Source organism: Nicotiana sylvestris, chromosome 9, assembly GCF_000393655.2.
Source record: "Nicotiana sylvestris chromosome 9, ASM39365v2, whole genome shotgun sequence".
Taxonomy (NCBI): Eukaryota; Viridiplantae; Streptophyta; class Magnoliopsida; order Solanales; family Solanaceae; genus Nicotiana; species Nicotiana sylvestris.
In genome coordinates this window covers 65938458-66010546 of record NC_091065.1, presented here as the reverse complement: position 1 = coordinate 66010546, position 72089 = coordinate 65938458, and the positions used below count along the sequence as shown (strand labels likewise).

Below are 72089 nucleotides of genomic sequence, written 5' to 3'. Positions count from 1 at the left end.
TTGATGGTATCGGGCCCGTATTTTGGTTCTGCAGCCCGGTGCAGGTTTAATAAGGTATTTAATAAGGTATTTAACCTTGGGTCTCCTTCATGAATATTTGCAGTCGACCTCTCGATCAGCCACAACCAGCTCCAAAATCTACATAGAAAGTGCATATTGCAGTATCAGTACAATCGACCCCATTTACCGGTAGTGCCGAGCCTAACCTCGATGAGGTAGCAACGAGGCTAAGGCAGGGCATTCATAATATAACCTGCACACAATTTATAATAAAGAAAAAGGAAGTACGGAACAAAATGGAACAGTAATTTACAGTAAAAATAAATACGGAACTCAATTATTGTGATGACCTTCTTGTTTTAAAATTTAATTCTATGTTTTGAGGCCTTAAAAACCTCCTTTTTCTCACCTCATTTTGCGTGCACAGTCCGGGCGTATATCTGGAAAGCCCTTATTTGAAAAAATTGAGAAAATGCTAATTTTGCCTTTTAAAATTGAATTTAAGTTGACTTCGGTCAATATTTTATGTAAACGGACCCGGAACCATGATTTGGCGGTCCCAGAGGGTCCGTAGAAAAATATTGGACTTTGGCGTATGCCCGAAATTAAATTCCGAGGTTCCAAGCCCGAGAAATGAATTTTTGAAAGAAATTGTTTAACTGAAATTCTAAGAGTTTTTAGAAATTTAAAGATGTTTGAATTTGATGGTATCGGGTCCGTATTTTGGTTCCGCAGCCCAGTACAGGTTTAATAAGGTATTTAAGTTGTGCCTGTAAAATTTGGTAAGAAACGGAATTCATATGACGTGAATCGGACCCTCGGATGTGAAAATGAAACTTTAAGAGTTCTTGAGATTTTTCTTAGATTTCAATGCTAAACTTGAAGTTGTAGGTGTTATTTTGGCGATTTGATCGCACGAGTAATTCCGTATGATGTTTTTAGTTTTGTGTGCATGTTTGGTTTGAAGCCCTGAGGGCTCAGGTGAGTTTCGAATAGGTTTCGGGATGTTTTGAGACTTAGAGATTCTGTTGTCTTAGCTGTTACAGGTGCACAAGGGTTTTCTTCTTCGCATTCGCGAAAGAACTCTCGCGAATGCGAAGAGTAAAGTTTTTCAGAAGGAAATTACTTCTATGCGAACGCGAGGTACAGGTCGCGAACGCGAGGTACAGGTCGCGAACGCGACCTGGCTATCACTAACGCGAAGGCCATTATGGCAGGCACCTAGGGGAGGGGTGAAATACTAATCGCGAACGCGTCACTTGGATCTCGAACGTGGAGGTTGGGGGAGAACGCCTTCGCGAACGCAATGGGTATCTCGTGAATGCGAAGGCTTTTGGCCGCTGCATCTCGCGAACGCGAAGAAGGCCTGTCGAGCGATTTAAAAACAGAGGTAGAATGTGATTAAGCCCAAAATTTCATATCCCCATCCCTATAATCAGACCTTGGGCGATTTTTGAAGGAGGATTTCATCACCAAACCATAGGTATGTGTTGTTAGACTCATATCTTTCATTTTTTATCAATACCCATTAGATTTTCTAGGCCAAAATCTTGTTCTTTTAGGATAGAAATTAAGGATTTTAAGAGAATTGGGGATTTTACAAATTTGGGGATTTAGACCTCAATTTGGGGTCGGATTCTAAAACTAATTGCATATTTGGGTTTGTGGGTGAATGTGATTCAGGTTTTGGTCCGAACCTCGAGTTTTTACCAAACGAGCCCCCGGTCGATTTTTGGATTTTTGGGAAAAATGTTGGGAAGCTATAATTTAGCATTGGGTATGAGTTCTTTAGCAATTATTGATGTTAATAAGTTAATATTGGCTAGATACAATTGTGAATTTGAAGTGGAATCAAAAGGGAAAGCGATAGTTGAGGCTTGATTCGTGGCCGTGGAATTGAGGTAAGTGTTTGGTCTAACCTTAGCTTGAGGAAATAGGTGTTGTGCCTTATTTGCTATGTGCTAGTGTAGTGTACGACGTATAGGTGTGGTGATGAGTATCTATACGTTGGTGTCAAGCATGCCCGTGAGTCTTAACTTGTAATCGTTGTGATTCTTGATAAGTGCTATAAATGCCTAAATTGTTGATTTTACCCGTGTTGAGTAAGACTTATGATTATTTTTTGTAGTATTTGTCTATTGTCGAGCATTGGCTCCAGTTGAGGTTCATTTGTGAAGTTAATTGTTGGAACAAGATTGGTTATAGCTGATTCCCTTGTCGGGACGTATTTAATTGTTATTGTTGATTCCCTTGCGGGGATGTATTTATTCTTATTGTTATTTCCCTTGCAGGGATGTTGATTGTTACCATTGTTTGGGTGAGGAAAGAGTGATAAAGCACGAAGGGTGATGCGTGCACATTCATACTTATGTATATGGTGAGGAAAGAGTGATAAAGCACGAAGGGTGATGTCGTGCACATTTACATTGATATCGATGCATATGGTGAGGAAGTGAGATAAAGCACGAAGGGTGATGCCGTGTACATTTCTAATATTTATATGGTGAGGAAGAGAGATAAAGCGCGAAGGGTGATGCCGTGCACATTTTCATTATTGATTGCATGGTGAGGATTGAGAGTAAAAGCACGAAGGGTGATGCCGTGCATTTATTGCCAGTTTGTTATGATTTCTTGTTGTTATTGGTTCAAGTGCTTTAATTGTTTCATTCCGTTATTTTTGTGATTCTTTATGTTGGTATTCCCCATAGCATGTTACCTCTCCCCGTTACTTTTGATTTGCTTCTATTACTGTTATTCTGTTAGGTATTGTTTAACTGCAGGTTATGTTGTTTGTTATGTCCTAGCCCCGTCACTATTTCGCCGAGGTTAGGCTGGACACTTACTCAGTACATGGGGTCGGTTGTACTGATACTACACTCTGCACTCTTTTGTGCAGATCCCGGTATTGGAGCATACAGACCATAGTTAGAGGTTGTTGCCTTCAGTCCAGCGGAGACTCGAGGTAGTCCTGCAGGCACCCGCAAGTGTTGGCATCCCCTTCTATCCTATTTCGCTCTATTCTTTTCTATTTCATAGACAAACATGTATTTTCTTTGTTCAGACCCTATTTGTAGTATTCGTGGATAGTCCGTGAGATTGTGACACCAGTTCTGGGTGGAGTATTGTTATGGATTTCATATTGGTATTACTAAATTAGGGTAGAGGACGAGGCTGAGGCCATGCTAGGGGTCGAGGCAGGGGCAGAGCTAAGCCTAGAGCAGCAGCACCAGCGGCGGAGCCTCAGGTAGAGTTCGATGATGAGGATCCGACCCAGACAGTTCCAGCAGGCCCAGCTCAGGTCCCAGAGGGGTTCATCACTACCCCGGCACTCCAGGATGCTCTGGTCTATCTAGTGGGCCTTATGGAGAGTGTCACCCAGGTAGGCTTACTTCCTGTAGCACCAGCCGTCTCTTAGGCTGGGGGAGGAGCACAGACTCCCACTACCCGCACTCTAGAGAAGATGGCTCCCTAGTTTCAGACTCCAATAGCTCAGCTAGTTGGAGCAGTTCAGCCGGGTGTAGTAGCTCAAACCAGTAATGGAGAAGCCATGTCTGCCGATGCTTTGTGGAGGTTGGATAGGTTCACCAAGCTCTTCACTACTACCTATGGTGGTACATCTTCAGAGGTTCCCCACGATTATTTAGACAGCTACCATGATTTTTTTTGGATCATGGGGATAGTGGAGACCAATGAGGTCAACTTTGCTACTTTCCGTCTGTCAAGTTCTGCCAAGAAATGGTGGAGAGATTATTGTTTGGCTAGACCAGATGGATCACCAGCTCTAACTTGGGACCAGTTCTCATAGATATTTCTCGAGAAGTTCCTTCCCGTCACTCAGAGAGGAGTACCGCAGGCAGTTCGAGCATCTTCAGCAGGTTTCTATGACTGTCACCCAGTAACAGACGAGGTATATTGATTTGGCTCATCATGCACTTCTGATACTCCCCACCGAGAGAGAGAGAGGGTAAGGATGGTTATTGAGGGACTCGCTCAGCCTATTAGACTGCAGATGGCTAAGGAGACAGGTAGCAATATTTCTTTCCAGGATGCCACCAATGTGGCCAGGCGGGTTGAGATGGTTCTAGATTAGGGGAGCGGTCAGGGGTCTGATAAGAGGCCTCATCATTCTGGCAGATTTAGTGGTGCCTCGTCTGGAGGAAGGATTCTTTTGGCCGAGGCCATCCTCCTAGGCCATTTCAGTCAGCACTTCAGGCTTCTCATAGTGCTCCAGGTGGTCGTGGTTCTCATATGCAGTATTTTGATTATTTTCCCTACAATGCACCACCAGCTCCTACCAGTGCACCTCCGCTCCAAAGTTTTCAGGGTGGTTATCCAGGTTGTTAGGGTCAGTTTCAGGGTCAACAATCTCAGCAGCCGAAGTCTTGCTATACGTGTGGCGATACGAGGCACATTTCTAGATTTTTCTCTCAAGCCTCGAGCAGTTCTCAACACTAGGGTTCTCGTACTATGGTTCCAGCATTATGTGTTCCACCGCCCGCTCATCTAGCTAGAGCTAGGGGTCGAGGTCATAGAGGTAGAGGTCAGGCCGTTAGAGGTGGAGGCCAAGCAGCTAGAGATGGAGGCCAGCTAGCAGGAGGCCATCCTAAGGATGTAGTTCAGGGTGGTGGGGCCCAGCCCCGATGTTATGTTATTCCAGTTAGACCTGAGGCTGAGGCCTCCGATGCAGTTATCACAGGTACGGTTTCAGTTTGCAGTAGAGATGTCTCAGTTCTATTTGATCCAGGGTCCACATATTCTTATGTATCATCGTATTTTTCCCCTTATCTAGCTGTGCCTCGTAATTCTTTGAGTGCTCCTGTATATGTGTCTACACCGGTGGGTGATTCTATTGTGTTAGATCATGTTTATCATGCTTGCGTGGTCGTTATATTGGGTCTTGAGACCCGTGTATATCTCCTACTTCTTGACACGGTGGACTTCGATGTCATTTTGGGGATGGATTGGTTATCCCCTTATCATGCTATATTGGATTGTCATGCCAAGACCGTGACCTTAGAATTATCGGGGTTGCCTCGTTTGGAGTGGAGCGGGACTCCTGGTCATTCTACCAACAGGCTTATCTCATATATGAAGGATCGGCATATGGTTGATAAAGGATGTTTGGCCTATTTGGCGTATATTCGTGATTCTAGTGCTGAGGTTCCTTCTATGGATTTTGTGCATGTTGTTCATTAGTTTCCAGAGATATTTCCTTCAGACCTACAGGGGATGCCACCCGACAGGGATATTGACTTTTGTATTGATTTGGCTCCGGACACTCAGCCCATTTCTATTCCGCCTTATCGTATAGCCCCGCCAGAGTTGAAAGAATTAAAAAAACAGTTGCAGGACTTGCTGGATAAAGTCTTTATTAGACTGAGTGTCTCGCCTTGGGGTGCACCAGTATTGTTTGTTAAGAAGAAGGATGGGTCGATGAGGATGTGCATATATTATCGGCAGTTGAACAAAGTCACCATCAAGAACAAGTATCCATCACCAAGGATTGGTGATTTTTTTTATCAGCTTCAGGGTGCCAAGGTATTTTCGAAGACTTATTTGAGATCTGGCTACCATCAGTTGAGGATTAGGGCATCCGATGTCCCTAAGATAGCTTTTCGCACTCGGTACGAGCATTATGAGTTCTTAGTGATGTCGTTCGGGTTGACCAATGCCCCAGTAGCTTTCATGGATTTAATGAACCGAGTGTTCAAGACTTATTTAGATTCCTTCGTGATTGTCTTCATTGATGATATTTTGATCTACTCACGCAACTAGGAGGAGCGTGAGGAGCATCTTCGAATCATTCTTCAAACTCTGACAGATAGTTAGTTGTACGCAAAATTTTCGAAATGTGAGTTCTGGTTTTGAGTTCAGTTGCATTCCTGGATCATGTTGTATCAGTAGAGAGTATTCAGGTGGATCCTAAGAAGATTGCGGTAGTCAAGGACTGGCCTAGACCCATATCAGCTACAGAGATCCGGAGTTTCTTGGGTTTGGTAGGTTATTACCATCGGTTTGTGGAGGGGTTTTCATCTATTGCAGACCCGATGACCAGGTTGACCTAGAAGAGTGCCCCATTCAGGTAGTCGGATGAGTGTGAGGCGAGCTTTCAGAAGCTCAAGACAGCTTTGACTATGGCGCCTATGTTGGTGTTGCCCACAGGTTCAGGGCCTTATACAGTATATTGTGACGCATCTTGTATATGACTTGGTGCGATGTTTATGCAGAATGGCAAGGTTATTGCATATGCTTTATGGCAATTGAAGGTTTACGAGAAAAATTATCCAGTTCATGAATTAGAGCTTGCAGCCATTGTTCACGCGCTGAAGATTTGGAGGCATTATTTATATGGCGTGTCATGTGAGGTGTTCACGGATCATAAGAGTTTGCAATATTTGTTCAAACAAAAGTGGCTCAATTTGAGGCAGAGAAGGTGGTTGGAGCTATTGAAAGAATATGACATCACCGTCTTGTACCATCCCGGGAAGGCCAATATGGTGGCCGATGAATTGAGTTGGAAGTCAGCCAGTATGGGCGGCCTTGCGTATATTCCAGTCAGTGAGAGACCGGTTGCATTAGATGTTCAGGCTTTGGCCAATCAGTTCATGAGGTTGGATGTTTCTGAGCTCAGTTGTGGTTTAGCTTGCACAATCGCTCGGTCTTCCTTGTTTGAGCGTATCAGGGAGCGGTAGTATGATGATCCTCATTTGCTTGTCCTTAGGGACACATTGTGGCACGGTGATGCCAAAGAGGTTACGGTTGGAGATGACGGAGTTTTGAGGATGTAGGGTCGTATTTGTGTGCCTAATGTGGATGGGCTTCGGGAGTTGATTCTGGAGGAGGCCCATAGTTCCCGGTAATCTATTCATTTGGGCGCCGCTAAAATGTATCAGGACTTGCGGCAGCATTACTGGTGGAGGAGGATGAAGAACGACATTGTTTCATACGTAGATCGGTGTTTGAATTGTCAGCAAGTAAAGTACGAGCATCAGAGACCTGGTGGTTTGCTTTAGAAGATTGAGATTCCTAAGTGGAAGTGGGAGCGTATCACTATGGACTTCGTTGTTGGACTCCCACAGGCTCATAGGAAGTTCGATGCAGTATGGGTTATTGTGGATAGGCTTACCAAGTCAGTGCATTTCATTCATGTGGTAGTTTCCTATTCTTCTAAGTGGTTGGCATAGATTTACATCCGGGAGATCGTTCGCCTGCATGGTGTGCCCGTGTCTATCATTTCTGATAAAGGTACGCAGTTTACCTTGCATTTATGGAGTGCAGTGCAGCGTGAGTTGGGTACGCGGGTCGAGTTGAGCACATCATTTCATCCTCAGACGGACAGACAGTCCGAGCGTACCATTCAGATTTTGGAGGATATGCTTCGAGCCTGTGTTATGGACTTTGAAGGTTCTTGGGATCAATTCTTGCCATTAGAAAAGTTTGCCGACAACAATAATTACCAGTCGAGCATCCAGATGGCCCCCTATGAGGCGTTATATGGTAGGTGGCGTCGGGCGCCGGTTGGGTGGTTTGAGCCGAGAGAGGCTCGGTTGTTGGGTACAGATTTAGTTCAGGATGCCTTGGATAAGGTTAAGATCATTCAGGATAGGCTTCATACGGCTTAGTCCAGTCAGAACAGTTATGTCGACCGTAAGGTTCGTGATGTGGCATTCATGGTCGGAGAGCGAGTGTTTCTTTGGGTGTCTCCCATGAAAGGCATTATGAGATTTGGGAAGAAGGGAAAGCTAAGCCCTAGGTTCATTAGTCCTTTTGAGATCTTTAATAGAGTGGGAGAGGTGTCTTAGAGACTTGCGTTGCCGCCGAATTTATCAGTTGTGCACACAGTGTTTCATATGTCCATGCTTCGGAAGTATCACGACGATCCATCCCACATGTTAGAATTCAGCACTGTCCAGTTGGACAAGGACTTAACATATGAGGAGGAGCCGGTAGCTATTCTACACTGGCAGGTTCGTCTGTTGAGATCAAAGAATTTCACTTCAGTTAATGTGTAGTGGAGGGGTCAGCCTATTGAGGCAATGACCTGGGAGTCCGAGTCCGATATGCGGAGCCATTATCCTCGTCTTTCCCTGACTCAGGTACTTTTCTATGTCCGTTCGAGGACGAACGGTTGTTTTAGTGGTGGAGAATGTGATGACCCTTTCACTTGTTTTAAGAGAATTTTATGTTCTGTGACCTTAAAAAACCTCCTTTTATCTCACATCGATTTGCAGGGGCAGTCCGGGCGTGTATCCGGAAAACCCTTATGTGAAAAATTTGAGAAAATGCTAATTTTGCCTTTAAAATTGAATTTAAGTTGACTTCGGTCAACATTTTGAGTAAACGGACCCAGACCCATGATTTGACAGTCTCGGAGGGTGCATAGAAAAATATGGGACTTGGGCGTACGCCCAAAATTGAATTCTGAGGCCCCAAGCCCGAGAAATGAATTTTCGAAAGAAATTGTTTAATTGAAATTATAAGACATTTTGGAAATTTAAAGATGTTTGAATTTGATGGTATCGGGCCTGTATTTTGGTTTCGGAGCCCGGTACAAGTTTAATATAGTATTTAACTTGTGCCTGTAAAATTTGGTAAGAAATAGAATTCATATGACGTGAATCAGACCCTCGGTTGTGAAAATGGAACTTTAAGAGTTCTTGAGATTTTTCTTTGATTTTGATACTAAATTTGTAGTTCTAGGTATTATTTTGGCAATTTAATCGTACAAGTAAGTCCGTATGATGTTTTTAGGTTTGTGTGCATGTTTGTTTGGGAGCCTCGAGGGCTCGGGTGAGTTTCGGATAGGTTTTGGGATGTTTTGTGACTTAGGGATTTTGTTGTCTTAGCTGTTGCAGGTGCACAGGGGTTTTCTTCTTCGCATTCGCGAAGGAACTCTCGCGAACGCGAAGAGTAAAGTTTGTCTGAAGAAAATTCCTTCTACACGAACGCGAGACACAGGTCGCGAATGCAGAGCGTTGGAAGCGTTACCCTTCACGAACGCGACCTGGCTATCGCGAACGTGAAGGCCATTATGGCAGGGACCTGGGGGAGGGGTGAAATACTCATCGCGAACGCGTCACTTGGATCGCGAACGCGAAGGCTGGGGGGAGAACGCCTTCGCAAACGCGATGGGTATCTCGCGAACGCGAAGGCTTTTGGCCGCTGCATCTCGCGAACGCAACAGGCTTCTCGCAAACGCAAAGAAGGCCTGTCCAGCGATTTAAAAACAGAGGTAGAACGGGATTAAACCCAAAATTTCATATCCCCTTCCCTATAATCAGATCTTGGGCGATTTTTGAAGGGAGATTTCATCACCAAACCATAGGTATGTGTTCTTAGACTCATTTCTTTCATTTTTCATCAACACCTATTAGATTTCTAGGCCTAAATCTTGTTCTTTAAGGGTAGAAATTAAGGATTTTAAGAGAATTGGGGATTTTACAAATTTAGGGATTTAGACCTCGATTTGGGGTCGGATTCTGAAACTAATTGCATATTTGGGTGAGTGGGTATTCGGGTTTTGGTCTGAACCTCGTCTTTTGACCAAGCAGGCCAGGGGTCGATTTTTGGGATTTGGGGGAAAATGTTGGGAAGCTATAATTAAGCATTGGGTGTGAGTTCTTTAGCAATTATTGATGTTAATAAGTTAATATTGGCTAGACACAATTGAATTGGAAGTGGAATCAAAAGGAAAAGTGATAGTTGAGGCTTGATTCGTGGCCGTGGAATCGAGGTAAGTGTTTGGTCTAACCTTAGCATGAGGGAATAGGTGTTATGCCTTATTTTCTATGTGCTAGTGTAGTGTACGACGTATAGGTGTGGTGATGAGTATCTATACGTTGGTGTCAAGCATGCCCGTGAGTCTTAACTTGTAATCGTTGTGATTCTTGATAAGTGCTATAAATGCCTAAATTGTTGATTTTACTCGTGTTGAGTAAGACTTATGATAATTTTTCGTAGTATTTGTCTATTGTTGAGCACTGGCTCCAGTTGAGGTTCATTTGTGAAGTTAATTGCTGGAACAAGATTGCTTATAGTTGATCCCCTCGCCGGGACGTATTTAATTCTTATTGTTGATTCCCTTGCTGGGATGTATTTATTCTTATTGTTGATTCCCTTGTCGGGATGTTGATTGTTACCATTGTTTGGGTGAGGAAAGAGTGATAAAGCACGAAGGGTGATGCGTGCACATTCATACTTATGCATATGGTGAGGAAAGAGTGATAAAGCACGAAGGGTGATGTCGTGCACATTTATAATATTTATATGGTGAGGAAGAGAGATAAAGCACGAAGGGTGATGCCATGCACATTTTCATTAATGATTGCATGGTGAGGACTGAGAGTAAAAGCACGAAGGGTGATATCGTGCATTTATTGCCAGTTTGTTATGATTTCTTGTTATTATAGGTTCAAGTGCCTTAATTGTTTCATTTCGTTATTTCTGTGATTCTTTATGTTGGTAATCCCCATAGCATGTTACCCCTCCCCGTTGCTTTTGATTTGTTTCTATTACTGTTATTCTGTTAAATATTGTTTAATTGCAGGTTATGTTGTTTGTTGTGTCCTAGCCTTGTCACTACTTCGCGAATGTTAGGCTCGACACTTACTCAGTACATGGGGTTGGTTGTATTTATACTACACTCTGCACTCTTTTTTGCAAATCCCGATACTGGAGCATACGGACCATAGTTAGAGGTTGTTGCCTTCAGTCCAGCAGAGACCGAGGTAGTCCTGTAGGCGTCTGCAGGCCTTGGTGTCCCCTTCTATCCTATTATTTTCTATTTCAGAGACAGACTTGTATTTTCTTTGTTCAGACCCTATTTGTAGTATTCGTAGATAGTCCATGAGATTGTGACACCAGTTCTGGGTGGAGTATTGTTATGGATTTTGTATTGGTATTAGCTAACGTAAACAACAAAATGATGTGGCGCACCTCCCGATCCCACCATATAATCAGTAACGATGTGAACATTTACCCTAACTACTCCTCCTTGTGGCGTGCAACCAGATCCCACCAGTCCACCCTTATTACTCCTCAATATATCATCCTTATTCCTCCTGTTGCGGCATACAACCCGATCCCACCTTTCCACCCTTATTACTCCTTGTTGCGTGCAACCCGATACCACCAGACAATGATATCTCACCCTTATTCCTCCTGTTGCGGCATGCAACCTGATCCTACCACATCACTACCAATCACACAATAAGAACAAGTATTTCACAATTTAGCTCAAACATTCCACAACATTTATGCCTCAACCAAATCAAACGAAAATCTATACCATTATGAAATCTCATCAATTATTACTAGACAGCGAGACCAACCAAGATGTATCATGAAATTCCAATAGACCAACTTAAACCAATAATATAATATAATGAAACTAAGGAACAATTAATACCTTCAATAAAGAAAACTACAACTAACAAGAAGAAATTAGGCATGGAAGCATCAATAATCATGTAGCAATTAAGATAGGAAGACAATATATTAGGAACGGGGAAGGGAACAAGCTTAACAAATAATTTGGCGGCGCAAAGGTATTCGTCACCACAGCTATACGCCACACACATGGAATTTCACATAGCAACTAGGTCGGGGATCTCTAATCCCTTGAGTCAAAAATAGACCAAACACAAACCTCAATCCAATGGGCAATTCAAAGCTCAATTACCGCTTTACCTCTCGATTCCACCTCCAATCCACTCGTATCTAGTCATAATTAACTTAATAACATTAATTATTTCTAAAGAAATCAATTCAAATGCTTAATTATAGATTTCCCAATATTTTCCCTAAAAAGTCACAAACCTACTTCGGGCCAGCTTGGTCAAAACCAGAAATTCAGACCAAAACCCGATTACCCATTCACCCCTCGAGCCCGGATATACAATTGGTTTTGGAATCCGACCTCAATTTGAGGTCGAAATCCCTAAATTTTGAAATTCTTACAAGATATATATAACAAGCGGACTCAATGTGTTGAAGAAAGCGTCCATGTTATTTTTGATAATTCTCATACATCATTTGAGAAGAGTGCTAAGGAAGATCAAGATGGAGAACCCTTACTTGTTCCTGGTGAAGTGATTAACATGACAAATGGAAAGGTGGACATGATAAGTTAAGTGAAGGATCCAAATGAAGATAACGCTGCCTCATCATCAACAAAACCAAGCAATTCAATTACAATCGCTGAAGTCGAAGAAAGAGTGGTTGATGCAGTTCAGGGAACTCCACTGGTATCTGAGAGAAGGATAGAAGAAAATCAACCAAACATACCTTCCTCCTCTCAGAATGAACCCCAGACATCTAACTGGAGACATCAAAGTTCTTACCCTATAGACAACATAATCACTCCTCCAGATTCCGGAGTTCAAACCAGGTCAAGAGCTAGAAATTCACTTGCCTTCTCATCCTTTCTCTCCCGGATTGAACCCAAGAACATCAAGGAAGCTTTAAAAGATGCAAATTGGATTACGGCCATGCAAGACGAGCTGCATCCGTTTGAGAGAAATAGTGTGTGGCACCTGGTACTTAGACCCCTAGATATAACCATTATAGGAATCAGGTGGGTATTCAGAAACAAGCTCGTTGAACATGGAATTACCACAAGGAACAAGGCCAGACTAGTAGTCCAAGAATACAATCAGGAGGAAGGGATTGACTATGATGAAACATTTGCTTCAGTGGCTCCCATGGAAGCCATCAGAATTCTGATCGCCTTTGCTTCTCATATGGAATTTACTTTGTTCCAAATGGATGTCAAAAGTGCATTTTTGAATGGACTGCTTAAGGAAGAAGTCTATGTGAAGCAACCCCCTAGGTTTGAATGTCATAAGCACCCTGAATATGTGTTCAAATTGGACAAAGCTCTGTATGGGTTAAAGTAGGCTCCTCGAGCGTGGTATGAAAGATTGTCAAAATTTCTCATAAAAAATGGGTTTAAGAGAGGGAAGATTGACAACATTGTTTTCTTAAAGAAACAAGGAAGGAACCTGCTCATTGTTCAGATTTATGTTGATGATATCATTTCTGGAGCAACAGCTGACTCTCTATGTGAAGAATTCACAAACCTTATGGGAAGAAAATTCGAAATGAGCATGATGGGGGAATTAAACTTCTTCCTGAGTCTTCAAATAAAATAGTCCCCAAAGGGTACTTCCATTTGTCTGCAAAAATACATTAGGGAACTCTTAAAGAGGTTTTACATGGAAGCATCAAAAGTAATAGACACTCCCGTTGCAACTGCCACTCGATTGGACATTGATTAAACTAGATCTCCTGTGAATCAAACAATATATAGAGGCATCATTAGGTCTCTCATCTATCTCACTGCTAGTCGACCTGATATTGTCTTCAGCGTGGGGCTGTGTGTCAGGTTTCAATCAAATCCCAAGGAATCTCACTTGAAGGCTGCCAAAAGAATACTAAGATATCTCAAAGGCACACAGGACCTGGTGCTATATTATCCATCAGGTGACAGTTTTAATCTGATTGGGTATGCTGATGCAGACTATGCAGGTTATCTTGTGGACAGAAAAAGCACTTATGGGATGGCTCACTTCTTAGGATCATGTCTTATCTCTTGAGGGATAAGGAAACAAAATTCAGTGGCTCTTTCAACAGCTGAAGCTGAATATGTAGTTGCAGCATCCTGCTATGCTCAGCTTCTGTGGATCAAGTAACAGTTGGCTTATTTTGGAGTTCTCACTGAGAGTGTGCCTCTCCTATGTGACAACACCAGTGCACTCAATATGGCAAAGAATCCAGTCCAACATAAAATGACCAAATATATTGATGTGAGGCATCATTTTCTGAGAGATAATGTGGAGAAAAGGTTGATATGCATGAAGTAGAAGTTCAAACTGCAGACATTTTCACCAAGGCATTAAGTAGGGAACAGTTTGAAAGAAACAGAGTAAAGTTGGGACTGTTGAAGCCAAATTAAGAACCTGATTCCTCTTTAGCTGGGTCGTATTCTTAAGAAATAATTAGTTCAAAGTGCTTTTTGGCCCTGTCTAACTCACTTCACTGCCATTGTAGGTAGACACGCATGATAAGCATAGAAGCAGTAAATGCAGTACATGACTGATAAAAGAGGATTAATTCTTTTCAAAAAGGGCTTGAAGAAAATGTTTTTTCAAGAACCAGGTTCATGTACTTTAGTAGTTATGTACATCCTTTAATACACATCCTAAAAGGTACAAAATACAATTGCCACGTCATCAACTTCTCAGATGTGGCTGTCATGTCCCTTCAATTTAAAATGTTCCATCTACCTCTGAAACATCATAATTCTCCATGCCAAACCATCGTTTCAGAACCGGTTCCTATTCTTCTCCCTTCATAATTATCCTCTTCGTTTAAAAAAACCCCTCTCTTCTGTCCTTCTTAACCATAGGCCTTGTTCTAGATTCACCCAAAAGGAACGGATCATCACACCACCTCTTCCAATGGCTGAGAAAACTTTCAATCTCTCTGCCTCAACTGTAACCACCTATGGCCCATCTATGGAACCTCTCGCCTTCATTGAGTCTTTGTCACCATCTATCACTCCTACTGCTGCAGTAACACCTTCCCTAGTTTCCCAACCTCTTCCCAACTCAAAAACCCTTGAAATTATTGTTTCTTTCTCTCCGACGTCTATTACCCACACCAGTCAAACCTTAAGTTGAGAACAAGGTTAAAATACTGAGTTCACAAAAGACTCCGCCATCATTGTCGTCGACTCCATTGTTGTGGAAGCACCGGTTGAAGAAGAAAAGACTGTGTTTGTGGTATTCGTTGATGATGTATTGCATGAAGTTATTTCCCAGAAACATGAGTCACAAAGCATGTGGGTAGAAGGGGCCATTATGGTTGTTGAAGGGGATGCAGTAGTATACACTACTGGGGCATCACATGAGGAACCTGATCCCTCTCCAGAGGACCCAAGTCAGGACTCTTATCCCCATGACAGTGTTGTTTCTACATTCGATGTTGTGCCCCTGGGAATTCAAGCACTAGAAATGCGATCTAGTGATGAAGAAGACCTGGACAATGTGGCCCTTGATGCATTCATAAGTAATCAAAGGGTTGTCTCCACCCCTGAGTCCTGAAATTAGGCGGCCTACTACCAGGCTTAAAGTAAAAGTAGCCTACGACTCTGCATTCCAAAAGAGGAAGAAAAGTAGTAAGAAGAAAAGAAGAAAGTTGGTGAAGGATGGTGTACCTATAAGTGATGAAGCTATTCCTGTAGTGGAGATGGAAGAAAGAACTCTTGAGGAACCAGGTTCCCTTGTAAGGCGGTCCTTGAAAAAGACTGAGTCTGTTTCTATGGAGAAAGGGTCTACTTCTAAGTCCAAGTTGAAGGAGGCTATGAGTGATGAGGACATTCTTGTCAAGTCCAAGGGGAAAGGCAAAGTCAGTGGAGAAAAGCATAGGAAATGCAAGTCTGAAACAGTTGAAGAACCTAGTTCTGAAAAGAAAGCAAGAAGTGAGGTCTTCCTTGGCTCTGAGCGCCCAAGGCATCAAAAAGTTCTGCTAGGTCGTACATTTGACCCAACAATCTCGGAGATGGCCAGAATGCGCCAAATTCTGGAAATGGTGGAGTTTCAACAATGGATGCATCTATTCTACATTGATGCCCCTAAAGTGTATGAGGAGGAGGTACAGAGTTTCTTCGCTAGTCTTTTTCCAGTCGATACTGACCATGTATGTGCGTTGGTCAATAGGGTGGACATTGCCTTTGACGTGAAATTGCTTGGAGAAATTTTGCAAGTTCCTACAGTTGGGGTGTCGAGCGTACGAGATGTCTGTCAGTACAACTTTAGAAATGTAGTGGTGAAAGATAATTCTAATTAGAAAAGGGACTAGATTCATAAGAAAGCACTACTTCCTGTCTACCAACTGTTGTTTGAGCTAGTTAATAAAGTCTTGTTGCCTCTAGCATAAAGGAGGTCTGTAACTTCAAAATCTGATCTATACCTAATGGAGCAACTGGACGGTTTCAACCCTGTGAGTCTGCCTGCCATAATGATTGGACACATGTAGAAGGTGGCCAATTTCAAGGATGGTAATCATGGGCTTCCCTATGGATTCTTGCTCACTCAGGTGTTCAAATTCTTTGAGGTTCCACTGGGAACAGGTAAAGTGGGGACCCGTAAGCAGACATTCTCTCAGACAACCTTGGAAGAGTACGAGTGTATTCAGAAGTATGGGGGTGTAGGAAGTACTTCAACTGTGTCTCAGCTCATCAATGCCCAGAATAGTGCATCTGAGGAAATACGTCGATTGAAGGCCAGGAATGTTATCTTGGAAGGTCAGCAAGCCCGAGCGGTTCCTATGTCAAATGATGAGGTGATCCGTTTGACCCAAGAAAATGTTGATCTCAAGGCGCAAGTCGAGAACCTGAAGGCTGAATTGCTCAGCGAGCAAAAGTCGGGAAATGCCCGAATAGACCTTGTTCTCCAGACACTTGCTGCAGCTTCCAAGCCTTTTCCTCCTAGTGCCCCCTAAGAACCCCTTCAGTGACCAGTTTTCTGGATATATTTCTTCTTCTTTGTCAATTTGTTGATGGATGTTTTCTAAGAACCGGTGGATGTTTTTTTTCTTTTTTTATGGTTGGGATGTACTACTACTACTACTACTACTGCTCCTGTGAACAAGTCCAATGTAGCCTCTTCCTTTTTTCAAAGGATGAGGCATAATAAAAATTATTGATATGAATCCTTTTTCTTATGTCTCGTATTGTCTCTCTGTGTTCTATTCTTTCTCATGATTGTGTGCACATATGTGGCATGAGTTAGCTTAGTTGGACTTCTTTATGTTGTTGTTCTTTTTAATGATGCCAAAAGGGGGAAATTACACATTGGGGAACTAGTACTCAGGGGGAAACACATTGGGGAACTGGTTCTTATGCTCTATTATTCATTAAGATAAGGCATAGTCTCAGGGGGGAACTCTTTGAAATTGGTTGTTTGGTTTCTACTACCCCAATTCCGATTTATAATTGTTGAAGTTTGTCATCATCAAAAAGGGGAAAATTGATAGATCTTAAATGCTCTTGCCTGATGTTTTGATGATCTAACTAACTTATGGCTAAGAACTAGATAGGTAACCTGACCTACTTGGATTACTGCAAACGTTAATAGATTTTAGCTAAAGATGAATTGCTACAGCTTCAGGAACTAGGAACCAAACAAGGACCTGATGCTTTTGTGGTTTCCTCATAGCAGTACAAAGTCATTTTGACACAGCTGGAAATGAAGTGACCGATGGCACTATTTCTATCACACTGCACAATACTGTCAGCCCACTCACTCTCTAACCAAAACAAGTACTCACATCATTTCAAGTCATGTGATCAAGATGCACCAAATGTGCTTTACACAAAAAGATCATTGGAAGTTTCTGTTTCTCATTCAAGCCTCTTGCAAAATAGAAAAATCATCCTCTCAAGCTTGAAGAACTAGGTTGAACGCCACTACGGACCAGTTCCTAAAAGATTGATGCTTGTTGTCCTAGTTGAGTTGTAACCTTGTTATTGTACTTACCATATCTCCTAAATCGCTTATGTAGAAGCATACTGATTAGGAATCCTCTTGTAAATCTGTAAACTCATTGAGTTTATGTTGTGACTAGATTAGTCATAAGGAAAAGTCTTTGTAATTGTAGAATTACAAAGTGGCTTGTGATGATTGCATCACAAGTTAGAAAAAGCCTTTGTAACTAGGATAGTCACAAAGTGGCTTGTGGTAAAGGTACCACAAGTTAGTTGAGTAAATTCTTTGCAATAGGAAGTATTGTAAAGTGGCTTGTAATAGGTAAGATTACAATTAGTAAAGTTAAAAACTTCGTGGTTTTTTGATCCCCTTGTGTGGGATTTTTTCACGTAAAAATCCTCTGCCTCATTTACTTACTACTTTACTAAGTGCTCTCAGCAGAATCTTGTAGAGGACCAGGTACTCTACGATTTGGTGGATCCATACAATCTGACATACATGGTTGGGGAGAAGGTCTACTAAAGGTTTCACCCATGAAGGGTGTTATGTGAGTTGGGAAGAAGGGTTAATTGGGTCCTCAGTTCATTGGGCCTTTTGAGGTGCTCCGAAGGATTGGGGAGGTGGTTTATGAGCTTGCTTTGCCATCCAGATTATCGAGTGTGCATCCGGTATTTCATGTGTTCTATGATTCGGAAGTATAATGGCGATCCGTCTCTTGTTTTGGAGTTCAGCACGGTTCAGTTAGATTGTGATTTGACTTATGATGTGGAGCTAGTGGGTATTTTGTAGCGTCAGGTTCGAAAGTTGAGGTCAAAGGATATAGCTTCAGTGAAAGTGCAATGGAGAGGTAGGGACGTGGAGGAGGCTACCTGAGAGACCAAGCAGGATATGCTATTTGAGGCTTTAGGTATGTTTCTTGACTTATTCGAGGACGAACGTTTGTTTAAGAGGTGGAGGATGTAACGATTCCACCGGTCATTTCATGAGTTACCGCTTTGTTTTCCCCAATTATGCATCTTTATCTCTTGTTCAGCTGTATTATGTGGTATCGAGTTGGTTGGTTCGGATTCGGAGTGGTTTTGTAGAGGAATGAGACACATAGTCTCTTTTGAGTAAGCTTGAGTTAGAAAAGTCAACCGGATGTTGACTTATGGGTAAAAGGTCTCAGATGTGAATTCTGATAATTTGGATAGCTTTGTTAGGTGATTTGGGACTTAGGAGCATGATCGGAAGGCGTTTTGGAGGTCTGTGGAAGATTTAGGCTTAAATTGGCGAAATTGGAAATTGGCATTTTTCGGTCGGCAATGAAAATTTTGATATCAAGGTCGGAATGAAATTCCGGAATTGGAGTAGGTCCGTTGCATCTTGGGACGTGTGTGCAAAATTTCAGGTCATTCGGACGAGGTTTGATAGGCTTTTTGATCGTTTGCAGAATTCGGAAGTTTGGAAATCCTTAGGCTTAAATCCGATGGTGATTTGATGTTTTGATGTTATTTTTAGCGTTCCAAAGGTTGGAACAAGTTTGAATGATGTTATGGGATATATTGGCATGCTTGGTTGAGGTCCCGAGGACCTCGGGTGTGTTTCAAATGCTTAACGGGACAAATTTGGACTTAAGGTGATGGCATATTTTGCTGGTGTTATGTTGCAAAAGAATTCCTATTCGCGATCACGAAGAGGAAGTCGCAATCGCGTAGGCTTATTTGGGGCAGAGGTGGAGTTTTTCTTTGCGATCGCAGAGGTAGGTCCGCGATCGAGTATGTGTGTGAAGTAGTGCTTCGTGAACGCGTGGTCAGAGTCGCGCTCGCGTAGAATAAAGTGAGCTGAAGAGGGGCTTAGATGATTGCTATATGTGATCGCGTGAAGCAGGTTGCGATCGCGTAGGTTTGTGTGGCATAGTTTCGCGAATGCGTGTGTATTTCTGCGATTGCCTAAGGTTAAAGGAGGGCAGCCAGTTTTTGTGCTTCGCGATCGCGAGACAGTTTCCGCGATCAAGATTAAGGAAAAATACCAGGGCAGAATGTATATAAAGCCATCTTCGCGATTTTTAGTCCATTTTCCACCATTGTTGAGCGGTTTTGAAGCTTTTTGAGAGGGATTGAAGAAGGAACCGAAGAGAAACACTTGGAAGTAAGATTTTTGAACCCAATACTTGATTCTATGGTGATTTCTAACTATTAAGACATGAAATTAGTGGGATTTAAAGCCTAAAATTGGGGAATTAGGGCTTGAAATTGGAGAGTGTAAATTGGGGATTTGAGCGGTCATTTGAGGTTTGATTTTGATGTTCTTGGTATGTATGGACTCATGGGAGGATAAGGATTCTATTGATATGATTTTTATCGGATTCCGAGATATGGGCCCGGGGGTCGGGTTTGTCCAATTTCGGGATTTTTGGGTTAATTTGATTATTTTCGCTTGGGCTTTGTTCCTTTAGCGTGTATTTATGGTATGATACTAATTTTTGGTTAGATTTGGAGAATTCGGAGGCCGATTCAAGAGGCAAATGCATCACCGGCTAGAGTTTGGACTGGATTGAGGTAAATAATGATTGTAAATATTGTCCTGAGGGTATGAAACTCCGGATTTCACATCGTTGTGATACTTTGAGGTGACGCACATGCTAGATGATGAGCGTGGGGTCATGCACTGTTGGGGATTGTGACTTGGTCCATCCCGTACGACTGTTAAGTCGCGTATTTGATTGAAAAACTGTTTGATATCATTGTGTTTTGGAAAGTATTTTTATGTTTTGGGCTGAATGCCATATCTGGGCCTCGTGCCAACTGTTTTGGACCCTTAGGGGCTTTTTACTACAATTCCTCACTATTTTGATTTAATATCTGTACTCAGTCATGCTGCATTCTACTGTTTTCATAACTCAGCCGTATTTACTCCGTTTTGACATTTTAAATGATAATTTGGGTTGAGCATCATGTTTTATTGTTGCCCGAGTGGCTTGAGAGGCTTCTGACTAAGTGAGGCTGAGGGCCTGTGTTGTGAGGATATTATAGGATCGGGCTACATGACGCAGCATGTTGTATTTATTTGTCATATATGAGAGGTCGAGGGCCTGATTTATTATGCCACGAGATGGCTTGTGATAGCACTTGGGCTATAGGAGCCCGTCCGGAGTCTGAACACCCCCAGTGAGCGCGGGTACCCAGTGTGAGAGATGTGATATTGTCCGAGGGACTGCTGTTATTTTGTGTTGTTGCTCGAGGGATGATTACGAGTGATTGTGAGGTAGCCCGAGGGGCTGATTCTGTTGATATCTTGACCGAGGGGCAGTTGTGGTACATGTTTTGCCCGAGGGGCTGTTTACGTTTCTATCCTTTTACTCATTGTTTTCATCACTCGTTCGAAACTATTGAGAGATGTTTTGAAAAGGTTTAACTGAACTGAGTTGTTTTTACGAGTTTATTGATTTACTGTATTGTTTTGGACATATACTGTTTAGCTGTAGTGCTATGACATGAAATTACCTATTTTCTTACTGCTCAATTGCTTTTACTTTTATTACTAACTAAGTTATCGTACTCACATTACTTCCTACATCTTGTGTACAGATCTAGGAGTCTTGGGACGCGATAATGAGTGTTGATCAGTCTTCCAGCAGGTCTCTGGAGTTGACTAGGTAGTTGCTTGGTGTTCGCAGTCTTGTGCTTCTCCTTCCTATCTTAGTCAGATTGTCTTAGTATATTATTTTCGGACTATGTTGTCCTTTCTTGTTCCTAGACGAGTTTGTAGTTGCTCATGACTGGTGAAACCCCGATGTCGGGCTTGTGTTACATTTCCGCACTGCTTGTTTAAACTTATATTATGGGATTTTAGTTCATTAATGGTTTTAAATGACTTCTTATGATTTTCTGGTTGGTTTTGCATTTGTGTCGGCTGGCCTAGTTTCATGGTAGGTGCCATCACGACCGGGTCAGTTTTAGGGTCGTGACAATAATTTGCTAGATTTGGTTGGTTTGGAGGCTTGTTAAAAGGCAAGACCGTGGTTGATTGATTGCTTGAGTTGTGGAGTGAGGTAAGTATTGGGTCTAACCTTGATTTGAGGGAATTAGGAAACCTTGAACTACATGTTATGTGAAGTATGTGGGAAATAATGTATATGCGAGGTGACAAGTGTATATGCGTCGTTATGTTACTTTCTTCCATGTTTTCCTTACTTCATAATATATCTTGTTTCATACCTTAATTGCTACATTTTTATTTGACTTCCATGCCATAATTGTTACTTGTCAGTTAGTGATCCTTGTATTAAATTATCTATCCCTTCCATTATTCCATGCTTATTTGATGCTTGTCTCTACTTGCTTTACTTGTATATCCAAATTGTCTTATGTCTTACTTGCTTATAGTATTGTCATATTTGTTGCCTTCTATGACGTAGTTCCACTTGTATGTTGTTAATTGGTAGATACCGATAAGTAGGTAAAGTTGAGACATTCGAGTTGTTAGAGATTCTTTGATTATTATGTGATTCTTTATTGCCTCATACATATACTCTTTTGATGTAAAAATTCTTGTAAATTTTGGTTGTTGATTGAAGTTGTTTGGGAAGCGGATTGCACGCCGTAATGGAAATTAAAAGGTAATGAATTGAAATGGGTGAATAAGGACGGATTCTGATGTTGAAAGATGATGATATGGTAGGATCGGGTTGCGCACCGCAACGGATTGTTCATGTTGTATTTTTTTGTGACTGTTGGATTTGCCTCGATATATTGAGATGAGTTTATAGAACTTGCTATTCTGGGCGCTCTGGTAGTTGGATATCGAGTTTGTTTCTATGGGTTAACTGCTTTAATTCCTTATCCTGTCTTTCCTGTTATTACTATTATTTGCGTACAGGTTATGGTAAGTGACCCGCCTTAGCCTCGTCACTACCTCATCGAGGTTAGACTCAGCACTTATATAGTACATGGGGTCTTTTGTACTCATACTACACTATGTACTTCTTGTGCAGATACCAGAGTTGGTCCCAGCGGCGCTCAGCGCTGAGTGAGATTGATCGGATCTAGATATTAGTAGAGACTTGAGGTATAGTTGCACGACGTCTGCAGCTCTGAAGTCCCCTTCTACATCATCTTAACTATTTATTTTGTTTCAGGCACTTATGTTTTTATTCAGACTATTATCTGTAGCACTCTAGATGCTCATGTATTCATGACATCATTTCCAGGATTGTATTAGGATTTCGTCGTTTATTAGTTTATCACCTTATTTTCAGACTTTTCAGTTTTATTATTGTCATTTAATTTGGAATTTTTAAAAATGGTTAATGAATATAGCGAACGTTGGCTTGCCTAGCAAATGAAATATTATGCGCCATCACGGTCCCCAGAATGAAAATTCCGGGTCGTGACACTTTAAAGGCGGGAGCGTGGCATTTTGTAAGAAAGTTTAATCACTGGTATAGGTAGTTTGGTAAGTTTCACTCCCATTTGATTGAAACTGTGTATTTTTATTAAAGGCTTAAAACATAACGTACTAAAGTATGGATAAATGGAACCAATTCTGTTCACTTTTGGTGTGTACTATGACTAATTGAAATTCTGAAAACCTAGTTCTCACAGAAAAAGGCACAAAAATACTTAAATTAAGTCCCTTCTAGGGAATAAACTAACGTGTCTTAATGCTTTGCGTGATGATTCTTTACTATGCATAAGCGTCTAGGACATGCAAGCTGGTCACTATTGAAGAAACTGGTGCCTGATCACGTCCAAGTCGCAACCCAAATAGGGAATATGAAACGATCGTTACAATAATAATTACCTAACACGTGTCGGGGTCGAACCTCAAGGAGTTTAATATGGGTGTTATGGTGAACACTTAAGTGAGCAACTTGATATAACTTAATTTATCATTCAAACAAAAGTGGGTATCAATTTCACTAATTAAACTAATATGATTTGTGAACTAAGCTAATAAACTAGTAATATGCAAAATATTTTTTAAGTTTTATCAAATGGAGAAAAGCCTAGGATTGTAATCTTAACCTAGGTATAAACCTAATGGGTAAATTCAATTTATGCTTGCTTGGTAGATCGAGGTTGTTATGACTCTCAATACTCAAGTACTCACTCAATACCTCTCGGTTAAAAAGTGAATATGCTCAATTTAGCTTTCTCAAGTCCAAATGGGTCGCTAAAAGTGCAATTGAATATGAGCCCAGGTGAGATTATCCTTATCTCTATTTCAAATATGTTAGTTAAACTAATCAATAACTCAACTAGTTTAATTTCTCGTTAGACAAGTGTCACGACCCAAAATCCAACTAGTCGTGATGGTACATAACCCGACTCGCTAGGTAAGCCAATTAACAATTATCCAATTTAATGAGATTGATTAAGAGAAGAAATGAAAATACAACTGATTTTATAAAAGAATTTCCAAGGACTATTAGTACAAATCATGAGCTTCTAAGATTTAGATTTTTACAAATCTGAATTAAAATAATTACAACATCGGTTTGAAATGTAAATGAACAGAAGTCGAATCTAATGCTACCAAGGATAAGTGATAGTCATAACTGGAAAGTAGTTACATCTTCAAATCCAGGTCTCGCTGTACACAACAACATTAACATCCAACATCTACCGCAAGGTTCAGAAGTGTAGTATGAGTACAACCGACCTCATGTACTCAATAAGCAACAAACCTAACCTTAGGTTGAAAGTAGTGACAAGCTGGGACAAGGGTCAGAGTACAGCTCCAATAACCAGCAATAGTTCATAACAACATAATAAAAATAGTGCAAGAAAAATAACTCAGAGGTATGATGCTTAACTCGTCACAGTTGCGGGAAAATAGGCATGTTTTTCAAAGATGTCCGTAAAACTCAATTCCTTTCACCAAATCACCAAAGATATGAGTAAGTCTGAAAACTTTGATTTTTTTGCAAAAATCTCTCAACAATATTTAAGATGATTCATTTTCAGACAGCATGAGGAAAGTACATCTCTATACCTACATGTCGATATGCAAGTGAAACCATGAATGCCACCAAAATCGGGTAGCATAAGGAAATGCATCTCTATGCCTGTATCTCAAGTACTCATGTCAAGTGCAATGCATCTCAATGATGAACTCATATACTCACATTCCCAGAGTACTCAATCTCACTTTCTCGTATTCTTACTCCTCATGCTCAATACTGAGCACACTAAGTCACCCTGATAGATCTTAAATACTCTTGCCTTGTGTTTTGATGATCTAACAAACTTACTGATAAGAACCAGATAGGGAACCTGGCCTACTTAGATTGCTGCAAACTTAAACGGATTCCAGCAAAGGATGAACTACTACAGATTCAGGACCTAGGAACCAATCAAGGACCTGGTGCTCCTGTGGTTCCTATGTAGCAATACAAAGTCATGTGGACATAGCTGGAACTGAAGTGACTGATGGCACTATTTCTGCCGCACTCCAATACACTGTCAGCCCACTCACTCTCTAACCAAACAAAGCACTCACATAACCTCAAGTGATGTGATCAAGATGTACCCAATAAAGCTTCATACAAAGACATCACTGGAAGGTTTCTATTTCTCATTCAAGCTTTTGCAAAAACAGAAAACTCATCATCCTCTCAAGCTTGAAGAACAAGGTTGAACGCCACTACGGACTAGTTCTTAAAAGATTGATTGTTGTTGTCCTAGTTGAGTTGTAACCTTGTTATTGTACTTACTATATCTCCTAAATCGCTTACTTAGAAGCATACTGATTAGGAGTCCTCTTGTAAATCCTCAAACTCGCTTAGTTTAGGTTGTGACTAGATTTAGTCATAAAGAAAAGTCTTTGTAATTGTAGAATTGCAAAGTGGCTTGGGATGATAGCACCACAAGTTAGAAAAAGCCTTTGTAACTAGGATAGTCATAAAGTGGATTGTGGTAAAGGTACCACAAGTTAGTTGAGTAAATCCTTTGCAATTGAAAGTATTGTAAAGTGGCTTGTAATAGGTAAGATTACAAGTTAGTAAAGTTAAAAGCCTGCAGGTGTAGGTCGTGGTTTTTTTATCCCCTTGTGCGGGATTTTTCCATGTAAAAATCCTCTGCCTCATTTACTTACTGCTTTACTAAGTGCTCTCAGCAGAAACTTGTAGAGGACCAGGTACTTAGTGGACCCATACGAACTATCAATTGGTACTAGAGCAAGTTCCTCCTATCATGTTAACACCTAGGAAGGATCCTCGTGACGGCTCCACTAAATCTTGAAGAAGGTCAATCCATATACCACCCACCCAAGTTTGATGGAAAATACTATTGGTGGTGGAAAGCTAGAATGCATGATTTCATCATGGCTGAGGATTGTGAGCTTTGGGATATTATCTACGATGGTCCGTTTGTTCCAATCAAGACTAGTGGAGAATACACTGAATCAGACAAGAAAGCATTGAATAAGAATGCTCGTGCCAAGAAAATACTTGTATATGGTTTGGAACCTAATGAGTACGACAGAATCTCTACATGTGACACTGCCAAGGAAATATGGGAGGCTTTGCAAAAGCTTATGATGGAACTACACAAGTAGAATAAGATAAATCTAATACTAACAATAATTCTACGATGGCAGTTGAAGGCGAGGAGACTGGATATAACTCAATGCTTGATTTGATAGGGCAATCAGACAATGATGAAGACAAAGGCAATGAAGAGGTAAACTTCAGGGATGTTCAGAAAAATCTAAAATCCTACTCTCCAAAAAAACTCATGTGTTTAGCTAATGTTTTAATTACTGCATTTTGTAGTCTTGCAGAGGATAGGGATTCCGTGTTCTTAGAACTAGAAGAATCTAAACATACTAGGAAAGACTTAGTGGCTATAATTAATGATCAAAAGAATGTCATTGAAACTCTTAGAAAAGAAAAGAGTGATCTCTTGGCAGAAGCTGCTGACCAAAGGGAACAAATAGTAGAGCCCTTGACTAAGTCAAAACCTGAAAACCCTAAAAGAGGAAAGGAGATAGTTAGTGAGGAATATGTTAGGCTTGAAGATGAGGTGAAGGCCTTGAGATGTAGGATGAGCACTGAAATTGAGAAAAACGATCTCCTCCAAGCCAATCTAGAAAAACTAATGAATGACCTTGAAAAGTCTCTAAAGTGGACCTGGTCCGTAGAGGCTACCACTGCCTTGTTCACTAATGATAGTGAAAAAGGGCGGGGAATAGGGTTTTCAAGGAAAAAGGATCCTTACAACCCTCACAGTAAGAGCGCCACTGCATCCGATAACTGGCCTCGGACCTAATGTGGGAACACTAGGCACTCCAAGGAAGGTGTCCAGGTCAAAAATCAATCAGTACCAAAAGATAAAGTGGTTGCTGAAACTGTGATCACAAAAGAGGGACCAGGTTCCACTCATAGAAAACGCACATTACCTGCATGGACTAAAAGAGCTTTTACTCATCCTCTTGGTTACTACAAGGGACCCAAACTTGTTGGGGTTCCTAAAATAACTCCTAAAATTCTTGTGCATGGGACAGTGAAGGGAAGTGGTCAACAATGGTTCATGGATAGTGGATATTCGAAACACATGACTAGGAACACCACAAACTTTCTTTCACTAAAAGCCCTGCAGGGAGGGAGTGTATCCTTTGGCAATGGCAAAAAGGGGTACATTCTTGGAGTTGGAAAAGTTGGGAAGTCACTCACTCACTTTATTGAAAATGTGTACTATGTCAATGGACTTAAGTACAATCTCCTGAGTGTCTCTCAAATTTGCGATAAGGGAAACAAGGTGGAGCTCTTGTCCAAAATATGTACAGTCACTAACCTTGTGACTGGTGAAATAGTCCTGGTGGCCAAAAGATACAAGAACATCTATGTTGTTGATTTCAAATCTTTATATAGTGGTAATCTGAGTTGTCTGAAGGCGGTTGATGATGATGCTGAACTATAGCACAGAAGACTGGGCCATGCAAGCTTCTCTCTTCTAAACAAACTAATTCAGAAGGACTTGGTCTATGGTTTGCCTATGTCACAATTCAAAACTCAAAAACTCTGCGATGCCTATGCTAGAGGAAAACATGTAAAGTCCTCCTTTAAGTCAAAAAGAGATGTGAGCACCTCAAAACCACTTGAGCTCTTGTATATGGATCTGTGTGGACCTATGAGGGTGCAAAGCAGAGGAGGAAAGAGATACATTTTCGTGATCGTGGATGACTATTCCAGATTCACATGAACTTTGTTTCTTAGAACAAAAGATGAAACGGCTAAAGTATTTGTGGCCTTTATGAAGAACATTCAGGTGAAGATGGAGTCTAGAGTTGTATGCATTAGATCAGATCATGGGACAGAATTTGACAATGTCAAATTTGATGATTTATGCAATGAAAATGGTATCTCTCCCAACTTCTCAACTCCCAGAACTCCTCAGCAAAATGGTGTAGTAGAAAGAAAGAACAGAACTCTGGAAGAAATGGCAAGAACAATGCTGATTGATAGTGGACTTGCAAAGAATTTTTGGGCTGAAGCTGTCAACACTGTCTGCTACTTAGTGAACCGGTGCATGATCAAATCAATTCTAAACAAGACACCATATGAACTGCTGAATGGAAGAAAACCCAAGCTAACCTACCTAAGAACGTTTGGATGCAAATGTTATGTTCTCAACAATGGAAAAGATCAGCTTGGTAAGTTCGATGCCAAAAGTGACGAAGGGATATTTCTTGGCTACACTTCTCAAAGAAAGGCTTACAAGATATATAACAAGCGGAATCAATGTATTGAAGAAAGCGTCCATGTTATATTTGATGAATCTCACCCATCATTTGAGAAGAACGCTGAGGAAGATCAAGATGGAGAACCTTACTTGTTCCTGGTGAAGTCATTAACATGACAAACAGAAAGGCAGATATGATGAGTCAAATGAAGCAGGGAAATGAAGACAATGCTGCCTCATCATCTATAGAACCAAGGACTTCAATTACAACCACTGAAGCTGAAGAAAGAGTGGTTGATGCAGTTCAGGGAACTCCACTTGCATCTGAAGAAGGATAGAGGAAAATCAGCCAAACATACCTTCTTTTTCTCAGAATGAACCCCAATCATCTAACTAGAGACATCAAAGTTCTCACCCCATAGACAATATAATCACTCATCTAGATTCCGGAGTCCAAATTAGGTCAAGAGCTAGAAATTCACTTGCCTTCTCAGCTTTTCTCTCCCATATTGAACCCAAAAACATCAAGGAAGCACTAAAAGATGCAGATTGGATTACAGCCATGCAACACGAGTTGCATCAGTTTGAGAGAAACAGTGTGTGGCACCTGGTACACAAACCCCAAAATAGAACCATTATAGGAACCAGGTGGGTATTCAAAAACAAGCTCGATGAGCATGGAATTACCATAAGGAATAAGGCCAGGCTAGTGGTTCAAGGTTACAATCAGAAGGAAGGGATTGACTATGATGAAACTTTTGCTCCAGTGGCTCGCATGGAAGCCATCAGAATTCTGATCGCCTTGGCTTCTCATATGGAATTCGCTTTGTTCCAAATGGATGTCAAAAGTGCATTCTTGAATGGACTACTTAAGGAATAAGTCTATGTGAAGCAACCACCTGGGTTTGAAAGTCATGAGCACCCTGAGTATGTGTTCAAATTGGACAAAGCCCTGTATGGGCTAAAGCAGGCTCCTCGAGTGTGGTATGAAAGATTGCCAAATTTCTCTTAGAAAATGGCTTTAAGAGAGGGAAGATTGACAACACTCTTTTCTTAAAGAAACGAGGAAGGAACATGCTCATTGTTCAGGTCTATGTTGATGATATCATCTTTGGAGCAACAGCTGATTCTCTATGTGAAAAACTTGCAAAACTTATGGGGAATGAATTTGAAATGAGCATGATGGGGGAATTAAATTTCTTCTTGGGTCTTCAAGTAAAACAGTCCCCAAAAGGTACTTCCATCTGTCAGCAAAAATACATCAGGGAACTCTTGAAGAGGTTTGACATAGAAGCATCAAAGGTGATAGACACTCCCATTGCAACTGCCACTCGACTGGACATAGATGAAACAGGATCTCCTGTGAATCAAACAATGTATAGAGGCATCATTAGGTCTCTTCTCTATCTCACTGCCAGTCGACTTGATATTATTTTCAATGTGGGGTTGTGTGCGAGGTTTCAATCAAACCCCAAGGAATCTCACTTGAAGGCTGCCAAAAGAATACTAAGATATCTCAAAGGCACACAGGACATGGTGCTATATTATCCATCAGGCGACAATTTTAATCTAATTGGGTATGTTGATGCAGACTATGTAGGTTATCTTGAGGACAGAAAAAGTACTTCTGGGATGGCTCACTTCTTAGGATCATGTCTTATCTCTTGGGGTACAAGGAAGAAAAATTTAGTGGCTCTTTCAACAGCTGAAGCTGAATATGTGGCTGTTGCATCCTGTTGTGCTCAGCTTCTGTGGATCAAGCAGCAACTGGAGGATTTTGGAGTTCTCACTGAGAGTGTGCCTCACCTATGTGACAACACCAGTGCACTCAACATGGCAAAGAATCTAGTGCAACATAAAAGGACCAAACATATTGATGTGAGGCATCATTTTCTGAGAGATAATATGGAGAAAGGGTTGATATGCATGAAGTTCTGCAGCACTGAAGATCAAATTGCAGACATTTTTACCAAGGCACTAAGTAAGGAACAGTTCGAAAGAAACAGAGTAAAGTTGGGACTGTTGAGGCCAAACTAAGAACCTGATCCCTTTTTGAGTTGGCTAGAGCTATTAAGAAATAATAGGTTCAAAGTGTTTTCTGGCCCTGCCTAACTCACTTCAATACAATTGCAGGTAAATACGCATGATGAGCATAGAAGCAGTAGATGCAGTATATGACTGATAAAAGAGGATTAATTCTTTTCAAAAAAAAAGGGAAGGAGGGCTTGAAGAAAATGTTTTGCAAGACCAGGTTCTTGTACTAAAGGTTAGTAGTTCTGTACATCCTTTAATACACGTCTTAAAAGGCACAAAATACAACTGCCATGTCATCAACTTTTCAGATCCGTCTATCACGTCTCTTCAATTCAAAACGTTCCATCTCGCTCTGAAACATCACGATTCTCCATGCCCAACCGCCGTTTCAGAACCGGTACCTATTCTTCTCACTTCATAATTGTCCTTTCCGTTTAAAAACCTCTCTCGTATGCTCTTCCTAACCATAAGCCCTATTCTAAATTCACCAAAAAGGAAGGATCATCACACCTCCTCTTCCAATGGCTAAGAAAACCTCTGACTCATCTATGGAACCTCTCCCATTCACTGAGTCTGTGTCACCCTCTATCACCTCCACTGCTACAATCACACCTTCCCTAGTTTCCCAACCTCCTCCCTACTATGAAACTCCTGAAACCATTGTTCCGTCCTCAACGTCATTTGATGCCCACACCAGTAAAACCCTAATTGGAAAACAAGGTGAAAATACTGACTTCACAAAAGACTCCGCCATCATTACCGTCGACTCTATGGTCGTGGAGCACCTGTTGAAGAAGAAAAGACTGTGTTTATCGTATTCGTGGATGGCATACTGCATGAAGTTATTTCTCAGAGACAAGAGTCACAAAGCATGTGGGTAGAAGGGACCCTTCTGGCTGTTGAAGGGGATGCAGCATTATGCACTACTGGGGCATCTCATGAGGAACCTGATCCCTCTCCGGAGGATCCAGGTCAGGACTCTCATCCCCAGGATAGTATTGTACCTGATGTAAATTTTGTGCCCCTGAAAATTCAAGCACCAGAAATGAGGTCTAGTGATGAAGAAGACTGGGACAATGTGGCCCTAGATACATTCTTGAGTCAGCGCAGGTTTGTCACCACTCTTGAGTCTGAAAGTAAACGGCCTACTACCAGGCTTCAAGTCAAAGTAGCCTACGATTCTGCACTTCAAAAGAGCAAGAAAAGTAGTAAAAATAAAAGTAAAAAGTTGGTAAATAATGGTGTCCTTTTAAGTGATGAAGCTATCCCTGTCGTTGTGGTGGAGGAATGAACCCCTAAGGAATCTGGTTCCCTTATTAGGAGGTACTGGAAAAAGGTTGAGTCTGTCTCCATAGAAAAAGGATCTACTTCCAAGTCCAAGACAAAGGAGGCAGTGAGTGATAAAGATATTCTTGTCAAGTCCAAGGGGAAAGGTAAAGTTAGTGGAGAAAAGCATAGGAAATGCATATGGGAAATAGTTGAAGAACCCGATTATGAGAAGAAAGCCAGAAGTGTCGTCTGCCTTGGATCTAAGCCACTAAGGCATCAAAAGGTTTTGCTGGGTCGCATGTTTGACCCAACAATCTCTGAGATGGCAGGAGTGTGTCAGCTTCTAGAAATGGTGGAGTTTCAGCAATGGACTCATCTGTTCTACATTGACGCTCCTAAAGTGTATGAGGAGGAGGTCAAGAGCTTCTTCACCAGTCTCTTTCCAGTGGATACTAACCATGTGTGTGCTTTAGTAAATGGGGTGGATATTGTCTTTGACGTGAAATTACTTGGGGAAATTCTGCAGGTTCCTACTGTTGGGGTGTCTAGTGTGAGAGATGTTTGTCAATACAACTTCCGAAATGTAGTCATGAAAGATAACTCTAATCAGAAGGGGGACCAGGTTCGTAAGAAAGCACTGCTTCCCGTCTACCAGTTGTTGTTTGAACTGGTGAACAAAGTCCTGTTGCCTCGAGCAGAAAGGAGATCTATCACTTCCAAATCTGATTTATTCTTAATGGAGCAATTGGACGGTTTCAACCCTATGAGTCTGCCTGCCATAATGATTGAGCACATGCAGAAAGTGGCTAATTTCAAGGATGGTAATCACGGGGTTCCTTATGGATTCTTGCTCCCGCAAGTGTTCAAATACTTTGAGGTTCCGCTGGGAACAGGTAAAGTAGGGACCCGTAAGCAGACATTCTCACAGACAACCTTGGAAGAGTGCGAGTGTATTGAGAAGTATGGAATGTGTAGAAAGCACTTCAACTGTGTCTCAGCTTATCAATTCCCAAAACAGTGCAGCTGAGGAGATACGTCGACTGAAGGCCAGGAATGCCATCCTGGAAGGCCAGCAAGCTCGAGCGGTTCCCTTGTCGAATGAAGAGGTGATCTGTTTGAATCAAGAAAATGCTGCCCTCAGGGTGCAAGTTAAGAACTTGAAAGCCAAACTGCTCAACGAGCAAAAGTCGGGAAACACCCGAATAGACCTTGTTCTCCAGACACTTGCCACTGCTTCCAAGTCTTTTCCTCCTAGTGCCCCCTAAGTTTCCCCTAAGTGACCAGTCATTTGGATGTTTTTTTTTCTATTGATGATTGGTGGATGTTTTTTTGTTGTGTTGTTATGGTTGGGATATACTACTACTGCTGCTCCTGTGATCAAGTCCAAATGTTGCCTCTTCCTTTTTCAAAGGAAGGGGCATATGAAACTATCTTTAATCTAAATCCTCTTTTATTTTGTCTATTACTTTCTCTTTGCATTCTGTTCTTTCTCATGCTAGTGTGCACATATGTGGCATGAGTTAGCTTGGTTGGACTTCTTTGTGCTTTTATTCTTTTTAATGATACCAAAAGGGGGGGAAAGATTAATATGGACTCAGGGGGAATCACATTGGGGAACTGGTTCTTTATATATAAAGAAAAAAAGATAGATTAAGGCATCGTCTCAGGGGGGAACTCTTTGACACTGCTCTCTGCTGCCTTAATTCTGAACTTATAACTGTTTAAGTTTGTTATCATCAAAAAGGGAAAATTGATAGATCTTAAATACTCTTGCCTTGTATTTTGATGATCTAACAAACTTACTGATAAGAACCAGATAGGGAACCTGGCCTACTTGGATTGCTGCAAACTTAAATAGATTTCAGCTAAGGATGAACTGCTACAGATTCAGGAACTAGGAACCAATCAAGGACCTTGTGCTCCTGTGGTTCCTATGTAGCAATACAAAGTCATGTGGACACAGTTGGAACTGAAGTGACTGACGGCACTATTTCTGCCGCACTGCAATACACTGCCAGCCCACTCACTCTCTAACCAAACAAAGCACTCACATCACCTCAAGTGATGTGATCAAGATGTACCCGATGAAGCTTTATACAAAGACATCACTGGAAGGTTTCTGTTTCTTATTCAAGCTTTTGCAAAAAAACAGAAAACTCATCATCCTCTCAAGCTTGAAGAACAAGGTTGAACGTCACTACGGACCAGCTCCTAAAAGATTGATTGTTGTTGTCCTAGTTGAGTTGTAACCTTGTTATTGTACTTACTATATCTCCTAAATCGCTTACTTAGAAGTATACTGATTAGGAGTCCTCTTGTAAATCCTCAAACTCGCTGAGTTTAGGTTGTGACTAGATTTTGTCATAAAGAAAAGTCTTTGTAATTGTAGAATTGCAAAGTGGCTTGGGGTGATGGCACCACAAGTTAGAAAAATCCTTTGTAACTAGGATAGTCACAAAGTGGCTTGTGATAAAGGTACCACAAGTTAGTTGAGTAAATCCTTTGCAATCGGAAGTATTGTAAAGTGGCTTGTAATAGGTAAGATTACAAGTTAGTAAAGTTAAAAGCCTACAGGTGTAGGTCGTGGTTTTTTGATCCCCTTGTGCGGGATTTCTCCACGTAAAAATCCTCTGCCTCATTTACTTACTGCTTTACTAAGTGCTCTCAACAGAAACTTGTAAAGGATCAGGTACTCTAAGAGTTGGTGGACCCATACAAACTATCACACCAAGTATAGTATAGGGCAAATCTAGCCTAAACATAAACAAATCCAGTGCAGATCCAGCCTAATGCACATGAATCCAGGGCAAACCCGGCCCAAAAATCAAAAGCAACTGTGCCCACTATGGATGTACAGAATCCGAAGGGGCCGATCCAGCCTAAGCGCTATAATAAGCCAAATCCTGGCATGAACCAATTAAACAGGCCCTCGATTTCACTCAGTCATCAACCTCTCCAGTCTCTCGAGCTCACAACGCTCATGCTAAGCAGCCCTAATCAATGATACGAGATGTGACAATATACGATAACAGAGACTGAGATATGACATGTAATGATGAATGCTACTAAGTACATAACTATAATTAAGCAAATAACTCAACAACAAAGAACGACCATTGTGGGTCCCAATAGTACCCGCATATAGCCTAAATATGATTTCTAGCATAAATTACAGCTCAAGTACTCTAACACATGGAGTACAGTAAAAATGTTCCAATAAGATAGCTACACAGTTCCATGGAATCGAATAAATCACAATTCACATGGTGCACGCCCACACGCCCGTCACCTAGTATGTGCATCACCTCAATATCAATCACATAACACATAATTTGAGGTTTAATACCCTCAGCATCAAGTTTAGAAGTGTTACTTACCTCGAACAAGCCAAATCCAATATCGAGCAAGCCAAATGATACTCCAAAAATGCCAAGCCAAGCGTACCGACCTCTGAACGGCTCGAAACTAGCCAAAAGCAACTCAAGAACATCAAATAATGCCTAATGAAATAATTCCAGATGATAAAGGTCGAATCTTTAAGCAAAACTCCAAAGTCAACCAAAAGGTCAAACCTGGGCCCATGCCTCAGAACCCGACAAAACTTACAAAATCCGACAACTCATTCAATTACGAGTTCAACCATATAAGTTTCAATCAAATCCGACTTCGAATCGATGTTCAAAACTCGAAAAATCACTCTATGAAACTTTAAACAAAAACCTCCAATTTCTCTCTTGAAATCCTCAATCAAATGCCAAAAATAGGATAGATTCATGAAATATAAACAAAATCGAATAGAGAACACTTACCCCAATCCATATGGTGAAAACAAAAATTGCTCCAATCCGAACTCCATAACTCCAAATATGATAAAATGACTCAAGGTCCGAAAATAAAGTATTTATATTCACTGCCCAGTGGTACTCTACGCAATCACAGTAGTACCCTCGCAATCGCGGTGAACAAACATACGCTGCCACAAATAACTCTACGTGTTTATGGCACAAGCCTCACGAACGCGATGCACACAAAAGATAGAATTATGCGAACGCGATAGAAGTGGTGTGAACGCAAAGAAGAGGCCATTGACTACCCAGCTCAGTCAAACACTATGCGAATGCGTAGAAGAGAATGTGAATGCGAAGAAGAACAATCCCCACAACCTACGCGAACGCAGTCAGCAAATCGCGATCGCGATGAAGAACTGTGACACCAGAAATTAGAAGAACACATCAGTGCCAAAATGATCTGAAACTCATCCGAAACTCACTCGAGCCCCTCGGGACCCCGTACGAATATACCAACAAGTCCTGAAACATAACATTGACCTACTCTAGGCCTCAAATCACACATTACAACATCGAAACGACAAATCGCACCTCAAATCGAGCTTAATAAACTTTGAACTTTTCAACTTCTAAAACTCGTGCCAAAACATATTAAATCAACTCGAAATAAACTTAAATTTTGCACACAAGTCCCAATGACTTAACAAAACTATTCCAATTTCCGAAACCGCAATCCGAATACGATATCTTCAAATTCAACTCTCGGTCAAACTTATGAACTTTCCAAACCTTCAAATTTCCAACTTTGGCCAATTCGCGCCGAAACCTTCTAGAAATATTCAAATGCAAATCTGAGCATACACCCGAGACCAAAATCACCATCCCGACCTAACGGAACCATAAAACTCCGTTCCAGGGTCAAATACACAAAATCAAACTTGGTCAATTCATTCTTCCAAATCACTTCGGAATAACCTGAAAGTGAAAACCGACGATTCACACAAGTCATAACATATCATACGGTGCTACTCATGCCCACAAACTACCGTACGAAGGACAAATGCTCAAAACGAACGGTCGGGTCGTTACACTATATTTTCCTAAACTAAGTTCCTCTTTCTCAAGTAAGAAGAATATCGAAAGGCATGAATCAATATTTGCAACCATCATTTCTAACTTTAAAGCATAAATAGGGCTAAGTAATACTAACCAATCAATAACAACCATAATATTAATACCCCATAAGATTTACACACTAGGGTTGAATCACAACCCTAGATAGAAATCTAGCTACTCATACTAAGAGACATGGAAAAATAAAAATAAGAAGAAATTAAAGACATAAAACCAAAAATAAATGAAAGAGCAGATGATCTTCTCCAATTGTAGCTCAAACTTGCTCCAAATAGCTAAAAGTAACTAACTCATGGCTGCTACAGTGAAAAGTTGTCTTAAAAAGTCATAAAGTTCTAATGATAGGGCAAAATCTCTGATAAAAATGCCCTTCGGAGGGTTCTGCGGTCGCACATCAGCTTTTTCGGTCCGCACTTTGCTGGATTGACATTGCTTGTGCTTTCAGCAGGGGAAATTCTGCGGTTGCACTTCAGTTTTTGCGGCGGCACATCGGCTTTTGCGGTCGCACTTTAATTTTTGGGGGTATTGATACACATATTAACAATTAGAGTTTGAAAATTAGTTGATTTGATTTTGGCAGGAAAAGTAGTTGCTACTTGTTTCTCACTTTTTGCATTTCTTTTTTACTTTCTTTTAGTATTAGTCATATAAATAGAGCAAATTGCAATTGTAAAAGCATCTCTATCGTGATAGTGAAATCTGAATTTCCTTCTCTCTTTTCTTCTTCTTCTCCCTTTCTCTCATTTCTTCTCTCCTTCTTCGCATTTCTGCTTTCTTGTCACTGTTCTATTGGTAAATCTGTACCTGATACCAATAATTTGGTATCAGAAAACTAGCTAGAAATCAAGTGAGAGAATAAAACCTTAACGATATTTTCCACATCACGCGAAGAGATACTAAAAGGTACGCCACTTAATACAAAAGTTACAAATTAAAATATACAACAATTAAGCCTCGGTTGTTTGGCTGTGTGAGGAATTTTAACAAGAAAATACGCGAATGTCACACTTGGAATCTAAACTTGTGACCTAAAGCAAATTTTGAACTATTGTTGCATGTCACTACACTAAAAGTTTCCCTTGCAATGAAAATTCAACAATTTATATACATAAAAGAATAATTATTTCTACCCTACTTATATAGTGCAATTTTCCGATGAAACTGATCCAATTGTTCATAGCTCCACCCGTGCCTCATACCAAGCAGGTTGGGATCAGTTTTATGAATCTTTACCGTTCATGTTATAATTCTATTTAAGTTCGTCTTAGTCCAATGTAATAAAAAGAATTTAGTAACATGACCCACAACTATGTAATAATAGAGCAAGCGACGATCAGGAAATACATGCCAACTCCAAAGGGATGAAACATGAAAAAGAATGTAAAGAGAGATTCGAATGATGAGTCCTATAGCAGCACATGCCCACGCCCCTTATTTGTTGTTACAGATGCACCCCTCGAAGGGAATTATTGAGAAGGAATAAATATTCTTCCTCTCCTATTATTGATTCCAAATGGCGGTGTTTTGGAATTGATAGAAAATCTAGTAGTTATGAGGCTGTCCATGATACTTATCTACTAACTTTTAATCTTGAGGCAGTTTCGTCTCTTCAAAATAGAACTCAGACAAGTTTTGCGCAGGAAAATAAATCCAATGAGAGAAGAGAAAAGGATAAAGTAGACTTTTTAGGTAATTGCACATGAAATGTGACCTTTTAGCATGTGGAGAGAGATCAGAACTTCAGAAGAAGCACATGCTGATATGACAAACATCCTTCTAACTTCTGGTCTGGACCCAATTGCCTTATTTTGCTTTTTTTGCTAACCAGAAGTTAGATTTTTCATGGATCCCTTTTCCTTACTAGTTTATACTCCCTCCGTTGTGAACGTATTTTCTTTTTGGTCCGTTCCAAAATAAATAATTTCTTTTTAAATTTAAAAATAATTTAGCTTAAATTCTAAATTTTACCCTTAGTGAAAAATTTTTATAATTACACAAATACTTTCGATCCCTTTTTGATTTGTTTAGGACCATAAATTTCAAAGGTCTTCATTATTTCTTAAACTTCATGCATAGACAAACAGATTCACGTAAATTGAAACGAAAGTGTATCACTTCTACCAAAGGAGAATTAAGCCTCCCCTCCATACCCCCTCCCCCTCCTTGTATTATTTTAATCATATGGCCCTTTGTTGATGATGTTTTTGGTATTTAACAATGGCACTTCTCACCCAATCCACAGCGTCCACTGCGCTGCTTTTCATTCTTCGGCATCTTTTACCTGTCGGTCAGTATTGACTGATGACTACACTTGCTCTTATTACAAGGACTATTCTACCCTTCTTTTACAACAGCGTAGGTGGGCATGTGTGTATATCGACTATTCCACTAAATCATGTTGATTAGTTTGAATAAAAATAATTAATTATTAGCATTTTTTGTGATCTCTATTGGAGTTGAGCCCTAGTCTCTTTGTGATTTTACTTTTTTATTGATGGCTTGGACACTCTTTGGTGCATAAATTATTGTACTTGTACCCTCCTTAACAATTTACACATAAACACGGAATAAGGAGCTACCAAGTTGGTCATTTTAGTAAGATTTTAGTATCAGTAATTGGAATCACAAAGGGAAAACTACAGATGTATCTCTGCATTCCCAATTCGATCAGATTGATTACGATTAAAGAAAATAGCACAAAACGAAAACTTTGTTATCTTTACAGTTTTCACATAATCACGCACTAAGGAGCTGCCAAGTTGGCCAACTTAGTAAGATTTTAGTATCAATTTTCGTGGTACATGTGTACCACGAAAGGGAAAACTACAAATGTATATCTGCATTCCCAATTCGATCAGATTGATTAGGAATAAAGAAAATAACACAAAACGAAACATTTGTTATTTTTAATTCTTTTATCTTCATTGGGTTCAATGAGACAAATTGGTGGTGCCAATGAGCTTCTTTTTTCTTTCTGTTTTTTATGGGGAGACTAGCTTAACAGCTGGAAATGAAAGCAGGGCATGTGAAGAAAATCCTATTTCTTTTTTCTACATCTCTGATCTCTAGACATACTATCAAAATGAAAGAACTCAAGGAAATCGAATTGGTAAATACTTACCCGCACATATCAATTTAACCGTAGCAGTCTAAATTAAAGTGAAAGTGTATATTACAATCATGGTTAAGTAATAATTAGTTGCAACAACAACAACAACAACGACGACTCAGTATAATCCCACATGTGGGGTCTGGGGAGGGTAATATTACGCAGACCTTACCCCTACCCCGAATGGTAGAGAGGCTGTTTCCAGGAGACCCTCGTCTCAAAAAAGCAACAGGAGCCGATATATTAGTACCGTAAAAATGCATAATAAAACAACAGCAATATAAGAGATATTAAATACAGAATACGAAATACGAAATATGAAATATATGGCTGGTATAGTAAAACTAGCAGGTAAAGTCCTACATCAATAGACGATCAATGACATTCTTAGTCTAACTCCTAACTGACTAGTCTCACTCTATTGTGTTGTAGAAATATTCACAACTTTCCCCTAACCTACAACCTTAATGCTCGACCTCCATAATCCCCTGTCAAGGGCCATGTCCTCAGTAATCCTAAGTCTCACCATGTCCTGTCTGATCACCTCTCCCCAATACTTCTTAGGTCGCCCTCTACCTCTCCGCGTGCCCACCACAGCCAGTCGCTCACACCTCCTCACCGGTGCATCAGTGCTCCTCCTCTGAATGTGTCCGAACCATCTGAGTCTTACTTCCCGCATCTTGTCCTCCATGGGGGCCACGCCCACCTTCTCTTGAATATCTTCATTCCTAATCTTATCCATCCTTGTATGCCCGCATATCCACCTCAACATCCTCATCTCTGCTACTTTCATCTTCTGTATGTGTGAGTTCTTTACCGACCAACATTCAGTTCCATATAACATGGCAGGCCTAACCACTGCTCTATAAAACTTACCTTTTAGTAACGCTGGCATTTTCTTGTCACACAAGACTCCCGATGCTAACCTCCACTTCATCCACCCCACCCCTATACGGTGTGTGACATCCTCGTCCATTTTTCCGGTCCCCTGGATAACCGATCCAAGGTACTTGAAACTACCCCTCTTGGGAATGACTTGAGAGTCAAGCCTCACTTCAACTCCCGCTTCCGTCGGCTCAACTCCAAATTTGCACTCGAGGTATTCCGTCTTCGTCCTGCTCAACTTGAAACCTTTAGACTCAAGAGCATGTCTCCAAATCTCTAGCCTCTCGTTGACGCCGCCTCGTGTCTCGTCAATTAGAATAATGTCATCAGCAAATAGCATGCACCATGGCACCTCCCCTTGAATATGATGAGTCAGTGCATCCATCACCAGGGCAAATAGGAATGGGCTGAGCGCAGACCCTTGGTGCAACCCCGTAATAACTGGAAAGTGTTCAGAGTCGCCTCCTACTGTCCTAACCCGAGTCTTAGCTCCAGCATACATGTCTTTAATCACCCTAATATAGTCAACCGGGACCCCTTTATCCTCTAAGCAGCTCCATAAGACCTCCCTAGGAACCCTATCGTACGCTTTCTCCAGATCAATAAACACCATGTGGAGATCCTTCTTCCTATCCCTGTACTGTTCCACCATCCTCCTAATAAGGTGGATAGCTTCTGTGGTAGATCGCCCCGGCATGAACCCGAACTGGTTGTCTGAAATAGACACCGTCCTTCGCACTCTCATTTCTACCACTCTCTCCCAAACTTTCATGGTATGACTTAGTAATTTGATGCCCCTATAGTTGTTACAGCTCTGGACATCACCTTTGTTCTTATACAACGGGACCATTGTACTCCACCTCCACTCTTCAGGCATCCTATTAGTCTTGAATATAACACTAAACAATGCAGTAAGCCATTCCAAGCCTGCTCTACCCACACACCTCCACAGTTCAACCGGAATTTCGTCTGGCCCGGTAGCTCTGCCCCTTCTCATCTTACGCATTGCCTCCATGACTTCATCGATCTCAATGTCCCTACAATTACTTAATTCATGTAATACTCCCTTCGTCCAAGTTTACTTATTCATTATACTAAAAATAGATGTCCACTTTTATTTGTCCGATTTGAAAAGTCAATAGATAATTTTCCATTCTATATCTATTTTATCCTTCTTATTAAGTACTACTCACTTATTTTCAATTTATTTTCCAACATATAATAAATATGGATGATAGAGTAAAATTACTCTGTTATTTATTATTTTTTTAAGAGCGTGCCAAGTTAATAATTGACAAATAATGGACGGAGAGAATACATATACAAAATCTCAATTAAAATATGAGATTCGGCCGAAGCGTACTTAACCTCCTAGCTCTGAATGAAGGATGGGGAGTTCTTAGTAGATTGTGCAATAGAGTCTTTGTCCTGGATCGACAAATAGCTTCTTGGTTCAAGTGCATGAGCATGAAAGCATGAGATTGTCGCAGGACAAGGCATGGGCGTTCTGTTGACTCTTTTTTTGACTCACTCACTGAACTCAAGATTCAAGCACCGTACTCCCTCCTTCCGTTCTAATTTATGTAAATATTTTTTTTTGGTCTGTTTAAAAAAAAAAGAAATCCTTTTCTAAATTTGGTAACAATTTAACTTAAAGTTACAATTGTATCTTTAATGAGAAATTTTTATAACCACACAAATACTCTGGCCCCTAATTGACTTGTTTAGGACCACAAATTCCAAAAATCTTTATTTTTTCTTAAATTCCGTGCCCAGTTAAACAGGTTTACGTGATATGGAACGAATTGAGTATAACCCATCCTTATTTTCTTTGCCTTTATCCGACACAAAGCTTCTCTCTTTACTGCATCGTTTCCCTTCCATGTAAATTCTTGCTAGTACTTCAGTATGCAGTATCTTTGACCCCTGTGTTCCTAAGAAATGGGAGTGGGCTATCTCCATTATTAGGGCGTTCATATTTCAGTTTGGATCGATTTTTCCCTCAAAAGAAACCAAATCAAGTAAGTCGGTTTTTTCTCGATTCGGTTTATGTCGAGTTTTGTCGGTTTTTTTTTAAATATAAGACATACACTACCAAACATATTCCGGCGACTACATTTTCAACGTAACACTATCAAATCAATTGTCTTTGAGAAATCTATTATTTACCAAGATATATTGATGATAATTGAATCAAACAGTGATGAATAATTGAAGGACTCAATTAAAAATATATTATTTTTAATATGAAATAGATTCTTTAACTTAACAAAAGAAAACTATCAATCAAACTAGAATGTAAAGGTAAAGAACTGTACTAAAAGTGCAAACGATTAATATTTACCATAAAATTTTAAAAACTTTGTAAAATATACATATATATAGGTGTAATAATAAATTTGAAATAACTACTTCTATAGTCGGTTTGGTTCGGGTTTTTTTTAGTTATTTTTTGATTAAAACCAAAATCAAACCAAATTTGATCAGTTTTTAAAATTTAAAACCAAAACCAAACCAATAAGTATTAGTTTTTTTGGTCGGTTTGGTTTTCGATTTGGTTCGATTTTTCGGGTTTTTATGAACGCCTCTATCCATCATGATACCATTGCCCGTATCCATCTTTACAATATACTGCAATTTGCAAGTATCTTCACAAAATTAGACGGTCGAAAGTCAAGGTTTAATTCAGTATCTAAGTAATCGTTTCACTATAATTGAACATATATTATTGTCCATTTTGAGTATATAAGAACATACAAAGGGGATTATAAAGTATTAGATTACCTAGTACATTATTTTAAGATTTTATATTGAACGTTCAAACTCTAAGTACAACATTGCATTACAAGAAGGAATTTCTTAAAATATTATAATTTTATTTTATTAAAAGTGAAGTACGGCATCAACCAACCCTCACTAAACATAAGATAAAGGAAACAAATATTGTGAGCAAAGACGAATCTCGAACTCAAATTTTATGAGTTCAATATTAAGGGTTCTTGAAATGAACCTGGTGGCTCCATTAGCATCGTCAGTGATAGGTATACAAATACAATTAATTGAAAGAATGAACTTCCTTAAAGTTTTCTTTTTCTATGTTGAGCTTGTCTTTGCTCATTAAAATGACTTTGTAGATCACCCTTACAACTTTGAACTTCATTGTATTGCATGACTGATATGCCAAATGATTGCAAAATATTCACCAGAATCTAAAATTGGCATGGTTGGGAAAGGATTGCAAGCACTTGCTTTTATGCCTCGTCCATCTTAAGGATTTTCTCTTTGAAGAAAACGGGAAAGAAAGGAGAAACATGTGACAAGTCACTCTCGCCACTAATGCTAAGCCAACGTCTCATATAACGAATAGTAATAGTCTCGTCTATTGACAATACCATGCCGACTTGCGTGATATCGAACTGCCAAATTTAGCAGTCAAAAAGTTTTTCACAGACACTAAAGGGCTCCCACAGTAAAAAAAGAAGAAGGGAAAGCTACTCCTTACTCGTTACTTTAAATAATCATGTAAAGTTAACAGAAATTTAAACGAGGGTTAAATGGAAGGTACAGTCTTTGTGTCTGTGGGATGTTTGTGAGTAGTTAAACTGAGAAGTGTTAAAAAAAAAAAATTGGTGCACTAAGCTATTGCTATGCGTGGGATTCGGGTGAAGAATCGGACCATAAGAGTCTATTATATGTTCTTAAAAACACCGTGAAGTGTTAATTGTTGAAAAGCATTTCATGTTAAATGCATTATTGACAAAATTAGTTTTCTCTCCTGTGTACTATGAATAAATTTATATTATATCTCCCAAAATGAAAATACGCATAACAATGAGATTTAACTAATTAGTACTAGTATGTATCACTTTTTCTTGATGCAAGCAACCCAATTTAGTAGTAGTTCTTTACTATCCTTTTAATAGGGTTTATATTATTTTATCTAATCTTTGAATATAAAACACATTTTTCATAAAACAGTTCAGGTCATTTTACATTAGAAGTTCACTAGAATAGACTCCTAAAAGGTAAAAAAAAGAGTACATCAAATATTGGGCAAGAGAGAGTAATACTAGACTAATAGCCATCAATTAATTAAATGAAGCCAAAAAAAAGTCACTAACTGCTAATGGGGTTTAATGATTGCAAGCAGGCAGGACGTTAAAGGGGCAGCTTCTTCCTTTGCTTTATAAATACAGAGAGGGGGTTTCTTGTTTCTCTGCCACTGCAGCCCTTTGCCGGTAGTGGGTCGTTTAGTAGAGGTTTGTTGGTTGGTTTAGGGGGCTGGGGTTTTAGAGTGTACTTTTCAGTTAGGCAGTTTCCAAAATGGCTTCTTCCTTTTCTTCTTCTTCTTCCACATTTGCCATAGCCACTTTCCTTTTTCTGCTATGCTTCACTACCCCTCTGTTTCTTGCCAAACCTCAACACCATGCCCACCATCCTCGCTTTGCTTCACATAACTATAGAGATGCTCTCGCCAAATCCATTATTTATTTTGAGGGTCAGAGGTCCGGGAAGCTCCCTTCTAACCAGAGGATCACTTGGCGCAAAGATTCTGGCCTTTCAGATGGCAAAGCCATGGGTGTATGTTTTCCTAAAAAATTTAGGCCCTTTTAGCATTATAAATGGTTGCTGTTTTGTTTTAACACTAGAAATGGTCCTCTGTCGACATTTTTAGCTGTAAAGGGAGAATCTTGAACTTGTTTCTGTTGATTTTGGGGTGAATAATGATAATGCAGGTCCTCTTTTGACATGTTTAGTTGTTAAGGAAGAATCTTGAACTGTTTTTGTTGATTTTGGGTGAATAATGACAATGCAGATCCTATTCTGTCATGTTTAGTTGTAAAGGAAGAATCTTGATATTGTTATTGTTGATTTTTGGGGTGATTAATGGCAATGCAGGTCCTCTTTTGACATGGTTAGTTATAAAGGATGGATACTTGAACTTGTTTTTGTTGATTTGGGGAGAATAATAGCAATGCAGGTCCTATTTTAACATTTTTAGTTGTACAGGAAGAATCTTGAACTTGTTTTTGCTGATTTTGGGGTGAATAATAGCAATGCAGGTCCTCTTTTGACATGTTTCCTTGTAAAGGAAGAATCTTGAACTTGTTTTGGGGTCAATTTGTGTTTGTTGATTTTGGGATGAACAATGGCAATGCAGGTTGATTTGGTTGGTGGATATTACGACGCTGGAGACAATGTGAAGTTCGGTTTCCCAATGGCATTCACAACCACAATGCTGTCATGGAGTGTGCTTGAGTTTGGTGGATTGATGAAAGGAGAGTTGCAGAATGCTAAAGAAGCCATTGGTTGGGCTACAGAGTATCTTCTCAAGGCCACTGCTTATCCGGACACCATTTACGTTCAGGTTCAATTCTGATCTCAAGAGTGGAACACCTCAACTCTGAAGTGAATAATACTTAATTTTTGTCTTGAAGCAAGTCTTTAACTTTTATATGCAATATTGTTGTAGGTGGGGGATGCAGGAAAGGACCACTCTTGTTGGGAGAGACCCGAGGATATGGACACCCCAAGAAGTGTTTTCAAGATTGACAAAAACACTCCAGGGACTGAGGTTGCTGCTGAAACTGCTGCTGCTCTTGCTGCCGCTTCTTTAGTCTATAGAAAATGCAACCCTTCTTACTCCAAACTACTAGTCAAAAGGGCCATCAGGGTATTTCTCAGAAACACCATCATTTGTTGTATATAGATCAAGAAAATGGGTGGCAGAACCTTAGGTTTTTTTTGTTTGTGTTGGTTTTTAGGTGTTCGAATTTGCGGATAAGTACAGAGGTTCATACAGCAATGGGTTGAGAAAAGTAGTGTGCCCCTATTATTGCTCAGTTTCTGGATATGAGGTAAAAGAAAATCAGCTATGTACTGCAGTTTCGCTTGAAATATTCTCACCATTTTAAGGTGAAAGATAATATCTGTTCTTAGCTGATGCACTGATTTTGAATGATAAATGTATAGGATGAGCTGTTGTGGGGTGCTGCTTGGTTACATAGAGCCACAAAGAACCCATCTTATATCAATTATATCCAAAGAAATGGGCAAATTCTTGGTGCTGCAGAGACTGATAACACATTCGGGTGGGACAATAAGCATGTTGGAGCAAGGATTCTTCTTTCCAAGGTTCAATATTTACCTGTGTATTTTTAGGTACTTGCTTGTTAGTTGGCTAATATCAATTTAATGGGATTATTTTCTTTCTCTTTTCAGGCATTTCTTGTTCAAAAGCTTCAATCTCTTCATGATTATAAGAGTCACGCGGACAACTACATTTGCTCCCTAATTCCAGGCACAGCGTTTTCTCAGGCTCAATATACACCAGGTTAATTTCCTAGTTCATTTTCACATTTCTCTTAGTTTCCAGTTCAAAGCTGTGGATTAAAAAAACTTCAATTTTACAGGAGGGTTACTCTTCAAGATGGATGACAGCAATATGCAGTATGTGACCTCCACCTCTTTCCTGCTAGTCACCTATGCCAAGTACTTAACGTCCGCTCGCATGGTAGTTAAATGTGGTGGAGTTGTTGTTACACCAAAGAGGCTACGAAACATAGCCAAAAAGCAGGTATGCTAAAATCAATTTTGTAACATTTTAAGTATATAGTGTAGACCCTCAGTGCATAAAGTAAACCCGTGCGTGCAGGTGGACTATTTGTTAGGAGACAATCCATTGAAAATGTCATTTATGGTGGGATATGGAGCTAGTTATCCACAGAGGATTCATCACAGGGGATCTTCATTGCCCTCGGTCTCAAACCATCCATCAAAAATAGAATGCAGGTCCGGATTCAGTGTGATGAGTTCACAAGCACCAAACCCGAACGTACTGGTGGGGGCTGTGGTTGGTGGTCCGGATGAGCACGATCGTTTCCCAGATGAGCGTTCAGATTATGAGCAATCTGAACCCGCCACTTACATTAACGCTCCGCTAGTTGGAGCACTGACTTACCTGGCTCACTCATTTGGCCAACTCTAGAGAAGAAGTGTCATGGAACTCTAAAGATAGAATAGTAGAATCAAGAATGAAGCCATGTTGGTCTTTTTTTTTTCTTTTTTCTATATGCTGTTACTAGTAAAATAGGTAGTAATATAATATAGGTCCTAATTATCCTATTGGTGTTGTGTTGGTGTGTGGTGGGTGTATTGTATTGGCCGAGACCAAAAAAAGGCTCGAGCCGCCCCCCCCCCTCCCCCGCGGGTTCTTTGATGCCCCTAATGCACAGGCATGATGTTGCTTTCATTTTTTGTATTGGCCTTGGAGCATATGTTATCAGTATTATTAATGTATTTCTATAGTGATAGCTTCCTTGTTTCGTCTTGCAACGGCGTTTCTTTGAAGTATAAAGTTCAGTGACTTTCTAATTCATTTTTTTCGCTTTACTAGTAACTAGTAATTGTGCAGTGAAAAAAAAAAAGGACAAAAAGTGAGAACTTTACTTGTGATTTCCATGTGTGGACGAACAAGTGCACAACAGCTGAAAAACAAATTATGCAAAGGCCAGATTTGGGTTTTAGGAGCCAACGTTCTGAAAGGAGAAGTAATAGCTTGCAAAGTACTACCATGAATTGAGGGGCCAAATATTTGACCGTTACTTCTTAAAAGATAGTGTAGCGAAGAGCCCAATAAGTCCTAAAACCCAACAAAATAACGACTCAAAATTGACATTGAAGTGTGAAGGAGGGGTCACGTGGTCAAAAGGCTGCAAATACTGTCAGACTAAAGTAAAAAATGTGTCAGTGACTTACAACTCTCTCTCTCTCTCGTAGTACCGTAAATAAAATCAATTCAATTTATCATGCTTAAATAATTTAATAAAGTAAAAATATAAACTATCTAATCATAATTATATGATAAAAGTTTATATATGCACACATATCTTTTGATTTAGTGTAAACTAACTTTTTACCAAACAAAACCAAAGCACACACTTTGCTTCTTTGCAGCTTCTGACTTTGAGCTTTGAAGTTCTCTCTCTAATTTACCTCTTATCTTTAGAAGTTCGGAAAAGGAGGTGACATTAGCCAAAGCAGAAAGAACGTATTTAAATGGAACTAAAAGTTTATATTATTAATAATACAACTTAATGATTATGATATTGTATGCGGTTAAAACAGGGCCTACCCGATTGTGCTATTTGATCGAGATAAGGGAACTGCACTAAGGGTTAGCCTCGTAATGAGTCAGACCAGAGCACGAAGACGAGGTGTCGAGTCTGAGGATCGAGGTACCTGTCGGGATCGAGGCCAGCAGCGACCAAGACCAAATATGACAGACTTCGAGCAAAGCGCAATAACGGCAAGGCGAGATATCCCTGACTGACCGGAGATCATGGCGTAAATCTCGGAACAGATCAAATCAAGGTCAGTTATCTAGTTAATCATGGGATTACTTCCATAGTTAGAATTGTATCTTAAATAGGATTCCTCTACTATATAAAGAGGGTCCCAATCATCTTGTAGACAACTTACATTAACACAGATTAAAGCAATACAATATTCTCTCTTTAATTTACATTCTCTTGTTTATCAGCTTGTTGCATTTTAACTATTCTTGCATAACTAGCTTGAGAGTATTCAAGCTCGAGGCCTCTGTCCAAACGTTGGTTTGCTTTATATTATTATCAATTTCTATCACTTATCTTTACGTTTATCAATTGGTATTAGTTGAAATCACATATCCTTAAAACCACATTATAAGTTTAATTGTTATATAATTTTTAGGGTAAACAGTTTGGCGCCCACCGTGGGGCTAAGGATAATAGTGATTGCCTAGTATTAATCCTCATAACACACATTGCTTTTACTGTTGTTCTCGTAAGTGTCTTTGATTTCAGGAACCAACATGTCGAACTCTCAAGCAGTACCCACTCACACAGATACCGGCCTTGGTCTTCATGGCGAGAACGAGCACATAGTTGCTCCGGAAAACGGAGTACCTCCAATCAATCCTGACGGACCACATGCCGTAGATCCAGTCGATGTCAGTTCTCGTGTTGCCATTCACAGAAATTTAGGCGCGGACCCTAAAAAACAGCGCCCGTAGAGATGCTCGTGCAGCCGATCAGAACGCATAGAGTAGTGAAGAAGGAGGGATTAGCCTTCGAATGATATTTGAAATGTTACAAACTCAGCAGGTTGCGGTAGCGCAACTCCAAAATCAGAATCAAGCACCAAGCAGAATCGAACTCGATACATCATAGGAAGTTGTTCATAGGGTCGAATCTGTACAGGATAAATTAAACGATAATGGATCGGGAATTGACCCCACCATCATGAAGATGCTCGAGGAGCTCACTAAACGGATTGAATTAGGAGAAAAGAAAATTGAGGCTAATAATAAAAAGGTAGAAACATACAACTCACGGGTTGATCAAATACCGGGGGCATCCCCAATTCTAAAGGGTTTAGATTCGAAGAAGTTCGTACAGAAGCCCTTCCCACCAAGTGCGACTCCGAAGCCCATTCCAAAGAAGTTCCGCATGCAAGAAATTCCCAAGTACAATAGAACCACTGATCCTAATAAGCATGTCACTTCTTATACATGCGCAATAAAAGGAAATGATTTAGAAGATGATGAAATTGAATCTGTTCTGTTGAAAAGTTTGGAGAAACTCTATCGAAGGGGGCAATGATATGGTACCACAATTTACCACCTAATTCCATCGATTCCTTCGCCATGCTTGCCGATTCGTTCGTAAAGGCACACGCCAGAGCAATAAAGGTCGCGACTAGGAATTCAGACCTCTTCAAAGTGAAACAAAAGGATAATGAAAAGCTAAGGGAATTCGTATCTCGGTTTCAGATGGAACGCATGGACCTACCCCCGGTCACCGATGATTGGGCCATCCACGCCTTCACTCAAGGTTTGAACGAGCGAAGTTCAGTAGCATCACGTCAACTAAAGCAGAATTTGATTGATTATCCAATAGTGACCTAGGTCGATATACATAATCGATGTCAGTCAAAGATTAGGGTCCAAGATGATTAGTTGGGAGCCCCTTCTGGTTCCGTTTACCCAAATAGATCCGAAGGCAGGATTCAAAGAGACATCGACAGAGCCCCGATCAAACAGAGATCGGTACCAACCATATAGCGCAGATGTAGAAATAACGGAGCGGGACCCAATCCCGTTCGAAATGATCGAAGGAATAATCGAGGTCAAAATTCTCGAGGGCTCATGAGTAAGAGTGGATTCGATAAACATGTCGACCCTAAAAAAGTGCCACGATTATAGGAATACAACTTCAACGTCGATGCTTCGGGTATTATGTCAGCCATTGGACGAACCAAGGATACTAGGTGGCCTAGACCCCTACAGACCGATCCAGCTCAAAGGAACCCAAATCAAATATGTAAGTGCCATGGAACCCATGGTCATAGAACCGAAGACTGCAGGCATTTAAGGGAGGAGGTAGCTCGTTGTTACACCCCTTATTTTCGTAAGTAAAAGTACGCCATAAGTAAATTCGTGAAGGTAAGAGGATGAGTGAGTGGAAGAAAATGAGTTTCATCGAAGTTTGATAATTTGGGATAAAATACGGTCCAAGCTATAATACCTGGTATTTATGGACTAGTGCCATACAAGGTATCATATGACCATGATAGTAAGGTGTATAAAGTGTGTTAAAAGTAAGTAGTATTTTAAGTAATTTGAGATAATTCTTAATTATGTGGGTAATTGCTTAATTATTGGATTAGTGGGGAATTACCAAGTTAATTAAGGAATTGGTAATTAATTAAGATGTTGTGGATAAGCCTAAAAGGCTCCCCAATGTGGTAGCAAGATTTGGGCCAAATTAGTGACTCTTTAAGTATAGGGTAAGGTGGAACATTTTGGAGGATCTTTTTGTGGCTTAGTCATCACAAGTGGATCTCACACTACTAGGATAAAAGACATTCATATCTCATTAATTTGGGACTTATGTATAGAAACAATGGGGGAGGAGCCACAAAGAGAGCTTATAAAATCATACAAATCCACTTTTGGATTTGTGTAACATGATGTCCATGTATATCAACACAATTTTTAATTTTGTAATAGCAACGTGACATGAAATTCTAAAGGAGTACGGTACAATCATTCTTAAGAACATCATACGATTTTTTTCCTACTTCGATCCGTCGTTACGTATTTTTCGCAAAAGACGTATGTTAGAGGGATTATCAAGAGAATCGACTCAGGTATGTTAAGGCTATCCCTTATTTCCTTTTCACATGATCCATACGACACAAATAAAACGAGCAAATGCACAACTTCCATAAATGACTCTATTCGTAGAAATGCTAAAGATACTTATATTCTTGATTCCCCATATGTCTTATTATTCTATCGTCAGTTCATGGGTCTCAGAAAATACGTAAATTAATAAAGTCTATTTTATGATATTAATTAGAGATATAATGTCCCTTGATAGGAAGTTGTGGAGGTCGAGCACTAGGGTTGTAGGTTAGGTGAAGCACCCCGAAATTATTTGAAGTACTTACGTGCTATTAATAAAGTTGATGTGTGCTAATTACATTATTTTGTATGCAGACGAGGACTATTAATATGATGGATATTAATTGAATATGATAATAAGTGTACGAGGTATATTATAAGTGATGTGGGGTCTAAGGATAGCTCTAAGTCCAAGTCAAGTTGGAAATTACATGGTAGACTAAAATTCCAAATAAGTACACACAAGACCTAACTTTGGACGGGCATATATACATATGTATAAAGAGTTATGTGATGGACAATCTATCAAATGAAAGGACTTGGAGTCTAGTTTCTAAAGCTTCAAACCGTTTGTTATTTGGATATTTCTACAAGAAGTTATGACCAAATTATCAAATGTTGGCGGAGCAGCCTGCGGATGCGAAGCATCCGGAGCCACGTCCGAAAGATTGACTGGCAGTGAAGTGCTGCCATAGCATCCAAGGTCGCGTCCAAAGCCCAGAAATATGGGCCTATAAATACCAAGTCGGGGGAGAGAGCATTTTAAGTATTGGGGGTTAGGGTTCTTGAGGTGAAGGGGCGATTTTGAGCTTAAATCAAGTCCAATCAACCGAGGTAAGTTCTTAATGATGTTTTGGGTTGATATTACTCAATATACATGAGTTCTAACATCATTCTATCATCCAAATTCTAGATTTCATCATCAAATCCTCAAGAACACAAAAATTACCAAAGTTGTGATTTTTCAAGATTGATCTACTATAGGTAATTCCAATACTTCAAACTTGTTTTTTATGAGTAGTTTGAGGTATTTGAAGTATTTGTTACAAGTTTTATTGATTGAAAGATTAGATTATAAAAATCTAATTCATGACATGAATAGTACTTTTGAGGAAATAAGAGAGAAGATGATTGGTGAATCTTGGGGATGAAATTGATTGAATACAATGAACCTATGGAATTATTTGTTAGCAAAAGATGAAAGTGATAAACTAAATAATCATCTGAATTATATATTGGTGCAAGTTTTGATTATGGAAGATGATGAATAGTAACTTGGTGGCATTGGGCAATGGATGTAGTAACATTAATGACTTCGAATGGGTATTAGAGAATATAAGGATGAAGTTGAATGGTCTAACTTATAAATTTATTTGGCGATTTGAGTTTTTGGAGGCTTGTAGCCACTTTATGAGCCATATATGGATATTGCTTAATATCTTAGGTCATAGTTTGATCTAATTAGGATATCTAATTGTAGATATCAACTTGTTGGTGATATTGAGTTTTTTAATCAACATTGGAATGATGGAAGATGATTGAAAGCTTGTGAATATTAATAAAGCAAAAGCGAGGTAAGTTGATTAAAACTTACTCTTCTTGAGGGACTTTCTCTAAAAGCATGTTTCAAGTTAATACTTAAGTTGTTTGCAAATGTGCTTTCGTACTTGTGGGGATGAACAAGTACGAATGTCTCCATGTACTAAAATATTATGTTGCATATGTAGTGTCATGCCGTTTTGTAAAATTTTATTTTAAATCTTGTTGGCTAAATGACACTCAAGGTAAATGTTATAAGTTATTATCAAAACTTATGTATTAACAAGAGTATACATATTGAGTGCTAAAGAAAAGTTTTCATGGAAAGTATTTTTTTGGAAATTAATGTGCAGAAGAGCCCTTGTGGTATCTTTTAAAGACTGATGTTAAATTGCTAAACGCTTTAGCATGTAAAATATTGTTTATTTTTTTTTGTTCAAATGATTTAGATTTTATATAAATGCTATGATTGATAAAAATAGATCCTTTGAAGCTACTATGCTATGAATCTATTTTTGAAGTAACAAATATTTTGGGAGTTACTTGTGTTCACCGAGATTGACTTCGGATATGTTGTGTTCTTCGTCATGAAACTACACGTGCCGGTATAGGCGTAGATGGCCACTTTGTGGTATAGACTACGACAGAATGCTCTCCTTCGAGAGGGTACTATTTTGTGCTATTATTAGCATGGCTGAGTCAATTCGTATGGCACTACGATGAGACGACCTGAGCAAGTAGGATATATGATACTTGCCGCTAGGTACATAACCTAGTTGACCTTGTCATGTCGGTGATGGTGTATGGTTCTCCCAGTGAAAGGTAAGGATGATTTTCTTATGTTTAGGCCTAAGGAGCCGAAAATGATTTCAATGACTTAAAGCAAATGAAATGTATATGTATGATTTTATCCAAAATCTTGGATTGGTGTAAGCATTTTAAAAGTTTGTATGATTTCACTTGGCTTTGGTTCAAAACGACAAGGTCATGAATTGATAGAATTTTTATCGTTTTATTTCAAATATTAGTGAATTATTTTTATAAATTTTGTCCCAAGAACTTAAGTTAGAGAGAGTCTATGACACTTATTGAGTACCGCTGTGGTGTACCCAGCCCTTAGGGCCCCCTCCAGGGCCCTGCTTACTTGACATGTTTCAGGATAATGTATGATACATGGCATGCGGTCAGGCCAGGATGACTCTCTTTCCAAGATATTATGAAGCACCACTTTTATTTCGTGGTAGCTATCATGCTCTTCCTTATTTTATTTTGTTGGAAATTCTCCAACCGTTGGTTCTATTCTTTGTTATAGAGGCTCCATAGATTGTTGTAAAAGGTTGTAGTAACGGGGTTGTACATGACATTCATGAAAGTATATTTATTTTACTTACTCTCATTGTTATTATCATGAAAGGATGTCATGTGTGATTTTGAATTGGAAAATATTTTATCATTTAACTTGAAAATGTATATGGTTTTCGAGGAGCTTCCGCAGTTAAATTGGTTTTCATGCATATGATTTGGGTGCATCATATGGGTTGGTTCACTCGGGTCGGGCAGTGTGTCGGGTGCTGGTCACGTAGATTTGGGTCGTGACAAACTTGGTATCAGAGCAACTGCTTCTAAGTCTAGTCCTAGGAAGTCTATGGAGTCGTGTCAAGTAGAGTCCCTCTTATCAGTGTGTTGCCGACCACACTTATATCGGGGAGGCTACAATGACATCTAGGGTGTTTCACTTTCTTCATACTCCAGATCGTGCGTTTGTGTCTGAAGTGAGAGTACGGATTTTTGATGGTATTAATTACCTATTGTGGAAGGTATAGAAGTAACGAGAATAATGCTCAAGGTTTAAGTTATAATACAAGATGTTTTGGCTAATAGCCAGAAAGTGTCAGATTTGTTCAAAATGGAAGGATAAATTGAGAATAGATTGGGACTAATACAGTTAACACATATAACTTTGGTGAATAAGAATTATCAGTCAAATAATGAGAAATCATGAAAGAAAATAAGGTGATGATGTCATCTAGTATTGTCAGGATGGTGTCCTGACTTATAAAGAGTTTTACTAATGGATGCGAATAAGGGCACCTATGTTAGACCCTGGATTTCAATTCATGGTTGTTGGTCAAATTTTTGGAGCGATTGTTTACTATGGTAATCACCATTAACGAGTTAAGAAAAGTTCAAAAAAATGTGTAAATAAAGATGTTGCATCTTAAACTATCATGACAAGATATAGAGAGGTGATATGGATCTAATTGATAAGTCAATGTGAATCAGTCAAGTTTGTGGTAAACATAGTATAACTCATAAGGAATATGGCATAGTTAAGACAGTGTCAACGATGACTAAAAACACCTTCCCAAAGGAAAAAGAACAAGACTTTCTTGATCATCCAGAAAAGGGAATAATATTAAATAAGGGAGATAACCCTTAATTATACTAGAGATCGGGTTTCCTCTGAGCATTATAGGTTATCGTCATAATTGTGTCATATGTAATAGAAGTGACATACAAGAAATAAAGTGCCACGTGTAAGTAAGAGTTGAGGATAGACGAAGCATGTCATATGTAAAAGATGGGCATGACAACCTTGAGTTCCTCCAGATGATGAATGTGATACAAGTAAAAGTCAACCTCTAATTATGCATACCAAGGCATGGGAGGATAAAGCATGCTGACTTAAATGGGTAAGCGCGAAAATATTAAGGCATGAGATGCACAAAAGGCGTAATCTTGGAGGTTATAAGAAGCAATATAGATTGTCAGATAATGAAGAAAGAAAAAAAATTGATATGGAATAATAATCTTGAGTTTTTCTTATCGAGGTATATTTTATTTTATTCTGTTGAAATGATGAAAAATTGAGAATTTCCAAGAATGATCTCAAAGCAACTCTGTATATGTCCAATATTGAAAGAGCTGTTAACTTGTGAGTGAACGGATCCTTATGATTTAAGAAGAATAAATATTGAAATGGCTCATGGTCTAAGTTCAAGTTGTTGGAAAGTTATACATATAATGTGTACGACATAAGGCTTAAAAACAAAATTGAAAATGGTTATGGTATGGATTTGTAGATTGAGAAGTTACAAGAATTCTAAGTCTACATGAAAATGTGTCACAAATTCCTAACATGATATGTATGGACGAGGTCAGTGATACCATGAAGAATGGGAAGATATGCAAGTATATTTTTTTTATAAGAAACATGTTGAGGTAAATATGTGGTATTAGCTATGGGCAAAAGAGTTCGCATTATGACGAATGCATGAGGTAATAAGACCCTACAGGCATGACATCTTTATTATAAGTATTAGCCTACTCGGTGGGATACGTCAAAATAATATTTTATGAAAGTACTTAGTAGCAAGAAATATAATTTCAGAGAATATTCTATGGAATATCATATATATATATGCGGCTTGAGAACATGATGGTGGCCTAAAGATAGAATGCGTAATTCTAGCATTAAGCATTGTGAAGATGGTGTATGCTGTGAAAAAAATTTATATAATGATTTGTGGATTTCGCCTAAGGGAGTCACACTTGTTCAGCATATTTAAGCACGAGATGAGAGGCGTAAGGCAGTCATACTTGCTAGAATTGTATTAGAGCATGGATTGAAGGTTGAAATGTTAGAAGAGATTTTAATGGTAGACTGAATATAAAAGAGTGAAGTGGTAACTATAATGATGTCGTAAGGAAAATAATGGCCCTTAGCAATATATGTTGCAGCTAGTAGCATACAGTTCTTAGCAGGGTCACTCATCTTTCAGTGCTCTTCCAGCTCAGAGTTCGTCTCATGCACCATCAGCTCAAGGTTCATCCATGTCGGGGCCTTCTAGCAGTTATCCAGGTGCTCGGGGCTCCCTTCAGTCCCCATCGCTATTTGCAAGGAGAGGTTGCTTTGATTGAGGAGATTTGGGTCATATCAAGAGGCATTGTCCTCGCCTCTCAGGAGGTTCAGCTCAACAGAGGAATTAGCCTACGACTTCAACACCAGTTACTTTACTACCTACCCAGCTAGCTCGGGGTGGAGTTTAGTCAACTAGGGGTTTCCCTAGAGGGGGAGGCCGATCAGGTAGCAACCAGGCCCGATTCTATGCACTCCCTTCCAGACCAGATGCTACTACTTCAGACATAGTGATCACAAGTATTGTCTCAGTATGTCATCGAGATGCTTCTGTATTATTTGACCCTAGTTCCACCTATTCATATGTATCATCGTATTTTGCTCGTTATCTGGATATGCCTCGTGAGTCTTTAGCTTTATCTGTTTATGTATCTACATCGGTGGGCGATACTATTTTTTTGGACTGTGCATATCGGTCGTGTGTAGTGACTATTGGGGAATTGGAGACTAGAGTTGATCTATTGTTACTTAGTATGGTTAATTTCGATGTGATCTTGAGTATGGACTGGTTGTCTCCATGTCATGCTATTTTGAACTGTCATGCTAAGACTGTGACATTAGCGATACCGGGGTTGCCACGGATTAAGTGGCAAGGTTCCTTAGACTATGTTCTTAGTAGAGTGATTTCATACTTGAAGGCCCAGCGGATGGTTGGGAAGGGTTGTCTTTCTTATTTGGACTTTGTGAGGATGTTAGTGTAGAAACCCCTACTATTGATTCTGTGCTGGTAGTGCGAGATTTCCCGAATGTGTTTCCTGCAGACATGCCAGGTATGCTGCCTGATATGGATATTGACTTTGGTATTTACTTGGTGCCAGGCACTCAGCCCATTTCTATTCCTCCGTACCGTATGGCACCAACTGAGTTGAAGGAGCAGCTTTAGGAACTCCTTGATAAGGCGTTTATTAGGCCTATTGTGTCACCTCGGTGTGCACCTCATATGTTTGTGAACAAGAAGGATGGTACTATGAGAATGTGCATTGATTATAGGCAGTTGAACAAGGTGACATTCAAGAACAAGTATCCTTTGCCGCGTATCGATGATCTATTTGACTAGCTTTAGGGAGCGAGGGTGTTCTCCAAGATTGATTTGAGGTCCAGGTATCACCAGTTGAAGATACGAGACTTGGATATTCTAAAGATAGCTTTCAGGACCAGTTCTGGTCATTATGAGTTCCTTGTGATGTCTTTTGGGCTGACTAATGACCCAGCAGCGTTCATGCATATGATGATCATTGTATTTTAGCTTATCTCAACTCGTTTGTTATTGTATTCATTGACGATATGTTGGTGTACTCTCTCAGCCAAGAGGAGCATCCCTAGCATTTGAGGGTTATGTTACAGCGGTTGAGGGAGGAGAAACTTTATGTCAAGTTCTCCAAGTTTGAGTTTTGGCTCAGTTTAGTGGCATTCTTGGGGCACGTGGTGTCTAGTGAGGGTATTCAAGTAGATCTGAAAAAGATAGAGGCGGTTCAAAGTTGGCATAGACCGTTCTTAGCTACGAAGATTTGGAGCTTTCTAGGGTTGGCTGGTTATTACCGTCGCTTCGTACAGGGTTTCTTGTCTATTTCATCGCCCTTGACCAAATTGACCCAAAAGGGTGTTCCTTTCAGGTGGTCAGATGAGTGTGAGGAGAGCTTTAAGAAGCTCAAGATTGCCTTGACCACAGCTCCAGTTCTAGTTTTACCATCAACTTTTGGTTCTTTTACAGAATATTGTGATGCTTCTCGGATGGGTATTAGGTGTGTTTTGATATAGGAGGGTAGAGTGATTGCTTATGCTTCACGCCAGTTAAAGCCACATGAGAAGAGCTACCATGTTCATGATTTGGAGTTGGCTGCCATTGTTCATGCGTTGAAGATCTGGAGGCACTACCTCTACGGTGTGTCTTGTGAGGTATTTGCTGGTCATTATAGCCTCCAACACTTGTTCAAACAGAAGGATCTAAATTCGAGGTAGCGGAGAGGGTTAGAGCTGCAAAAGGACTATCATATTACTATTCTATACCATCCGAGAAAGGCCAATGTGGTGGTCGATGCCTTAAGTAGGAAGGTAGTGAGTATGGGTAGTCTTGAATTCATTCCTGTTGGTGAGAGACCTCTTGCAGTTGATGTTCAGGACCTGGCCAACCAGTTCGTGAGATTAGATGTCTCGGAGCCCAGTCGGGTTCTAGCTTGTGTGATTTCTCGATCTTCCTTATTTGATCGCATCAGAGAGCACCAATATTATGATCCTCATTGGCTTGTCCTTAGGGACAGGGTTCAACACGGTGATGCCAGAGATGTTACTATTGGAGATGATGGGGTGTTTAGGATGCATGGCCGGATATGTGTGCCTAATGTAGATGGTCTAAGGGAGATGATCCTTGAGGAGGCACACAACTCGCGGTATTCTATCCATCCGGGGGCCGTGAAGATGTATCAGGACTTGAGGTAGCACTATTAGTGGAGAAGAATGAAAAAGGATATAGTTGGGTTCGTAGCTCGGTGTCTTAATTGTTAGCATGAAAAGTATGAACATCAAAGACTGGGTGGATTGCTTCAGAGGATAGATATTCCAAAGTGGAAGTAGGAGCGGATCACCATGGATTTCATAGTTGGGCTCCTACGAACTTCGAGAAAGTTTGATGCTATTTGGGTGATTGTGGATCGCTGACCAAGTCTGTGCACTTCATTCCAGTGGGTACTACTTATTCTTCAGATTAGTTGCCTGATATTTACATTAGAGAGATTGTTCGCCTTCACAGTGTGCTAGTTTCCATCATTTCAGATAGAGACACGTAGTTTACATCGCAATTTTGGAAAGCCGTGCAGCGAGAGTTAGGCATGCAAATGGATTTAAGTACAACATTTCACCCTCAGACTGACGAATAGTCCGAGCGCACTATTCAGATATTGAAGGACATGCTACGCGCTTGTGTCATTAACTTTGGGGGTCCATGGGACCAGTTTCTGCCACTCGCGGAGTTTGTTTGCAACAACAATTATCAGTCGAGCATTCATATAGATCCATATGAAGCATTGTATGGGAGGCGGTGTAGATCTCCAGTGGGTTGGTTTGAGCCGGGTGAGGCTAGGCTATTGGGCACTGACTTGGTTCAAGATGCTTTGGACAAGGTTAAATTTATTCAGGAGCGGCTTTGCACGGTGCAGTCTAGACAGAAGAGTTATTCCGACAAGAAGGTCCGTGATTTGTCTTACATGGTTGGGGAGAAGGTTCTGTTGAAGGTTTCACCCATGAATGGTGTTGTGAGGTTCGGGAAGAAGGACATGTTGAGCCCTCGGTTCATTGGGTCTTTTGAGGTACTTCAGAGAATTGGGGAGGTGACTTACAAGCTTGCCTTGCCACCTAGCGTGCCGAGTGTGCATCCAGTAATTCATGTTTCTATGCTCCAGAAGTATATCGGCGATCCGTCTCATGTTTTAGATTTCAACCCGGTTTAGTTGTATGGTGATTTGACTTATGATGTGGAGCCGGTGGCTATTTTGGAACGGCAGGTTCGAAAGTTGAGGTCAAAGGATATAAATTCAGTGAAGGTGCAGTGGAGAGGTCAGCCCGTGGAGGAGGAGGCTACATGAGAGACCGAGCGGGAGATGTGGAGCAGATATACATACCTATTTGTGACTCCAGGTATGTTTCTAGACCCATTTGAGGATGAACGTTTGTTTAAGAAGAGAGGATGTAACGAACCGGTCGATCGTTTCGAGAGTTGTAGCCCCGTTCCCCCATTTTCTGCTTCTTTTGTATTTTACAGCTATTATATGACTTACCGGGTTAGTTGGTTTGGGTCCGGAGTGATTTCAGAGTGAATTGAGACACTTAGTCTCTTAATTGAAAACTTAAGTTGGAAAAGTTGACAGGATGTTGACTTAAGTGTAAACGATCCTAGATTTGAATTTTGATGGTTCCCTTAGCTCCGTTAGGTGATTTTAGACTTAGGAGTGTATCCGGATCATGATTTGGAGGTCCGTAGTGGAATTAGGCTTGAATTGGTGAAAGTTAAAATTTTAGAAAGTTTGACCAAGGGTGGAGTTTTTGACATCGTGGTCGGATTGAAGTTCCGAAAGTTGGAGTAGGTCCGTGGAGTCATTTGTGACTTATGTGTAAAATTTGAGGTCAATCAGACGTGATTTGATGGGTTTCGACGTCATTTATAGAATTTGAAAATTTCAAAATTCGTTAGGCTTGAATCCTGTGTAATTCGTATTTTTGATGTTGTTTGAGGTGATTTGAGGACTCGACTAAGTTCGTATATGTTTGGTTGAGGTCCCGGGGGCCTTAGGTTGATTTCGGGTGATTAACGGACTTGGTTTTGAGTTGTTGAAACAACTGAAGTGTTGCTGCTACTGGTTTAACCGCACCTGCGGAGTGGGCACCGCAGGTGCGAGCCCACAGAAGTGGGAAGGTGCCCGCAGAAGAGAAACAGAGGAGGCTTGGCTGTGGCCGTAGGTATGAGGTCCTTTCCTCACCTGCGAGGCCGCAAAAGTGGGACTGTTATGCAGAAACGCTTTTGCAAAAGCGGATAGGGGAGTGTAGGTGCAGTAGTTGGGAACTTAAGTGGTTTCCGCAGATGCGGATAGTTTACCGCAGGAGTGGTTCCGTAAGTGCGAAAATATGGCCGCAGGTGCGAAAGGCCTGGGCAGAATGTTTAAAAACGAGGGTTCGCGATTTTGGCTTCATTTCAACATTTTGAACTCGGACTTAGGCGATTTTGGAAAGGATTTTCGAGAGGACTATTGAGGTAAGCTTCTTGTAATCATTTTTGATCAATAATCTTGTTTCCCCATTGTTTTTCCCACCTAGATTGTGTGGTGTTGAGGTACAATTTGGGGGTTTGAGGCTAGGAATTGGAGAGGAAATTTTAGGGATTTGAATGACCAATTGGTGTCGGATTTTGGTAAATTTAGTATAGTTAGACTCGTGAGTGAATGGGCTTTTGAATTTTTTGACTTTTGTCAGATTTCGAGACGTGGTCCCGGGGGCTTGGTTTGAGCCGATTTCGGATTTTGGTTATAATTTCGTATTTTTCTTATAGAATTGATTTCTTTAGCCTATATTGATTTTATTGTACTGCTTGTAGCTAGATTCGAGACATTTGGAGATTGATTTGAGAGCAAAGGCATTTTGGAGTAGTGTTTTTCCCGGATTGAGGTAAGTAACACTTTCAAACTTAGTTGTGAGGGTTCGAAACTCTGAATTATGTGTTATGTGACTGGTATGAGGTGACACACATGCTAAGTGACGGGCGGGCGGTCGTGCACCTTGAAAATTGTGACCTCGTCGATTCCATGGCACTGTATAGTGGTTCTATCTTATTGATATCCGTGTTTTCATCATGTGATAAAGTAATTGCGCTGTCAATCATGATAGATATCATGTTTAGACTTTATACCGGTACTGTTGGGACCCATAGTGGTCTTTTCTTGCTGTCATCTTACTATTTCACTAATATTTCATACTCAGTCATATTCATTCATTTCATATCATATCTCAGCCTCAGTTGTTATTTATTGATGCATCATATCATTATTTTTAGGCTAGTTTCATGGCATTGTGAGCCCGCGAGTGACACTAGAGAGATTGATGACTGAGTGAGGCCGAAAGCCTGATTATGAGTGACAGGTATGGGATTGGGCTGCACAATGTCATGAAATGCCCGATTTTGGGATAGGTTGTTTCGTATTTTAGATTATTTTTGTTTTAAAAAGGCTTTTCTTAAATATTAATTGTTTCCGTCTTTATTTTTAAAGTTTTTACTATGTTGAGATGTTGAGTAATGGCTTGCTAGTTCCACGATAGATGCCATCTCGACAGTTGGTTTTGGGTCGTGACACTTATCCAAAAATTATCGAGAATAACTATTCATTATTTTTATATCCTTTGACTCATTTGCTCTCTTCATATACTTTAAGTAATATTACTTGAGAAAGTAAAAGCTACACTGATGTAGTTGCGGCTAGTTGATGGTTGAGTATACCTTTTAAATATCTTATTTGTACTAATTTATAAAATATAATTGATATCATAATTGTATTTCTCTTTAAGTACTCATTTATGTTCTACGTTTTATTTTCTATTTTTATTCACTGTTCATCTATTTTATTATTTTGAGTATGACTAAGTATAATTTGCGAAGGATAGTATCAGAGGATCATTCTTAGAGCTTGCTTATTACTCCTTCGGTTCGCTATTACTTATCCATTATACTAATAGTATATTTAGTTACTTGTCTACTTTAGTAAATCAAGAGAAAATTATTTTTTCCTATTTTACCCATATAATTAATTACTCATTCTTCATATTATTTTTAAGACTTTTTTAGACTACTTATTATTATTAGTGTACTATAGTAAAATATGTCGGAGTAGTTGATTAATCTTTTACATAAATGAGTCTTCAGCATAGTAGAATCGGAGAAAACAACAAGGGAAGAAAATGAGAGAATTATATTTTGTAACCGTGAATGATATTTTAGCAATTATATAATATTTAGTAAAATTAAATAGATTTTAAGCTAAAGAGTAATAAGTTGGGTTGTTCAAGTTATGACTTTTAATTTATTTTAGCTTATAAGCTCTTTTGATGTTTGTCACAAGTTAAAAAGTATTTTTAAGCTAGTTTGATCAACTTTTAAACCAATTCAAATACCGTATTTTTTATTTTCATATAATTGGGTTTTCTTTTACCTTTTTTTAAATTCGAAAAGAGTTGTATCGAGAAATATTGTCTCGAAATTATCGAGAATAACAATTCATTATTTTATGTCGTTGGACGCATTTACACTCTTCATCTACTTTAAGTAATCTCACTTAAGAAAGTAAAAGCTACACTACTATAGAGGCAACTAATCGAGAGTTAAGTATACCTTTAAAATATCTTGTTCGTACTCATTTATAAAATATAAATGATATCATATTTCTATTTCTCATCGCATTCAAGGTTTAATTTGCTATTTTTATTCACTTTTCATCTATTTTATTATTTTGACTATAATTTAGTATTATTTGTTGCAAATGGTATCAGAACATTATTCTTGGAGCTTGTATATTACTCTTTCTCAGTTTTTTATTATTTATCCACTATACAACAAATATATTTTACTTTATATTGTGCACCTTAGTAAATCAAGAAGAAAATAATTCTATTCCTATTGTGCCCTTATCATTAATTACTCATTCTCCAAACCATTTTTTCAAGACTTTTTAAAATTACTTATCATATTATGTGTATTACAATAAAATATATGTTATTTATTATTTCTCAAGAGGAGTTCAAACTTCATTATGGATAACTACAAAGGAACAATGGCAGTACTTATTTCTTTGATGTGAATGATATTAGAAAATGATATTAAAATTATTATTTTCTCTTTACTTCTTAGTTTCATTTAGTATTTTTATTCATTATTGATTTTATTTATTTCTTTGAGTATGAGTTAGTATCATTTGCTACAAACGCTATCAGATCATTATTCTTGAAGCTTGTCTATTGTTCATTTTCAAGGTCCACTTAGCCGGTATAAAGGGCAAAGATGAGATAATACGAAAATTTGTCAGCTTCTCACAAGTCACAAACTTTATTATTAAAGAATTTAATCCCCCATTCAACCACCTTGCAGATGTTAATATCAAATTCTCAATCTCCTAGGAGATTCGATGGAGATTTTTGCTATTAACGATGATGCAAAGTAAGACACAAAAGTTTTTTTTCAAATTTGATCAATTGATAATGTCCTTCCCCTTTATATTTACATGGTTGGTGTGACGCCTAATCACGGGGGGGGGGGGGGGACTCATATAAATTTGGTCTAGATGAGGAATCATACCTAATTTAGAAAGCAAAAAAGCTTGGTTATGCGAACGTTGAATGTTATGGAATAGTTTATTATCTACGAGATCTCAAGTGTTGCATTCGTCTTGAGTCAGCTTCCAAAGGCAATATTATTTGCTGGTCTTCTTGAAACTGGAGATCAAGTGTCATGAGCTAGTTTGGTCGAAATAATCAGGTGTCAAGTAGAAACTAGTAAAGCAAGCCTTGAACGATGATAAATCAGACAACAAAAGAGAACTATATCAGAAGAAACACAAATATATAATGTGGTTCGGTCAGTTGACTACGTCCACAGATGGCGATGAGCAATCCACTACATAAAAGAGAGTACAAAATATCGAGAGAACAACCTCACAAAGTGGCAAATACAAGTGACACACTAACACTTGTCCCGAAAAGTTATGTCCCTAAACAAGACTCTCAAACCCCTTATGACTACATTGTGGATGCTTCTTAATGAGAAGGAAGGATCTTCAATTTATAAAAGTTCAAAACTTATCTTCCAAGAAAGAGGTGGTGGTCCCTACCCCTGAGGAAGATATCACTACCCATGAGAATGGGTTTTGTCACGACCCTAGTTCGCCCTCTGTGAACTATCGTGACGGCACCTAGTCTCTACGACTAGGTAAGCTTAACAAATGCGGAAAAGAAATAATTTGCGGAAAGAAAATAATATAAAACCGAAATAACAAAATGAAATAGTGTTTAAGATGCCGCCTGGCACATAACAGTACAAGAATCTCAACCTAACACTTCCCAAAATCCGGAAATCCATGAATCACAAGCTAAGAGATACATAAGAAGCTCTAACTTCAAAAATGTCTAACAAAAAGGAAAATACTAAAAGGCTATACTATTACAGAAAGATAGAAAAAGACTCCTCGGTCTGCGGACGCGACAGATATACCTTGAAGTCTCTACAGAAGCGCCTCGCCTCAAGAATGATAAGACTGAGTGGAAGTAGCTGGATCTGCACATTAAAAACATGCGTAGAAAGGGCATAAGTACACCACAGCGGTACTCGGTAAGTGCCAAGCCTAACCTCAGTCGGGTAGTGACGAGGAAAGCCAGGGCCCTATTGAGGTTAAATGAAATACAAGGTATAACAGTATAAAAATAAGACAGTATAATAAGTGCAACAGTAAGGAGTAACACAGAATAAGAAGAAGAACAACAACTACTACAGAGGCAAAGTAAACACAGAGAGAAATACAACTCAACATAGAAATAACAACCAGGGATCTCTCAGGATACCATCCTGTAGTCCCAAATTTAAATTATCCAGTGGATCTCCCAGGATACCGTCCCGTAGTCCAACTCATAATGCGAGGGGATCTCCCGGAATACCGATCCGTAGTCCCAAATATAAATACTCGGTACAGGGGAAATCTACCAGGTGCAGTCCCATAGTTCTAATGTAAATGTACAGGGGGATCTTGTCACGACCCAAACCGATGGGCCACGACGGGCACCCGGTACCTTACTCAATCGAGTACCAACGTAACGTATCTTTCTTATTACATCATCATATACATGTGACATACGGGCCTAATAGGCCAACATAATCATTTATAAACTCAAAATATAGGCCGACAAGGCCGTACAATCTTTCACGTACACGACATATGTCTACAAGCCTCTAAGAATACATAAATATCATAAAGGTCGAGACAGAATCCCGCCATACCAAACAATACACGTCTAAATCATACTAACCAAACAAGCAACTCCGAAGCAAATGGAGCGCACCAACATCTTCCAATGAGATGATAGCCTACTTGGAGGGCTCTATACCTGTCTATCGAGACCTGTGGGCATGAAACGCAACATCCCCAGGCAAAAAGGATGTCAGTACGAATATTGTACCGAGTATGTAAGACACATAAATAAATACATAAGAGACATGGAAGAATTATAGAGTACATGACTCAACCTGTCAGTCTGAATAACTTTGTAAATCATAAATTACTTTTAGCATCATACATATGCGTATGAATGTCATGTCGTGCATAGGTACATGTTTCATAACATATCAACCTCTAAGGGCATCCCATCATATCATATCGGCCACTGTGGGCAAAATCATCATCCTATACCTGCTGATTAGGTGGTGCGTATATAATGCCATAACCTTTCCCATATCCCATATACATATATATACATACATATATACTCGAATATAACGTTGTTTGAATCATATTTCAGCCACCGTGGGAAACATCATCATCATATACCAATTGATCAAGTGGTGGTGCGTATATAACGCCGTAACCATTTCCCATATCCCATATACATATACATACCTATATACACGTATATAACGCCATCTGGTCATGGGTCAATGCATATGAGTGAAATGCATGAAAATTACGTAATAATCTCAATATTCTTTCTGAATAAACTTTTCCAACTGCATATTATCCTAAGACCCATGAACAGAAGATAGTAACATTTTTCATGGGGAATCAAGAATATAGACACCCCAACTATTTCTATAAATAGAGTAATTTATGGAAACTGTGCGTTTGCTTGTTTCTTCAGTATAATTGGACCATGCCAAAAAAAAGAAGGGATGACGTTAACATAACTGTTCCTGAAATTATTTGAACTGTCTGCTTCTTGCGAAATACGAACGAACCTAGGCTTGGATTAAACAAGATTGTTGTTGTTCTTTGAATTTCAGATCGAACTTTGGCTAAATAATTTTTGACGAAGCAACTTCTATTCCAAGTTCTTGGATTTTAAAATTCAAGGCAGAATGTTGTTTAATCTAAGGAATTTAAAATGGATTTGGCTAAGAAAATCTCTTTCCAAGTTAATTCAAGGTAGAAAGTTGTTGGTCTTCACGTTTTTTGTTTGAACCCTTACTAAGTTTTCTAATGAATTCCTTATTTGCTATAGATTTATTAAATGAATTTCTTTGCTATGTTTTCTAGACACAAGTCTTATTTGCCAAGACTTGAAGGTAATGTCTTGGTCATATTCATGATTAGCCATTTGGCAAAAATCCCTACTTAGTCATTTCCCATTTTGGTGGCTTCTTGCCACGTGGGGTGGGGGATAATTATTAAGTTTTTATTCGTTTATTAGTTAATCAGGTAATGTCCCATTACCCGGTAATTAACCAATTATCTGAATAATAAAAAAAATTATTCCAAATTACATAATTAAATACTACTCTCTTTTAACATGCTTTGTACACCTTATGGTCATGTAGTACCTTGTATGACACTAGTCCATAAATACCGTGAGGATCTAAGAGTTGAAGCCATGAGGATCTACCTATAGATGTTTTACCGCTTCATCTTTGGCGTCGTTTCTCAATATCAATGATCCTTACTTGCCTTACGACAATCCTTCTGTACCAAGGATGACAAATTCCCTTACTCGCGAGGGTGACACTTAATGTAACTGGTACATACAGTCCTTTAAGCTTAACTTTGCTCACATTGCTTGCTCTAAGGAAGCATCTCCCTGAATGACCATCCTTTGAATTCATGATGAATTTTCTTTTGTGGTCCATTCTATTACCTCCGGAATGAAATCTGAAATTCCCATGATTTCGAGTACTTTCCAATCATTGAGTCCCTAATTCATTTTTAGTTTATCTTATTCACCAGCCCAAATTGATTTCTATTACTCTGGGGGTTTAATGTTTCCTCTTGATAATCGCGCTAGAGTTGCGAAATTAGTTCTCGAAATGAGGACATGGCTGTATGACCTATACTCTTTTGTTGTCCTAAGGTCTGTCACCCCTCGTATCTTCCTTCACATGACTATAGATTTTGTAATATTATCATCTTTTGATCTACCGTTGTCATCCATGTACCACATCTTACTCATAATTCTTTATTAACTCTTTTCTTATTTCCCGTTAACATTTATGCCTATCACTTTATTCTGAAAATTCGAACAAGACATTTTTTTTTTGCTTTTTGCTTCCCTTTGCTCCATCCAGTGTCTCTTCAAGTTGCTTAACGTTCTCGCTTTACTAGGGACGTAAGCCACACTAAGGTAATATGTATCCCTTCAAGGTGTCTCACAAGGAGATCTATTAGCATATTTGCAATTTCCTTCAGAAATGTCAACTGACACAAACAATTCATCCATCATATCTTCCTATACTACTTCTATTAACCCCCATAGGGCATATCTGGAATGGGTGCGACCAATTGTATATACCTCTGTTACTATTGAATATAAATCAAAAGGCTTATGTTCCTCTGCCTGAATTATAAACACTGTTAACCTTTGTTAACTGGGCGCCTCGTACCCTTATTTATCTTGCTTCTTTTATTTGTTGAAACTTCTATTTATCTTCTTAATTTCTCATTGTCTTTCACCATAAAGGTGGATATGCATTCTTGCATTAAGGCTTCTTATAAAGAGGCTTACACCTTTCAGTACGCACATGATCTATTGAAGACCTTACATTTACTTATCATAAGCATGATACAAAGTCGAGTTCCTCTAATTCAACACTTCCAAAGCTATATCTCTTATCGATCATCTTTCTGAACGTAGGCATCGTCTTATTACAAATAAAAATAGAAGTTCGGGACTTGAATTCTTATAAGTGAGCTCTACCACACGATCTAGAGTAAAAAGAAAGAGTGACAATCCTAAATTCCCTGTAGCCTACTGATGATAAGTGTGGTGCATAACACACCCATAAACAAGACTCTACTAGACACGACTTGTAGACTCCCTAGGACAGAACTGCTCTGATACCACTTTTGTCATGACCCAAACCGATGGGCCGCGAGGGGCACCCGGTACCTTACTCAACTGAGTACAAGGGTAACGTATATTTCTTATTACATCATCATATACACGTGACATACGGGCCTAATAGGCCAACATAATCATTTATAAACTCAAAACATAGGCCGAGAAGGCCGTACAATCTTTCACGTACACGATATATGTCTACAAGCCTCTAAGAATACATAAATATCATAAAGGTCGAGACAGAGTCCCGCCATACCAAACAATACACATCTAAATCATACTAACCAAACAAGAAACTCCAAAGCAAATGGAGCGCACCAACATCTTCCGCTGAGCTGATAGCCTACTTGAATGGCTCTTGACATGTCTATTGGGACCTGCGGGCATGAAACGCAGCATCCCCAGGCAAAAAGGATGTCAGTACGAATATTGGACCGAGTATGTAAGGCACATAAATAAATACATAAGAGACATGGAAGAATTATAGAGTACATGACTCAACCTGTCAGTCTGAATAACTTTGTAAATCATAAATTACTTTTAGCATCATGCATATGCGTATGAATGTCATGTCGTGCATAGGTACATGTTTCATAACATATCAACCTCTAAGGGCATCCCATCATATCATATCATATCGGCCACTGTGGGCAAAATTATCATCGTATACCAGTTGATCAGGTGGTGGTGCATATATAACGCCAAAGCCTTTCCCATATCCCATATATATATATATACATATATACACGTATATAATGCTGTTTGAATCATATTTCAGCCACTGTGGGCAACATCATCATCATATACCAACTGATCAGGTGGTGGTGCGTATATAACGCCGTAACCTTTTCCCATATCACACACACACACACATATATATATATATATACGCGTATATAACGCCATTTGGTCATGGGTCAATGCATATGAGTGAAATGCATGAAAAATACGTAATAATCTCAATATTCCTTCGGAATAAACTTTTCCAACTGCATATTATCCTGAGACCCATGAACAGAAGATAATAATATTTTTCATGGGGAATCAAGAATATAGATACCCCTACTATTTCTATAAATAGAGTAATTTATGCAAACTGTGCGTTTGCTCATTTCTTCAGTATAATTGGACCATGCCAAAAGAAAGAAGGGATGGCCTTAACATACCTGTTCCTGAAATCATTTGAACTGTCTGCTTCTTGCGAAATACGAATGAACCTAGGCTTGGATTAAACAAAATTGTTGTTGTTCTTTGAATTTCAGATCGAACTTTGGCTAAATAATTTTTGACGAAGCAACTTCTGTTACAAGTTCTTGGATTTTAAAATCTAAGGCAGAATGTTATTTAACCTAAGGAATTTGAAATGGATTTGGCTAAGGAAATCTCTTTCCAAGTTAATTCAAGGTAGAAAGTTGTTGGTATTCACGTTTTTGGTTTGAAACCTTACTAAGTTTTCTAATGAATTCCTTATTTGCTATAGATTTATCTAATGAATTCCTTGCTATATTTTCTAGATACAAGTCTTATTTGTCAAGACTTGAAGGTAATGTCTTGGTCATATTCATGATTAGCCATTTGGCAAAAATCACTACTTAGTCATTTCCCATTTTGGTGGCTTCTTGCCACGTGGGGTGGGGGATAATTATTAAGTTTTTATTCGTTTATTAGTTAATCAGGTAATGTCCCTTTACCCGGTAATTAACCAATTATCTGAATAACAAAAAAAATTATCCCAAATTACATAATTAAATACTACTCTCTTTTAACATGCTTTGTACACCTTATGGTCATGTAGTACCTTGTATGACACTAGTCCATAAATACCGGGTACTTTAGCACGGGCCATGTTTTATCCCTAAATAATTTTTTTCCTTGGACTGATGTCAGTTACCTTACGACAAATTCAACGTAAAATACTGCAGGGTGCAACATCGTCGTAACTTATTACTGCGGAGCGTAATATCACCGTAATGTAATATTGTCGGGTATGACACTGTCGTAACTTAATATTGCAGGACGTAACATCAATCGTAATATATTACTGCAGAGGGTAACATCATCGTAACACATTATTGCAGAGCATAACATCGTCGTAATATAATACTGCAGGATGTAATATTGACATATTATTGCGGGGCGTAAAAGATCTCCCGGAATACCGTTCCGTAGTCCCAAAGTAAACATACAGGGGGATCTCTTAGGATACCGTCCTGTAGTCCCAAAGTAAACACACAACAACAATAACAAGAAGAATACACAGTTCAATTCAAATTCCATACCAAGGTACAGTAGGTATTTCTAGCCTAGCATGCTGCACGTAATCCAAATAGGGCAGTTTGAGCAAGTAAAGCAATTAAGTCAATTAGACATGCTTCCCTAAGCTAACAACAAACTTAAATTGCAAGTAGTATAAACAGGAAAAAGAAACACAATTAAAATTACTTAAAGAAAAACCAGATTTTTCA

The 72089-nt window shown here is 39.5% G+C and overlaps 2 protein-coding genes across 2 annotated transcripts; both read left to right on the top strand.

Annotated features, from left to right (window-relative positions):
• The first annotated feature begins 28718 nt into the window (after positions 1–28718).
• Positions 28719–29036, top strand: LOC138877689 (uncharacterized mitochondrial protein AtMg00820-like). Its single transcript, XM_070157317.1, has one exon. The coding sequence runs from the start codon at positions 28719–28721 to the stop codon at positions 29034–29036; it is 318 nt and encodes a 105-aa protein (XP_070013418.1).
• A 15555-nt stretch (positions 29037–44591) lies between these two features.
• LOC104213420 (endoglucanase 17-like) lies at positions 44592–47710 on the top strand. Its single transcript, XM_009762918.2, has 8 exons — positions 44592–44956; positions 45537–45743; positions 45849–46049; positions 46141–46233; positions 46349–46510; positions 46598–46709; positions 46789–46952; positions 47031–47710. Exons 1-8 carry the CDS (start codon positions 44699–44701, stop codon positions 47361–47363), a joined length of 1530 nt encoding a protein of 509 aa, XP_009761220.1. The 5' UTR covers positions 44592–44698; the 3' UTR covers positions 47364–47710.
• Positions 47711–72089: the final 24379 nt, after the last annotated feature.

Excerpts from the sequence above, each read along its gene's own strand:
- LOC104213420 (XM_009762918.2), top strand. The coding sequence starts at position 44,699 with ATGGCTTCTTCCTTTTCTTCTTCTTCTTCCACATTTGCCATAGCCACT. Across the intron at positions 45,744-45,848 it reads CGGACACCATTTACGTTCAG|GTGGGGGATGCAGGAAAGGA; the intron begins GTTCAATTCTGA and ends ATATTGTTGTAG. Across the intron at positions 46,511-46,597 it reads CAAGGATTCTTCTTTCCAAG|GCATTTCTTGTTCAAAAGCT; the intron begins GTTCAATATTTA and ends TTCTCTTTTCAG.
- LOC138877689 (XM_070157317.1), top strand. The coding sequence starts at position 28,719 with ATGCAACACGAGTTGCATCAGTTTGAGAGAAACAGTGTGTGGCACCTG.